We start from the raw sequence: 71,768 nt of genomic DNA, 5'->3' as shown, positions 1-71,768 counted from the left end.
AAGAGATACTGGAAGGTTTATCTGAAGATACTGGTGACAGCGATAGCTATGATGTGGAAAGTGGGGATGAAGATTCTGAAGATCGTCCCTGGGGGCCAAGCCATGCTGTCTTCGGGAAATCGACCATTAAACAGAGTCATCTTGAGAACATGAGAGGAAGGTACTTTCGGGACATGTCTATTGTGAGGGCTAGCGGGGACAACGACGTCCCTGCCCCTGAGGAAAACGAGGTTGTAATTTACCGAAGCTTCTTCAAGGCTGGACTTCGGTTCCCTTTGAGCAAGTTTGTAGTTGAAGTGCTAAAAATATACCAGATCTTCCTCCATTAGATCACCCCCAAAGCTATAATGAGAATGGTGATTTTTGTCTGGGCTGTGAGGAGTCAGGGGCTAGAGCCGAGCGCGAAGTGTTTCTGCAGTATGCATGAACTCTTATATGAGACGAAGGCTACTGGCAAAGAATAGTATCACAACAACTTCGGTTGTTATGGATTTATTGCTCGCCCCAACGCAAGCCACCCGGTGCCAACGTTTCGGAAGAGATGGCCCGGAGCCTGGATGGAAGAGTGGTTTTATGTGAAGAATGATTTAAAGGCAAGGGAAGACATTAAAGAAGTAATCATGCGCCCCATCTGGTCTCGCTTCGGCCTCTAAAGGCTGAAGGTGGAAATTGATGACACTGTCGAAGCGTGTCAGAGGGCTTTTAGCACTGTTTGCTCCTTCATTGGTACAAGGGATTTAATTCAGGAACATATAGCCTTCAGTGTATGGCCGCATGTACAAAGCTGGGAAATGCTGAAGGAGACAACCACTGATTCTAGCGAAGGTGGTCTAGTCCGACTGAAGTATACCTTCAGATTCAGGGAGAAGTTAGATGAGCCAAGCGACGACTGGCTGAAGTGTATCGAAGCTACCAGTGATGAACTGCTTGGAGCTTATTCCAAGGCCGAAGATAATTGAAAGTTCCCTATGCCCGGGAACACGATCTGGATGTCGCCTAGAGGGGGGTGAATAGGCGAATAATAATTATCACTTTAAAACTGGAAATTCTTACTCCACTCGAAGGCTGGATCGCAGTGGAATGAAAGACCCTTCGAGTAGGTTGCAGCGGAATTGAAGTTCCTGTCTTAAAATACCCTGCACTTCGAAGACATCTTGTACCACATATAATTATAGAAATGCAAGTATAAACAACAAATAAGAAAGAGAAATAGCACACAGCACAGAGCAGAGCACACAGCACAGAGCAGAGCACACAGACACAGGGATTTATCCTGAGGTTCGGCCAAGCCTAAAATGCTTGCCTAGTCCTCGTTGGAGTTAGCCACACCTTCGCTTGGAGTCTATTTCAACTCCTTCCTCCGTTTGCTCAGATCTGTCAGTGCGACAGATAGAGCCTTCCACTATGTTGATGTAAGTTACAACGAAGCCATGGTTGCTTACAATCTTCTCGACAGTACTCTGGCAGAGTAACAATGCGCTCAAGATTTTGCTCTAGCTCTCAGCGGCACTTCCCCTCTCTCTAAAGGCTTATAACTTCGCCTCTACACAAACTAGAGAGATACACAAGAGAGGGAGAGAGAGAGAATTGATCCAAATGATGTATGCACTTGTTGGCTGCTCTTGTGTACTTGTTTGAGGCGCCTAGGGGTCCCTTTTGTAGCCCCAAAGGGCCTAGGAGCCGTTGGAGCTTCATTTGGAAGCTCCCAGCCTTCCCTAGTTGCGGGTGCACCGGACTGTCCGGTGGCGCACCGGACAGTGAACAGTAATGGATCTGATTGGCAGTTTCCTTCTCTGGAACAGCTAGCCATTGGTGCACCGGACATGTTACTATTCACTGTACTGTGCACCGGACAGGTCACTATTCACTATCCTGTGCACCGGATATATCTACTATTCACTGTTCTGTGCACCGGACACAGCTACTATTCACTGTCCTGTGCACCGGTTAGGTCACTATTCACTGTCCTGTGCACCGGACAGCTACTATTCACTGTCCTGTGCACGAGCCAACAACACACTAAGTGATTTTTCCTCCGTTCTTTCTCCGTTTGACTTCAACTTTTGGGAGGATTTTCCTGATACTTAAACAAACACATTTAGAGTATAATCCAATTGATTTAGTCCTAGAAACTTACATCTTTCTTGTTCTTCTCCTAGTTTTTCTGTTTCTTCTCCAGTAGAGCTCAGAATGGTACTTTCTCTACAGAAAGAGTTAGAGAGCAAACCAAAGCACCAAATTTGTAGTAAGAGGTGTATGCAACATGGTTGAACACTCAAACCTTACATACTTAACCTTTTTCATAATTTTACCCAATTTGGCATGTTTGAGGTCGATGTTGGACTCTAAACCATTAAGTCAACTTGACTTGATCTAGATTGACATATCTGAGCTCCAACTCCCTTGTTCATTTCTCGAGCTTGATCTTGAGCCTTATGACTTACACCACATAACTGTAGATGTTACCTCATTGGTTGTAAGTCATGTCCTTATGTAGTGATCCTTGATGCACCATAACTCTTAACTCGATCAACCTTGACTTTGCAAGTCTTCTTCTTCACCCCTGGCTTTGGGTTCCTGGTCTCCTTGACCTTCTCCCGTGCACTCGGTACCTAGAAGCTCTTCTTGCCTCCATCTTTGGCTTGATCGGTTGTCTCTGAGTTACACACACCGAGTCTCACTTAAGCAGTGTTCATTATCTATAGATAAATCAGTCTTTGGACCATCACACTTGTTCACTTGTGTTGAACCCTGTTAGCTTTGCATTAAGCACCTGTTCAACACTTAGCACACTTGTTAGTCCTTTAATTGGGTTGTCATCCAAACACCAAAACCCACAAGAGAGCTTTCAATCTCCCCCTTTTTGGTGATTGATGGCAACACAATTAAAGCTTACACATGAATAAGATTTAAAGCACAAATTTTAAATTCTAAGTTTATAGAATGCCCCCCTAAATATGTGCTTACATTAAAATCTTAACTTTGGACTTATATGTCAAATTGCACATACTTTGGCTAATTCGAAGCATTACTACACCTTAGCACCCGTGGGATGCATTGTGTCAATAAGTAAACCGTGATGCGTATAACACACAAATGCACAGAATCAGAGTTAAACACCAATTAAATGGATATACCACAGGAATATCAACCTACCACTATTCACCATTAAGATACCAATTTAAAGCACCAGAACCAAATGAATATCTATTACAGGACAAACACAACAGATACCAATTGATTCATATCATCGGAAGCACTAATTATGTATTATCACCATATAATACAACAAGAAGCATATGATCAGCATTATTAACAAAACTAACACATTCTTCTTTAAGATCATAGGAACTCAAGGAAACCCCTTTGGGTCCTTTAGCACACAAAAAATTAATCTTCACCCTCTTCACACTTAAGATAAGCTTTCCTCTCAGGTCGAGGTGAGCTTTAATGCACAAATTCTCCCCCTTTGACATCAAACACCAAAACCATATTCAAGCAATAACATAGGATGATGTTAATGGACAGCAGAGTATTAAGCAGGTAAAATGCAACACACTAACATTACTCCCCCTTACACATTAAACTTATGCAACACAAGCATTGGAGGAAAATTAAGACACAAATACGCAAAAGGTCAATACCTCCTTTTATACCTTTACCATGGTATGGTGTACTTTCCATCTAAGAAGGCGGAGTTCCTTTTGCCATCAATTTAAGATTTCCATCTTAAAAGTTTTATCTCTAGGGAGCTCCTTCACACTTGAGCCTGATCCTTTATCCTGACCTTTTCTTATTGCTAAGACACCAAACTTAGAACAAGTTATAGTATTGTGGCACAAGATGAAGCTTCTATTCTAGTGATTACCAAGAGATACCAATTGAAGCACACTACCAAGGCTACTAATTGAAAGATCATCACTGTCATAGCTCCATGATATTTAAAGATAAGCATCTAGGATCACCAACTATTATAGAGCACGAGCAATCTTTAAATATGCAATAACTCACAACTTTAGATACCAATTACTCGACTTGTGGAGGTACCCAAGTCCTGATTGCTCCATTTCTTGCTCATCTTCCCTTTTCCACCTTGAGACTATATAGGATCACTCAAGAAATAGTTAGTCTCAAAAGACACAAGTTATGTTTGCTCCCCCTAAAGTTGTGCATCAAGTATTTGAATGACTCGCACCTTGCACATTCTAGTGTCCTCAGAACTAGAGGGGATCACAACATACCTTGGTCTAGGCATAATATATCAATTGCATCACAAAAAGATACCAATTGAATAGATGACATAATACAACTTATGACTAGTGGAAACAATGCATGCCTCAAGATATATAACATTTTAAAAGCAACGTAGGCACACTTCACACATGATGATCATTGCAACACATATACCAATTGAAAAACGACAAGATCATGCATATAAAGCACAATGTCTAAGCACACCATGATTAAGAAGTATTTTCTTAGGTACACCAAAGGAAACAACATTTTAAAGCATTAAGCACCTAAGCCAAGATACTACCAATTGAAAGGCAAGAACATAGCTATGATCACAATCAACGGAACTTCAAGATATTCAATGAAATTGCATAGTTTCATCCTTCATACCTTTGCCTTTTACCTGAATGCCATTAGATTAATTCTTTTTAGGTAGTGTGGAGTGAGAGCACCTGTTGTCACCAATTGAGGGCTCCTTATGCTCATGCACCTCATAGCTCGAGAGGGTGCATTAGAGACACAACATGGATTTCTTGTTTTGGTATACACAGAGTACCAAGACAAAGTAATCATGTGAAATAGACTAAACAAAACTATCATGCTTGCACATAGGTTAATACATAATCATTAAAAACCATACAACATGATTTACAAAAAGATATAGTTTAGCCACATACACCAAGAGAGTTAATCATGGTAAATATATCAAATGAAAAGCTACCCATTGAATGATTCAAGAGATATAACCTATAAAGCACACAGTCATGATTGAGCAAGCATGATTATGATCTTGGAAGTCATGAATCATTAATTGAAATATATTCAACACAAGCAATCTGAAAAGCATAACTACTCCAAGGGTAGGTATAGCACAACAATTCAACTTAAGAGCAATATTGATTGGAAATAATGCACTTAAGATACACGGGTACCGTCCTTTGGAGAGTGAGTTGCAGATTCTCATCAAAGTCCTTTGCTTGATTCACCAATAATGATTAAGGACCTCTACAACTTATTTAACTCGAGATGAACATGAGATTAGTATTGCACAATAATTCAACCTTGGGTCAATAAATAGACAATAAAATTGACAGCTTAAGCATAGAGTTTGAATTAACCATCTTAAGCTCTCCCAAGATCTCCAGTCCATCTCGAGGCATCTACATGGTCTAGTTGGCATAGTTTGGTACCCATCTCGGGATGGGTCCATAACGTTCATCTAAAAGAGCCTTTGGTACCCAAATAGCAGTTGTGCTAGTTCTAGGTGATCTCATTACTGATCTAGCACAAGTGTATGGTTTGGGTCTCCTAAGCGAATAAGATTGAGATAAATTTACTTGCTTAGGAACCTTACCCTTCTTACATACCTTAGGTAGATGACCATGCTCACCACACATGTAGCAGAAGCGTCGCTCCACTTGACATGCACTTGTTGTTTGTCTTTTTTCTTAGTGAGGGTCATCTTGGAGGGTGCACGTCTTTGATTCCTCATGAGCGGACATGGAGTGATCATATGGTCCTTATCGTTGCATCCAAAACATCTCCTCATTCCTTCATCCTTGTCTTTGTGTGGACAAGACGCAATGAAGTGACCTAATTCCTTGCACTTGAAGCACCTCCTTTTTCCTCTTCCCTTTTTGCTCTTGGATGACATAGAGAGATGATCAGTGCAAACAACATGACTAATTGAATTTTTACCTTTTTCCTTGTTCATGTTGATTTCTTCATTTATTGCTTTAGGAACATCCTTCTTATGGAGTTTAACACTTGCTGCAGTTTCTCCCGTCTCAAGCTTCTTCACCACGCGCCCGTGGATATCTTGAGGAGGTTGAGCAATGCATCTTCTCCTTAGTTGCTTTGCTTTCTTGTTCCTTTCTTTATTGATGAGCAACTTTTCTTTTGATCCTACAGCTTGATGCTCATTCAAAAATTGGCTTTCTTTTGAGCAACAGGGGTTAGCACATGGAGATATATTATCTAAATGTGCACGTGTGCAAGAATGAGGTTCACATGAATTTAAGTTCGCAATTACAACCTCATGAGCAACATCAAGCATGATATGGTCATCAACTAATTCATTATGAGAATAAGATAGCATATCATATTTTCACTTAGAGCAAGTTTTTCTAAATTTATCATTTCTACTTGACTCTTAAGCATAGAATTCTCAGTTTTAAATTGAGCAACATCAGATAATACATCATGATAATTTATTTGCTCAAATAAAACAGATTCATACCGTTGGACCAAATTGTCATGAGAGCACTTTAGCTCCTCATGTTCTTTGGTCATCTTCTCCAGGCTGTCGTTGGTTTTGATGAGAGTCTCCTCTAGCCTGAGAAGCATCTCACCTTGTTCCTTGTTCCTCCTCAACAGCTTAACCAAGAGCACTTTGTCTTCTTTGTTGAGATGGGTGTAGAACCGGCGAATCTCCTCTTCTTCCACATCGACGGTCTCATTTTCTCTGTCATTATTATCAGTGGAAGCAATACAGGAAAATGTACCTTATGGTTATGAAGACTCATCCTCGCTATCATCCTCATATTCCTCCTCATCATCGCTTTCGTCTCCACTATCATTGTTAGCAATAATACATTTATAACTAGTGGAAGACAAACCTGTCGGTGAGGTGGATTCATCGTTTGGTTGCCATCGTTTTTCTTCTCCCTTAGAAAGGTTAGTACCACAAGCAACATAGGGAGTAGAAGTAGTACAATTGGACTCAGAATATTTTTATTTTAATTCTAGTCCATAGATCATGAGCATCAACAAATAAATCACTATCACTACTCATGATAGCAAAATAAGCACCTCTAGAAAGAGAGTCAACTAAGATGTTGCAAGCATGGTGATTGAGAGATAGACATCTTAGTTCAGCATTAGAAGGTTTTTTACTAATATCAGAGGGAAAAATACTTCTACTGAAGATCTATCTCAAATCAGGATCAATATGCATGAAAGCATTATAAATAGAGACAGACCAAGATTTATAATTAGAACCATCACCTAGAAGAAGTTCTAGAGTTACCTCTTGTGACGACATCGTCAACTCCGGACGACTAAGCCCACACTGGAGAGGCCTAGCTCTGATACCAATTGAAAGTTCCCTATGCCCGGGAACAGGATCTGGATGTCGCCTAGAGGGGGTGAATAGGCGAATAATAATTATCACTTTAAAACTGGAAATTCTTACTCTACTCGAAGGCTGGAACGCAGTGGAATGAAAGACCCTTCGAGTAGGTTGCAGCAGAATTGAAGTTCCTATCTTAAAATACCCTGCACTTCGAAGACAGCTTGTACCACATATAAATATAGAAGTGCAAGTATAAACAACAAATAAGACAGAGAAACATCACACAACATAGAGCATAGCACATAGACACAGGGATTTATCCCGAGGTTCGGCCAAGCCTGAAATGCTTGCCTAGTCCTCGTTGGAGTTAGCCACACCTTGGCTTGGAGTCTATTTCAACTCCTTCCTTGTTTGCTCAGATCTGTCAGTGCGACAGATAGAGCCTTCCACTATGTTGATGTCAGTTACAACGAAGTCGTGGCTGCTTACAATCTTCTCAACAGCACTCTGGCAGAGTAATAATGCGCTCAAGATTTTGCTCTAGCTCTCAGTGGCACTTCCCCTCTCTCTAAAGGCTTATAACTTTGCCTCTACACAAACTAGAGAGATACACAAGAGAGGGAGAGAGAGAATTGATCCAAATGATGTATGCACTTGTTGGCTGCTCTTGTGTACTTGTTTGAGGCGCCTAGGGGTCCCTTTTATAGCCCCAAAGGGCCTAGGAGCCGTTGGAGCTTCATTTGGAAGCTCCCAGCTTTACCTGGTTACGGGTGCACCGGACTGTCCGGTGGCGCACCAGACAGTGAACAGTAATGGATCTGATTGACAGTTTCCTTCTCTAGAACAGCTAGCCATTGGTGCACCGAACATGTTACTATTCACTATCCTGTGCACCGGACAGGTCACTATTCATTGTCCTGTTCACCGGACACAGCTACTATTCACTGGCCTGTGCACTGGACATAGCTACTATTCACTGTCCTGTGCACCGGATAGCTACTATTGACTGTCCTCTGCACGAGCCAACAGCACACTAAGTGATTTTTCCTCCGTTCTTTCTCCGATTGACTTCAACTTTTGGGAGGATTTTCCTGAGACTTAAACAAACACATTTAGAGTATAATCCAATTGATTTAGTCCTAGAAACTTACATCTTTCTTGTTCTTCTCCTAGTTTTTCTGTTTCTCCTCCAGCAGAGCTCAGAATGGTACTTTCTCTACATAAAGAGTTAGAGAGCAAACCAAAGCACCAAATTTGTAGTAAGAGGTGTATGAAACATGGTTGAACACTCAAACCTTACATACTTAACCTTTTTCATCGTTTTACCCAATTTGGCATGTTTGAGGTCGATGTTGGACTCTACCATTACGTCAACTTGACTTGATCTAGATTGACATATCTGAGCTCCAACTCCCTTGTTCATTTCTCAAGCTTGATCTTGATCCTTATGACTTACACCACATAACTGTAGATGTTACCTCATTGGTTGTAAGTCATGTCCTTATGTAGTGATCCTTGATGCACCATAACTCTTAACTCGATCAACCTTGACTTTGCAATTCTTCTTCTTCACCTCTGGCTTTGGGTTCTTGGTCTCCTTGACCTTCTCGCGTGCACTCGGTACCTCGAAGCTCTTTTTGCCTCCATCCTTGGCTTGATCGGTTGTCTCTGAGTTACGCACACCAAGTCTCACTTAAGCAGTGTTCATTATCTATAGATAGATCAGTCTTTGGACCATCACACTTGTTCACTTGTGTTGAACCCTGTTAGCTTTGCATTAAGCACATGTTCAACACTTAGCACACTTATTAGTCCTTTAATTGGGTTATCATCCAAACACAAAAACCCACAAGAGAGCTTTCAATAATTCTCTGTCCGCAGCCTTCGGAGGTCGAGGGAAGAAAAGACTAAACAGGGTTTTTGATGCAATCGGCTTCATTTACCCCGATTATCGCTACCCGCTGTGAGGGCAACAGAAAAAGAGGAAGATTGCTGCTTTGGTCACCCCAGCTGATCATGTGCCGAAGGGCAAAAAGATGAAGGCTCTGACCCACCGGCCACGTTACATTGAACCGAACGTGGTGCCTGACTTTGGCGCAGGGTCCTCTGCAGCAGCCAAAGCAATACAAACCGCTTCGACTGTACAGGGCGCTGAAGAACCAACTGTATTGCCGAAGACGCATACAGTTGAGCCAGTCGAAGATAAGGTTGAAAAGGCTGAAGAGCCGAAGATTGAGGAAAAAATGTCAAAGATTCTGAGCCCTCCGATAGAGGCAAATCTGCCAAAGACGCAAAAGACTTCTACTGCAACTCCTAAGAGGAGAAGGATGGCCAACGTTCAGGATGCAGTGCTGGAGACTACAAAGGCATTGAGTCCTGCTTCTGTAAAGAGAATCGCTCCAACTGAAACCAAGTCATAGGCCGAAGCCAAAACTAGACATGCAGAAGCCGAAGCTACGCAAGTTCAAGCTGAAGCCGAAGCTGGGCCTTCAGTGCCCACCGAGACAGAGCCTGCCGCACTTGAAGAAAAGGCGACAGATCAAATTGCATCTGAAAAGATCGAAACTTCTGGTCTCGAGCTTCGAACAAAAGCATTGACTACATTATTTGTCATGCTTCGGGAAAAGAACTATCCCAAGAAGAAATGCTAGAAGCACGACACTATGCCCAAAAACTGAAATATCCGAAGGGGGCGTTAGTGTTCAATGGTAATGGCGAAGAAGACTTTTTGTACTTTCTCCCGAATAACAAAGAAATATTCGTTTGCCGGGAGATAGGTAAAACATCGGATTCCCGAAGCTGGAAGACGGCCTTTCGATTTTATCGAAGGATGAACTGGATGACAGCCTAGCATACAATAGCATAAAGGTATAAAAGTTAAATTTGAATTTGAAAATGAGGTATTTCATTTATCATACTTAATTATTTCCTCCTCTTGCGGGGCTTGATTCTTAGTAATGCCCTTAGGGCACAGAAAAATATTGAGGACGAAGGCTATACAATGGCCCTGAACAAACTTCGTTCAGAGGTGATCGAATTAAGAAACGAAGGTCTTGAAAAATACAAAATCTTACTTTCTCTGGTTAACAAAGTGAAAGAAGATGAAGTTAGTTTCAAAGCTCATGCCAAAGCCCAAAAAATTGAAACTGAACACCTTCGGAGGCAACTGGCCGAAGCTAAGGAAAAATGCGCACTCGCAGAAGCTAACCGAGAAATCAGCGAATATTGGAAAAATCATTTAGAGAAAAATGTTGAAGAACTTCGCACATCCAAGGAAAGATGCTTTGAGAAATCCTTGGATTGTGTGAATAAAATAAAAGAAAGTTTCGCCAAAGTGGGTGCCTATTCTGCCGAAGAGAACTTCATGCGAGGCGACCCTGAAGGCGTTATTGAATGGATAAGTGGAAAGGCCGAGACCTTCGAAGAAATTTTAAGTGATCACGGGGATGTTTGCGCATTTTCCGGTGCACGGGGAATTTCAGCCATCTTGGAGAAGGCGGGATGTGATCATATCAAGACCATAGCCCAGGCCGAAGCTGCCTTCTCTGTAGATGATACGAAGGATCCTTCAGCTGAAGCAACCTTGATGGGCGGAAGATTTTACAATGATGTCTGGATGAATGGTGGCCGCGAGATGGCTCACGAAATTATAAGGAAAAGTGAAAAGGATACCCATGAAGCCCGAGCAGAAGCAAGGCAAGCTGAAGAAGCTGCAGAGCGCAAAAAACGTATAGGTATTGCTTTCTGGCTTTTAGCTTCGTCATTTGTTTTTGTGGCTCCGGACTGGTTAACTTTTCCTAGTTTAGCTGAATTATCTCCGCCGCCAGAACCGTTCAACCCCCTGGCAGATCCAGAAATGAAGGAAGCGCTAGACATTATAAACATGGCTGAATCCATTGTTGATGAAGTTGTTAACAAATTACTGCACGAAGTTGCAGAGAAAGTCCTTAAAGAGGATTAGCACTTATTGTAAAAACATTTTGAGATGGTCAATGTATGAGACACTAGAATGGACATTGCACTTTTATTGTAACAAGACTGTAATATTTGATGTATGTAGCTTTGAATCGAATATGTAAATTATTGTAATTCATTTCTTTGCGATGCATGAAACTTTACATACATACCGTTTTTTAGCCTTCGGCGAAAAAACACCTTTCCTTCTTTTCATGCTTCGTAAAGAAAAAGATCCATGTTTCGTAATAATATCCATGCTTTGTAAAAATAGATCCCTTCTTTTGTGACAAGGCTGATGAAGTTGTATTTCCTGAAGCTTACTTCGTGTCTTAGCACATTTTCATTTTTACGAAGCATTCGCCGAAGATCAACTCCGTGTTCGATTCTCGTGTCATTGATGTGATATGATGTATGATGTGATGCTATGCGGAATGATGTGATGATATGATGCAAAATGATGCCAATGCTGAAGACACACACCCATACGCCTACACTAAAACACACAAGCTCTGCATCCCCTTAGGAACGACTTTTGAGCTTCTTCACCGTTTACTTTTTGGTGTAAGTTCTGCATCCCCTTAGGAACGACTTTGGAACTTCTTCGCCATCTATTTCGGCGGTATTTGGCTCTGCATTCCCTTTGGAACGACTTTTGAGCAGAAAACTTACGCTGCGCTCCCTTAGGAACGACTTTTGTAGCTTCGGCAATTTTGGCTCTGCATTCCCTTAGGAACGTCTTTTGAGCTTAAAATTTAAGCTGCACTCCCTTAGGAACAACTTTTGTAGCTTCGGCAATTTTGCGAAGAAGATTTTTGGGCTTCGTAATTCTGTGAGGAAGATATATTCCATTCTGATAGAAGCAAAATCATTACAAGAATTTAAAACTAAATTTACATTACTTGTTCCTTATTAAAAGCAAAATGACATAGAACTCAAAATCATCTCAGAGGTAGGATATCACTCAGTATATGTGCTTCGATTCTGGTACAGTGCTATTGACTGTACGAGCTTCAGATTCCTCCCTGAAGTCACGCTGTTGCTGGGAGTGTTGACGCCCTTCTAGCTGTTGGCTTAGGGAGTAAGTGGGCTGCAGGGGTGGTGACGGTGGAAGCTGAGGCCAAGAAGCCTGTGAGTGGCTTGCCGAAGCAACAGAGGATGTAGGTTGATTGCCCACGTATTCTGGTATGTAGGGAGAGTGGCACGAAGCAGTGTGCAAGACCTGCTTCAGCTGATTCTGCCGAGCTTCGGCTTCGGCGATCTCCTTTTGTTTCAGAATAGTGATTTGGCACATTCTTGTAGTGTGGCCCTTGTATTCTCCACAGAATAAGCAATAAATTCTCCTGGGCTGATCCCCATATCTTCTCCGAAGCCCCTGGCGCCTCTGCCCCTTAGAGCTGGTGGCCTGAAGGAGCTTTGGTGCTGTCCCGAAGACTATGAGGTGTGCTGTGGCCTCTAAAGCTGGCCTCCTTTATCGTCATTCTGGCTGGAGCTGTGAATTGATCTGACATGCCTGGGGTGGATTCTTCCTCTGAAGCCCCTAGTCATCTCAAAAAATCTGTAAGCTTCTTCCCTTCTTTGTCGGAAGTCATTGTCAGCTCGGATGTACTCATCCATCTTTTGAAGCAGCTTCTCCAGAGTTTGGGGAGGTTTCCTGGCAAAGTATTAAGCTGTGGGTCCTGGCTGAAGACCCTTGATCATGGCCTCAATGACAATTTCATTGGGCACTGCGGGCACTTGTGCTCCCAGTCGCAAGAACCTTCGGACATACGCCTGAAGGTATTCCTCATGGTCTTGCGTGCACTGGAACAAGGCCTGAGCTGTGACTGACTTCGTTTGAAAGCCTTGGAAACTGGTAACCAGCATGTCCTTGAGCTTCTGCCATGATGTGATTGTCCCTGGCCGAAGGGAAGAATACCATGTCTGGGCTACGTTCCGGACTGCCATGACGAAGGACTTTGCCATGGCAGCTGCATTGCCTCCGTATGAGGATATTGTTGCCTCATAGCTCATCAAGAATTGCTTTGGGTCCGAGTGCCCATCGTACATGGGTAGCTGGGGTGGCTTGTAGGATTGTGGCCATGGGATAGCCTGCAATTCTGCTGCCAAGGGAGAAGCATCATCAAAAGTAAAGGTATCATGATTAAAATCATCGTACCATCCATCTTAGTTGAACAAGCCCTCTTGACGAAGCTCCTTGTGTTGGGGCCTTTGGTCTTGATCATCTTGAGCAAGATGACGCACTTCCTCAGTAGCTTCATTGATCTTCCTTTGAAGATCGGCCAGCCGAGCCATCTTCTCCTTTTTCCTTTGCACCTGTTGGTGGATGATTTCCATGTCCCTGATCTCCTAGTCCAGCTCCTCCTCCTGGAATGTTGGACTAGTGGCCTTTCTCTTCTGGCTTCGAGCCTCTCGAAGAGAGAGAGAGTCTCCTGGTTTGTGTCCAGTGGCTGTAGTGCAGCCCCTGGCGCTATTATCTTCTTCGGCGGCATGACGAAGCTCAATGCTTTGCCGAAGATTGTGCAAGTGAGTACACCGGAGGTGGGCACCAATGTTGGGGACTTGTTCTCAAATGCTATGAATTAAGAACAAGGCAACACAAAAATAGGTTAATGGTTAATGCCCTTCGTCCTTCGAAGCATTATTTCCCTAAGGATGTAACGATCTTCGGACGAAGGTCATGAAGGACGTACCTTCATCATCACAGCATATATCAATGAAAGACGAAGCATATGAAACATGAGAAATAACATGGATAATCATATGACACCATTGATATATCTTTTATTATATAATCATGAATGAATAAGAACAATATTGAATTACATTTGTACCTTCGGCTTGACAGAAGGCAAGGGTACAAGTGTGATGCACGAGCGAATACAAGTCAACGTGAACAGTACGGGGGTACTGTTCATCTATTTATAGGCACAGGACGCAGCCTATGTAAAATTACATTTATGCCCTTCATGTTTACTATTGACTTAAGAACAATCTGTCAGGGACTAGATAGCCTTTTCCTCCTTAAGTCGGTTCCTTTTTCTGCTACTGAGTCGAAGTTCCCTTGTGCATAGCTTCGGTGTTGGTTCAGCCTTCGTTTTGACCCTGCTATCCACGTCGTGTATAGCTTCATCCCATGTCCAAAGGTTCCTGCACATATATTATGCTTGGGAAATATTGTTAATCATGTTTTTTGAGGACCTTCGGAAGGCGAAGGCCCCCAACACTCATTTATCTTAAATGATATGTCATGTCACATAAAATTTTGATCACAATATTAAATGTGTATGAAACCACTATAAAACTACTATTGAGAGTACCCTTCTATGTCCTCTATTGGTCTGGTTGCAGAGAAACCAAAATGAAATTCATTCCCCCGCAGCTTGGCTCGGGTGATGCACATGCTCACTTGTTGTCCCCGCTTCTTAGCTCCCTAGGTGTAAGATTGATTACAACAATTCCCCCTCCCATCTCTCCCTATTTGTACCTTCTTTTCATTTTAAAATACATTATCATTTTTCTCCTCCTCTCCAACAATTCCCACTATTCAGCTCCCCTTTATACTTTAGCTAGGTGTGTTGTTTGATTTTTATACAACAGTTTTTAAAGTTCTAAAATATGGTACAATATTTGTAGCACTGTAATACATATTGATATCTGCTAATTAATCTCAAAAGGTTACTTTCACAGTAAATACAACTGATTAGAAGAGGGAGGGAGATTAGAGATCCCCCGTCCATGGAGGAAAATCCCCTAACCAACGAATAAAGAAGGAGAGAGGGGGCGTCGTTGGAGCACGAGGGGGAGCAACCGTACACGGAGCAGGCATGAGGGGGCTATCTCCGTGGGCCATTGGAGGCAACCAAGGCTAGCTCCAACAGAACCTAAAGGACTCCTCTGGCCTAGAGATGGCAATGGGTACCCGTGACCCGATACCCGATGGGTATTTACTCCATTAGGGTATGTATGTGGGCTAAATATTCTACTCGTGGGTCTGTTATTGGGCAAAAATCTTCACCCAATGGGTAAACGGGTATTATAACGTTCCGCCTTCACCCATACCCGTTAACCCGTGGGTATAAAATACCCAATATAAACTTAGCCCAAGCATGAACTTGGACTTTAGTCATCCATCTTTTTTACTATTTAACAACCTTTTAGACCATAATGTCATAGAAGGCTTAACGACAATTTAATGGTCATGTAATGGAACATGAAATGTGCTATGTAGTAATATCCTAGTGTTACTACTTTATCCAATTATCTTTGGTGTGTTGAATGGATGGTTAAATGATGCTAGAAAATTTTGTAATGGTATTTATATGGATACTTGACATTTGTATAGTATAATATTTTGATAGATGTTTAATTTTTGTGGGTACGGGTGACCCGATGGGTGACCCATACCCACATGGGTATGGGTATGGGGGTAAATCCATACCCACCAGTGTATATGGGTGACCCGGTGGGGTTATTTTTGTGTCGTGGGTATGGGTATGGGGTAGTAATACCCAATGGGTATTTACCCATTGCCATCTCTACTCCGGCCTATATAGGGTGTTGTGGGGTGACTTTTTAGTCCAACGGTTCCTCCCACGATCTCCCCATATGGGAGAGAGAGGTAGCTCACCCATCTATGAGTGAGCTCTAATCTCCTCCCTTATTTAATTACTTTATTTATTTGCAATATTAATTATTTTTAAGTGCCATAACTTGATAATAATGTGTATTACGATAGCACAAAGAGTATATGCTTTTAAAAAAACTTCAAAAACTAATGAAAACGTTAAATAACTAAGTTATAGTGTATAAGGGAGCTAGATAGGGTGAATGGTTGGAGATGTCCTGTATGTGGGGGAATATCTTTTGGGGAATATAGTAAAATATAATAGAAAGTACAGATATGGAGAGAAATATGGAAAAATGTTAGAAATGGTATAATGCCATGAAAAAAACTGTCATTGGGTACTATTAATGCCTTATACTCATACTAGGTATGTGCACGTGTCTTGCAACGGCACAACAAAATATTCAGCAAAACGTTAGTGAACAATGATTACATAGAAACGAACAACAATTATATTATCACCGACTTTAATATCTCAAAAATTGTTGGCTAACAAATACAGTGTTACCCTTATATGATTAGTGGCAGCGGCAAGAACACATCTGAGAGTAGCCATGAAGTGAAACTATTTTGGTTCTTCTCTAACAAAAACAGAAATATCCGAAGTTACATAATCTGACATGACAGGTAACATGACTCATGAAAAGGATGAACAAAAATATGCTCCTCCCAAGCCAAGCACGCTCTCTCTCCTTACGAGCAGAGTCCATCTCATCCAGATCTAGTCGAGCCTGATGAAATCTTCCAATTCCATCAGTGTTGCGGTGTTGTCTTGCGCAGTGGGCATGAACACTAAGAAGAGTGAGGTCAACCTAGATGCCTCATGTGATACACAGAACTCCGAACCACCTACAATAAAGCGTGTGAAAGAAAGAATAAGATGAAACCAAAAACATGGTAAATGCATGTAGTTCTTTTTTCAACCAGCTTTGTTCCATGGCTCACACTTTCTAGAATAGACTGCAATGAGAAGTAAAATAACAATCTTCAAGTTAGCAACAAATATTTGAATTGTCAAGCATCAATATATCCTCTCATAACAGCAACTGATAACATAACCAAGTAGCACCAATACATGAATTAAGAATCCAAAATTACATGTTCAGAATGGTTACAGGCAGAACACAAAAAGGATATATTTCCTTATATATACATCAACACATGCAAACAACACGAAGCTCCTAGGAACGTGATATAAGAGAAAAAACTGAAAACTCTCTAGCGGTGTCGGGAGCACGCTCTCCCCCACTTCCTTCCCGATCTCCCTCGCCCCAACCAAACACTGCATTTCAGATAGCTTGCAAGGGGTTGATGTCTGAAATCTGAAAGACAATAACAGTATACCAGGTGGCTGACTATTATGGGAACAACTAAAAAATAGAGTTCAGTTACTGGAAGTGTCTGTAGAAATACGTACAAACCAGTCAGAACCAAGAGCTACCTGTGCACTGCCATCTAACAGTGATTGAAATGTGTAGGAGCTTCGCTCAGCCCTTTCCACCCTAATCTTGCTTCTAGCACGGTTGGCATCATCTAATAGATGATCTGGCTGTCAACAGTAAAGGAGATACTTGAACTTGGAGATTTTTAAAAGAAATTCAGAAAAGGGTTTTCAATTCACAATCTGCTTTGTAAAGCATAAAGACGAATATACAGTAGCAATGGAATGAAATATTTGGCCTGCACGGATGCAATGATACCATGCTTGCCAAAGCGGTTTGCTGCGCCTGGAGCCAGATGTTGAGCATGCTCAATCTGATTCCATATGAAAATTTTTGATACGGATTCTAATTGTTTTACTGTGATGCTGCAATGCATTACCTGTGGGGGACAGATATCCCCCGGGTCCACTAGAAGGATAAAAGACCTCACAAAAGGCCCAAAGGCCCCATAATTCGTAAGGTCATCCCCCTCGTGGGCCTGGGAGGAACGACCAGTGAGACAGATCAACACAAGGTCGGGTCGGTGCAAGCCCAGACGACCCAACAACATCCGAGCAGTAATCACAGCAGTGACACGACCTTTCCGCACAGAAGCCCTGTACATCGGAACTGGGCGAGGGTGAGTCGGCTGAATTATAGGGAGACAGACTCAGTTAGTTCACTATTATTCTGGCTCACGTTGTTATTATATCCACATGTAATGCCCCATGGTCGAGTATATAAGGCCTAGGGGGCACCCCTTCAAGACAATCAATCGACATCATTCTTTACTCAGCCATCCACTCCGCTCTCTACGTTTTCCAGCACTAGAGAGCTCCCTTGTAACTCATCGCATAAAGCATTCCAGTCAGGACGTAGGGTGTTACGCATCTCAAAGCGGCCCGAACCTGTACATCATTGTCTACTATTTCTCGTGCGCCCGGCACGAACCATTGAGCTACAGTCGGTAACACCGTCCTACTCCTAAAAGCACCTTGGGGGATAACCCTCGGTGCGCGGTCGGACCCGAAACACCGACAGCTGGCGCGCCAGGTAGGGGGTGTGTCATCAATCCAAGCTAGCTCAATGGCCGTCACCTTCCAGCACAAGATCATCCTCCGCCCCGGATCCATATTTTACTTCGGTACAATCTCATCTGTAACGGATGAGGAGGGAACTCTGCATCGCCTCGTAGATCCGCCAGAGAGAAAGCCTTCCTCAGAAATCTCCAAGAAAATCGGGGCGAGGCAGGAAAAAGCGCAACCTCCGGCGCTCCTAAAAAAGATCACCTCCAGCAAGATAGGAGCTGAGGGTCCTTCAGCTCGGAGAACTGCGCTATCCAACTCTCCGACGAGAGAATGGACACGGGTCACAAGGAAAAAAGAAGCAAAGGATCATCAAGCTGATCTTTCTGCTCCTCCGCCCTCAAAGGAGAACAGAAAGAAGATCACCGTGACAGCTACTCCATTCTACCCCGACGTCCTCTTCATCGGGAGAGTGGAGTCACCCCCCATCTTCGACGACGAGCCGACTGCACCCGGAGAGGAACCTCCTTAGCGGGAATCCCGCCGGCGAAGGAACTGACGCCGAAATATCCGGCGACATCACGAGGCCGGAGAGCGGGACCCGGCGCAACCTGTATCGCGAGACGAGGTCTCAGAGATAGGAGAAACTCCGGAGGAACGTGTCTTCAGGGAACGAAGGAATTCCCGACGGCGTGATCGTCGACGGGCTCAAGAACAAGCCGAGCAGGAGACAAGGCAATGTCGAGAAAATCCACTCTTCGGACGCAACCTGAACCCTGACTTCGCCCGAGCCATGAACACGCCGAGTGAAGTCGGAGGGGTGTTGGCTCGGATAGCTGATGGTCTCCCTCGGACTCCCGACGCCGAGGGCTATCGGCGGCTGTTCACTCAAGCAGCCAATCACCTTCTACCCCTCGCTCACCCGCCGAACGATCTACAACACGCCATCAATAGTCGCCGGGACGCACGGAGCTCCATCAATGCTTCGCGTGAACGACGACACGAGAACGAGATCCGTCGTCGGGAAGAGTACGACCGAGACCATGGCGTCCCAGCACGGAGTCAGGCTACCAGGACTGAGTCGGCCACAGCTTCAACTGGTGGCACCACCCGGGGACGGTCGAGGCACCACGACGACCACTCCCCTCCCCGGGACAGACAACATCATCGACGACAGGAGGACACATGTGGAGTATCGGCACTTACTCCACGCCTCAGGGCCATTCAATGGCCCCCTAAGTTCAAGGTATCCAATGTCGACAAATATGAACCTAAGCAGGATCCGGGAGGCTGGCTGGTCGTCTACACCACCGCTGCCCGAGCTGCTGGGGCGACCGAGGACGTAATGACCACGTACTTGCCTATCGTCCTCGGGCAAGACGCGCTGCAGTGGCTGCGACACCTACCCCGACACTGCATCGACGACTGGAGCGACTTCAGTCGGTGCTTCACCGCCAACTTTCAATCTCTCTCCGATAAGCCGGCGCAACCATGGGACCTCAAATCCATCAAACGCCGAGGGGACGAAACTCTCCGGTCATACCTCAAAAGGTTCCAGACCATGAGAAATCGTATCCCCGAGGTCGCCGAGGCGGCAGTGATCGAGGACTTCTACAGAGGATCCAACGACTCGGCCTTCGTCCGAACCATATTACAGAAGGCGCCGACTACCTCCGAGCAACTGTTCCGGGAAGCCGACCTCTACATCACCGCCGACGAGCGAGCTCAGGACCTCATCGGAGGAGTGAAGCCAGCACCAGCGGCACCGCGACGCGACACGAATCAGCAGCCCGACAAGCGTTGGGAGAAGAGACCTCACGAAGAAGTCCACGCCGCTGGACCACCTGCCTCTCGCGTCCGAGGAGGACCTCGTGGAGGCGAACGCACGCTGGACGACATCCTCGACGCCCAGTGCCCGTACCACAAGGACATGCGCCACACCCTTCGGAACTGCAGAGACTTCAAGCACTCCATCGAGCACGGCCGACCCTTCCAACCTCTACCTCCTCCCCCACCGCGAGGAGGACCAGGAGAACTGCGACAACCCCAGCAGCAGGAGGAGGGAGGAGGTGGAGCCTTCCCGTGTGTCGACAGAGAGGTCAATGTCATCTTCGGCGGACACGGATCGCAGGAGAATAAGAGACAACAAAAGCTCAATGATCGCCAGATACTGGTGGCAACTACCGGTCCTCCCGCCCCATACCGATGGTCGGAGCACCCGATCACCTTCACTCGGGCGGATCAGTGGCTCAACTTCGACCACCCAGGCAAATACCCGCTCCTCGTCGATCCGGTGATCCGAGAGAGCAGGGTGAAGAAGGTATTAGTGGACGGGGGGAGCAGCATCAACGTCACCTTCCCCCGGACACTCCAAGGCTTGGGAGTTCACCTCAAAGAACTCCACAAGTCAGACACTCCTTTCTTCGGCATCGTGCCGACTGAAGGAGAATACCCGCTGGGCCACATCTACATGCCGGTCACCTTCGGAACTCCGGAGAACTACAGAACCGAGTTCCTAAGGTTCGAAGTGGCGAACTTTGACTGCGGGTACAACGCCATCATCGGGAGGCCTGGATTGGCGAAATTCATGGCCATTCCGCATTATACATACATGATATTGAAGATGCCAGGGCCGCAAGGGATCATAACTGTGCGCGCTGACTTCCAAGGCGCCGCAGAATGTTTCCGAGTGGCCATTCAGGCGGCCCTCACCACCAAATCATCGACGACTTCTTCCGCGCAGGCGAACTCAAAGCCTGAAGAAGACCTCGCGGTACCCGCGAACGAGGCTCAAGCCACGACCTCTATGCGGCCGACTGAAGAAACCAAAAGAATCAACCTTGGGTTCACTGATGAACGCAAAACCGCCATCATTAGCTCCAGCCTGGATGACAAATAAGAAGGCGCGCTCGTCCAGTTCCTGCAAGATAACCGAGACGTATTCGCATGGTAGCCTACGGATATGCCGGGAGTCCCAAGAGAACTGGTCGAGCACAAATTAAAGGTCTACCCCCAGGCGAGGCCGATTCGGCAAAAATTACGTCGTTTCATGCCCGACAAGAGAGAGGCCATCCGCGCTGAGCTGGCTCGCTTGGTCACGGCTGGATTTATTAGAGAGGTGTTACATCCCGAATGTTAGCCAACCCTGTTCTTGTACTCAAAAAGAATAAAGTGGATTGGCGCATGTGCGTTGACTATACGGATCTCAACAAACACTGTCCAAAGGATCCCTTCGGGCTTCCTAGGATAGATCAGGTGGTAGATTCCACCGCTGGATGTTTTGTGTTGTCTTTCTTGGATTGCTACTCTGGGTATCATCAGATCAGTCTGGCAAAAGAAGACGAGGAAAAACAGCATTCATCACTCCTTTCGGAGCTTTCTGCTATACCTCCATGTCGTTCGGCCTCAAAAACGCTGGAGCGACTTACCAGAGAGCTATTCAAACATGCTTAGCCGATCACTGGGGCAAGCGTGTGGAAGCTTATGTAGATGATGTGGTAATCAAAACAGAAAATTCAGAAAATTTCATTGAAGATTTACAGCTGGTTTTCAACAGTCTACGACGATATCGATGGAAGCTTATGTGGCAGAACCACCCGAATTATTCCAGCTTAAGTGCCTAAGTCACGCCTCAGGGGTCGCAACACACTTAAATCGGAATAACCCGTCAGTCCCTCAGATCTAGTCTGATAGAGCCACTTAACCAGGATCAAATTCCACAGTCTCACTCGAAGGTGAGTCACAGAAGAAATACAATAAAACAGGAAACCTCAAATTAAGTGCTAAATTATTACATAGATCGGAGTTTTTGAGTAGCAAATAAGAGTTCACAAAATAAAATGCAGCGGATAATTGATGTCGTCGGTATCGAGGAAATGGGCAAGGCCTAGCCCACTACTCCTCGTGCTCCTCTCCTGCCGGAGCAGCATCCCACTCGACCGTCCAACCCGGTGGCAGGGTGGTAGGCCAAGTCACACCATCAACCATTTCCTGAATGGTACCTGCAAAAATTATGCCACAAGCAAGGCTGAGTATACTAATACTCAGCTAGACTTAACCGGTGTGAGGAGTCTACTCCTCTATCTCTAGACTATGCAGCTGTTTGGCTGAGGGGTTTCGTTTGCCAAAAGCACTAGCTGTTTCTAAAACCAATTTTTAGCTTTTCAAATTCTATCATCATTAACTTAGCTAGGTTTGCTCCTTCTAAGCATACATGGTTACAAGCATTTAGTTCAATCAACAAATTGTCTCATGTAACCTCATTTCACTTCTTACTCGATGCAGTACAAGGGGTCAAGCAATCTCATTAGCTGCGAGAAGCAGACGATTCAAATCGAGTTTTAACCTTGCAAGGTAAACCTAAACACACGGCATGTCAGGGTACTTTGACCCCACACATGACAATCGTCCCCATTGATTCCCCGTTCGCGTCCAGGCCTCACCGCCTTGGCATACAATGCTCCACTGACCCCGGCTGCCGCCGTGCAGTGACCGCACTTGTATCCACCATAGCTAGCATGGGAGACCCAGTCTCAGGTCGCATGAGGGATAAAGTCCACGCCCGGCTTCACTCAGGTACTAGGTTTACTGGTTACCATTTTTCCCAACATGTGCTTAGTACGTTCAAAAGATTGACTCAGGTATCCACACATTAATCCTTAATTCCTTTTTCCCATCTCATGGTCAAGGCATCCTCCCTGGATCCAAGTCCATAGACTAACATAGATCCCGTTATCAAGATGAATACAATCAATTCCTGACCTCACGCGAGTGCTAGAAAAATCACTCGACTTCTACTGAGATCCTGATTAGCAAGCAGCTACTCGACCTAGCATACTAGTATTCATCTCAAAAGGAATCCTAAGTTCGTGCAACTAGAGGTTTCAAGCAACTCCTACACTTAAGTGCACATTACAATCCTACAAGCATTAAGTGTAGTAAAGTAGCATATATTAATACGGTTATGCATATAAATCGGGGCTTGCCTTCAATAGCTGGGGCTGCGGGGAGATCCTCGATAGCAGCCTCGAAAGCTTGCTCCTGGTTCTCCTCTTGGACAGTTCCTTGCTCGGGGATGAGCACGTACTCTTCGTCGGCGAGATTACAATTGGCGGCGAGATTGCTCCGGTGAGGTGGTCGAGGACGTAGGGGAGGTCTCGGGGATCACAGCGATGTGCGGGTCGCCGTCGGGGATGGTCGGAGTCGGCCGGTCCACGTGCGCAGGCGGAGATGCTCGTCGGCGGCGAGGAGTCTGGCCTACTCACGGCGCGATAGTTCAATTGAACGGGTCAGAGAGCTTCACGGGATGCTAGGGAAGATGTGGGTGCAAGGAATTAGACAAAGACTCACTGGTTAGCTCGGTCCACGCGCCGTGGCGGAATACCGAAGTCCGGCGAGGGTGAAACTGCTTCTCCGGTGAGGCAATGCCTCGGCTCAAGCTTGGAGAAGCTTCACGGCTTCACTGGGAAGCGATCAAGGGGCTAGGGCGAGGCTAGAGTTCAACAGAAAGGGGTGGCCATGATGGCCGAGCCTGCGCAGGGATGGCGGGCGGCGGTGCACGCTTTTCACGGCGAACTCCGGTGATCTCTGGCTCGGGCGAGGCTCGGGGTGTGCGGTGCCAACGGCTAAGGCCTCTTGGACGCATTTATAGGCGAGGGCACGGCACAGGCGCGCAGGGCGGGGCGACCACGCGCGGGGCGCGCGCTGCCGCGGCCAGTCCGCGCTCGACCGGTCAGGCAAGCGATCGAACACGTGGCTTTTTGCTTCTGCCCGAGTTCAAGCGCCCATAGGTTGAAGATCTTCGCGAATTTGGGCATGATCGCTGCACAAGATTTGCTCCCCGACAGAGCTTTGTCATTTGTGTGTGGAAGTCGAGCGGTTTGGGGCAGTGTACAGAGAGTTGTCGTGTCACAAAGGTGGCAGTGTCACAAGGTGAGTCCCGAGGTAAAACTGCGCCAAAACCGTGTCAAATGAAATTGGTTTGAGTTCAAACTTTTCCAGGGCGTGTTCAAGGGAATTTGGCACAACTTTGATGTTTGGACTTGTTTGATTTGAGTTTTGACAAATAGAGAACAAGATTGATCTTTGGGAGGGGGCTGAAATTCAGATTTCTGAATTTCTGAATTTCCCCCAAGTGCATTAGTTTAGGGGTTGTTTTGGGGATTTTAAAAAGTTCAAAAGGCAAAACTTCCTTACTATGCTTTGTTAGTTAATCAGTGAACTAAAACTTTGTAATTTGGTTTTCTCCAAAATTTGTATTTTTCTCCCAAGGGTTTCTCCCATTTACCCTTTATGCTTAAATGGTTCACTTAGGATTAATTAGGGTTTAAGAGTTTTCCTTCCTTAGAATTCATGAAAACTTTAAGGAGGGTTTAAGTAGACTTCGACATAATTCTTTGTTCTCATTTTTAATGTTTATCCTTTCATTGAGATTGCATGTGATCATGGGTTGGGGTTAGCTTAAGGAAGAACCCTAAGTGACACTGGGGTGTCACAGCCTTCCCCCCTTAAAGGAATCTCGTCCCGAGATTCGGGCCAGAGTCCTCCCGCGGTGAAGCGAAGGGTGAGACTTATAGGAAGTGGGTGCTTATTGTTATTATTAGAGCAAACTGCTCTTCGAATGTCATTCTCTTTGCAACTTCAGAAGGAAGCCCTTTTTAAGTTTTGTTTCATGATTACTTCATTCTGATTTAAGATCATATTTTTGAAAATTAGATTCGAAGGGCAGGAGGAGGGGTTGGGGGTGTGATTACGTACCAGCTTCCTTAGGTAGGCAATCGGGGAAGTTGGATCTCAAGAATTCCTCGGTTTCCCAAGTAGCTTCTTCCTCTGAGTGATTACTCCACTGGACCTTGTACATCTTGATCGATTTAGCCCGAGTTAATCTTTCGTTGCAATCCAGAATCTTGGAGGGGTACTCTTGGTACGATAGATTTGGTTCTATCTCCAATTTTGGCTCTGCTATGATCTCGGTTGGCAATCGAACACACTTCTTCAACTGAGATACATGGAACACACTATGAATGGCAGACATTTTTGAAGGTAACTTCAGCTTATATGCCACGGGTCCACATGCTTCTATGATCTCATAAGGTCCAATGTAACGAGGGGCTAGCTTGCCTTTGATCCCAAACCTCTGCACTCCCTCGGTGGGTGATACCTTGAGGTATACAAAAATCTCCCATCTCGAACTGGAGAGGTTTCCTTCTTCTATCATGGTTACTCTTCTGCCTGGCCTGAGCAGCTTCTAGATTCTTCCTGATTAGTTTGACCTTCCTTTCGGCTTCAGTCACTAAGTCAGGTCCAAAAACTCCTCTTTCTCCAGGTTGAGACCAATTGAGTGGTGTCCTGCACCTTCTTCCATAGAGAGCTTCGAAAGGTGCCATCCTTAGGCTGGATTGATAACTGTTGTTATAAGCAAACTCTGTCAAGGAGAGGTGTTTATCCCAGTTCTTGCCACAATCGATTGCACAAGCTCTCAGCATATCCTCCAGGATTTGGTTTACCCTTTCCGTCTGACCATCAGTCTGTGGGTGGTAAGCTGAACTTCTGATTAGCTTGGTTCCCAAAGACTCCTGCAGTTGTTCCCAAAATCTGGCAACAAATTGGGCTCCTCGGTCAGAAACAATGGTCCGAGGTAATCCGTGCAAACACACGATCCGGTCAATATACAATTCTGCATACTTTTGAGCCTTGTCAGTGGTGTGCATAGGAAGAAAATGTGCCACTTTCGTTAGTCGGTCCACAATAACCCAAATCGAATCATGATGACGAGAGGTGTTGGGCAGACCCACAATGAAATCCATGCTGATGTCATCCCATTTCCACGAAGTATAGATAGGGGTTGCAAAGCTCTAGCTGATTTCAAGTGGCTTGCCTTTATCCTCTGACAGGTGTCACATTCTGATACATACTGGGCTATCTCCCTCTTCATTCTGGTCCACCAATACAAAGGCTTCAGATCATGGTACATTTTGGTGCTTCCCGGATGCATAGAGAATTTGGAGAGATGAGCCTCATCCAAGATTTTCCTCTTGAGGTCCTGGTTTTTAGGAATCACCAATCTGCTTTTGAACCATAACACACCCTTTTCATCTTGGCGGAAACAACTATACTTCTCAATCTTCTGATGGAGATTCCTCTTGATAATCTGCACTCCCTTGTCACTGAGCTGGGCCATGATGATCTGGTCTTGCAAAGCTGGCTCGACAGAAATGTGAGACAAAGAACCAGAAGGAATCACTTCAATTTGCATCTTGCTCAACTCATCACACAAGGTGTTAATGCGAGAATCCATCAGAATACAATTGCATTGCAACTTCCGACTCAAGGCATCTGCTACCACATTGGCTTTTCCTGGGTGATAATGTACCTCCAGGTCATAGTCCTTGATCAGCTCTAGCCATCTTCTCTGCCTCATGTTGAGATTAGCTTGAGTAAAGATGTACTTAAGGCTCTTATGATCAGTGAATATGTTGCAGTGGGTTCCCATTAAATAGTGCCTCCACATTTTTAATGCATGAACCACTGCCGCCAACTCGAGGTCATGAGTGGGATAATTCTGCTCATGAGGCCTGAGTACTCTTGAGGCATAAGCGATGACTCGGTTGTCTTGCATTAAGACACAACCTAGTCCAGTGCCAGAGGCATCGCAATACACATCAAAAGGCTTGTTGTTGTCGGGTTGCGCTAATACTGGTGCTGTGGTCAGATGCTGCCTTAATGCATGGAAGGCATCTTCGCACTTCTGACTCCAAACAAACTTGGCTTCTTTCTTCAGCAACTCAGTTATAGGCTTCACAATTCGAGAGAAATCTAGAATAAATCTTCGGTAATAACTAGCTAATCCTAGAAAACTCTGAATCTGACGGACAGTCGTTGGTGGCTTCCAGTTCATCACCTCTTGCACTTTATCAGGATCAACAGCTATTCCTGCCTGAGAGATAGTGTGACCCAAGAATTTGATTTCCTTTAGCCAAAAATCACACTTGGACAACTTGGCATAAAGGTGGTGCTCTCGCAGACGTTGAAGCAATACATGCAAATGCCCGGCATGTTCTTCTTCGTTCTTTGAGTACACCAAAATATCATCGATGAAAACCACTACGAATTTGTCCAATTCAGGCATGAAAACAGAATTCATCAGATACATGAAATATGCTGGTACATTTGTCAGCCCGAATGACATCACCAAAAATTCATATAGCCCATATCTGGTTGAGAATGTCGTCTTCAGAATATCGCTTGCTCGTATCTTGATCTGATGATAGTCAGAGCGAAGGTCGATCTTGGAAAACACCTTGGCCCCGACCAACTGGTCAAAAAGAACATCAATACGAGGCAAAGGATACTTGTTCTTGATAGTTACCGCATTAAGAGGGCGGTAATCTATACACAGCCTCAAGCTTTCATCCTTCTTCTTCACAAACAGTGCTGGACATCCCCAAGGCGAAGTACTTGGGCGAATAAATCCCTTATCGAGCAACTCTTGCAATTGCTTCTTCAATTCTGCCAACTCAGTGGGTGGCATTCGGTAGGGCCTCTTGGAAATTGGTGTCGTTCCCGGTTGCAACTTGATGGCAAATTCAATATCCCGGTCTGGTGGCATTCCTAGCAATTCATCAGGAAAGACATCTGCATATTCGCAGACCACTGGGATCTTCTTCAGAGGTAACTCCGTCATAGAGAAAGCACATGACTGAGTAGAACCTTGACTGGGCAGAATTAAGGTGAAGTTCCCACAGAATGGAGAATTAACTTCCACGGTACGGCTGGCTACATCAAGCACAACTTGGTGCAAGGTCATCCAATTAGCTCCCAGAATAATGTCCACATTTTCCAAACCCAACACAAGAAGAGTGGTTTTGACAATGTGGCTCCCTAGTTGAATAGGCACACTTTGGTTTAATTGATTAGTTGAAATTTTACCCCCAGGCGTGACTATCATAAATGACCCTTTTGAGTGAGAGAATGGCAGTTCACATTTAGCACTGAACTTTTGGCTAATGAAACTATGAGATGCACCAGAATCAAACAGAATTAAAGCAGGTTGATAATAAACTAAAAAGATACCGGTCATGATAGGAGCTCCCTCAGGTACTTCCTCCAAAGTAGTGAAGTTGAGCTTCCCTTGCCTGACTTGTACCTTCTGCTTTCTTCCCTTGTCTTGATTTGGTGCTGGCATCTGCTTCTGCTGGTTCCTGGGACAATTCTTGGCATAGTGGCCCACATTGCCACAAGTGAAACACTTGTTCCCATTGCCCTGGCAGAACTGCTGCTGCTGCGGAGGCTGATTGTTCCTTAGAGCGGGAGCTAGAAAGCGGTTGGGTGCCGGCTGCTGCTGCTGAGGTGGCCTGATCACCCATCTGCCTGCCTGCTGCTGGAAACCCCTACTCTGATTGTGATAAACAATCCTAAACCTCTGGGCCTGAGCGGATGGTGCTGCCATTGGTGCCTTTCTCTTCTTATCTGCCCGGTGAGCTACAATGCAATCCTCCTGGGAGATGGCTAGGTTGACCAACTCATTGAAGCTATCAGCCCGGACAGTGTTGAGTTGTTCCCGCAGCTTGGTATTAAGACCCCTGCGGAAGCGGTCTCTTTTCTTCTCATCAAAATCAGCATGGTGCCCTGCATACTGGCATAGGTCGTTGAAGGCTTGTGCATACTACAGTACCGTGCAGGTTCCTTGATTAAGTGCCAGAAACTCATTCAGCTTGCGATCAAGAATGCCAGCTGGGATGTGATGTCCTCTGAAGGCAGTCTTGAATTCCTCCCAAGATACTTCACGATCAGCAGTGAGCATAGCACGGAAGTGGTCCCACCAAGTCCGAGCAGGGCCGTGAAGCTGCTGTGCGGCGAAGCGAGCCTTGGCTTCATCAGGGTAGTCTCCCGTGAGGAGGGGAAACTTGGACTCGACGACGCGAAGCCACACGTCGGCGTCCAACGGATCCTCTGCCTTGGTGAACAAGGGTGGCTGCGTGCTCAGAAACTCCTGGTAGGTTGCCATTGCCGGAGGTCGCTGATGCTGGCCTCCACCATGATGCTGAGGGTGGGCCTGGCGCTGCAAGAGCTGTCGCCAAATCTCATTCTGCTGGGCCATCAGCTCCTGCACTGTGGGAGCTGGAGGAGGTGGCGGGGGAACCTGCTCGTTATGCCCGCGACGCTGCCTAGCTGCCATCTAAAAACAGAGATTGCCGCCATTGTTATCCCAACTCACAGTTTCGAACGACAAGATATCATCCCAGTTGGAAGAAAAATGTCATAATCATAATATTAGGTTCGAAATGAAGATAACATGGTGACAAACATCCCACAGATTTCAAAAGTTCACAGGGTTACATCAATCAGGGGAAAGTACCCGTAAGCCTAGTCCAAAATCTGACATTAACTAAGCTCGCATAGGTTTCTATCCGCCTAAAAGTGTCGAAGTGACTGATCAACCCTGAGCGGTGGAAGCGACACTGGATACGGGTGAAGGAGGCATCGCAGAGGTAGTCCCATGGGCACCAGGGGCTAGTCCTAGCTCCTCGGGAGCCTCTTCTCCCTCGCTTCCGGCTTCATTGGCCTCCATCTCCAGGTGGTGCATGTCCAAGTGGTCATTCGCTTCTTCGAGTTCCCTCTGCACATCGTGGAGCTGGTTCTCCAAGACATCAATGGTGTTGTCTCGGACCTCCACCTGCTGCTCCAAGGTGGCAATGCGCTGGCTCAGCCTTTCCACCTGCAGATCCTTCTCTACCAACTCGGAGGATAAGTCGACCACAAAATCTTCTCAACTGTCGAGAGTGAGCTTGGTGGTTTGAGCGATGTTAGCAAGATGTGCCATAGCGTCGCTCTGAAGGGCCTGAAGGCGGTACAGCGCACTCATGCACTAAACGGTGACCCTCCCAACCAAGTCAGGATACATTGCCCACACATCCTTCACATGGCTCACGCGGTTACACCACATGGGATCATCCTTCTTCTCAGCAGGGAAGAGTCCCAAGGGGTGCATCACCATCTCCAGGGGATGGTAGCCACAGAAAGTCGTCAGAGTCTTCATGGCTGCTGCTTCAATGGTGTCGTCCGTCCTGAGTCCAATTGTCTCAGAATCAAGAGAACGCCAACCCGGCTGAAGGGGATGAGCCTCCAAAGTCAGCCAAACCCGACAACAAGGTACTCGATGCTCCTCATACAACTGCACCATGTACAAAGGGGGCATAGGGTAGCCGGCGGAGTTAAGCACTTCCCACAAGATGGAAGGAAAGCCATCGCGAGAAAGGAAGTCAGAACTGAAATGAGTGTCTCCTGCACTGGAGGGGGTGGGTGAATTCATCTGCGGAAGGGAATCAAAGGTAAAGATTATGGTGGAAGGAAAAAGAAAAAGAGAGCCTGGATGGTTTTAAAGAAAGTGGGTTAGCTCAAGTTTTTAATTCCTCTTTGTGTTTATAATGCATGCATGCTGGAAGTAACGTTGCCTCTCCAAACAATAGGGTGCTCTTAGGGCATCCTTAAAAATATAAGTACTGGCCCACGGGGCCTAATTAATTAGCCACCTATTTCTCCCTCTATGCCTAAGGCCTTTCGTCCTAGGTCTAGCGGTCTAGTCCTGACGATCCGTAGCAGTTTCTAGGCAACTTTTAGATTTTGAAAATTGGTATTCATGGTTTATTGTCCTTCTCTGTGGTGGAATTTGCTCCGATACCAGCTGTGGCAGAACCACCCGAATTATTCCAGCTTAAGTGCCTAAGTCACGCCTCAGGGGTCGCAACACACTTAAATCGGAATAACCCGTCAGTCCCTCAGATCTAGTCTGATAGAGCCACTTAACCAGGATCACATTCCACAGTCTCACTCGAAGGTGAGTCACAGAAGAAATACAATAAAATAGGAAACCTCAAATTAAGTGCTGAATTATTACATAGATCGGAGTTTTTGAGTAGCAAATAAGAGTTCACAAAATAAAATGCAGCGAATAATTGATGTCGTCGGTATCGAGGAAATGGGCAAGGCCTAGCCCACTACTCCTCGTGCTCCTCTCCTGCCGGAGCAGCATCCCACTCTACCGTCCAACCCGGTGGTAGGGTGGTAGGCCAAGTCACACCATCAACCATTTCCTGAATGGTACCTGCAAAAATTATGCCACAAGGAAGGCTGAGTATACTAATACTCAGCTAGACTTAACCGGTGTGAGGAGTCTACTCCTCTACCTCTAGACTATGCAGCTGTTTGGCTGAGGGGTTTGGTTTGCCAAAAGCACTAGCTGTTTCTAAAATCAATTTTTAGCTTTTCAAATTCTATCATCATTAACTTAGCTAGGTTTGCTCCTTCTAAGCATACATGTTGACAAGCATTTAGTTCAATCAACAAATTGTCTCATGTAACCTCATTTCACTTCTTACTCGATGCAGTACAAGGGGTCAAGCAGTCTCATTAGCTGCGAGAAGCAGACGATTCGAATCGAGTTTTAACCTTGCAAGGTAAACCTAAACACACGGCATGTCAGGGTACTCCGACCCCACACATGAAAACCGTCCCCATTGATTCCCCGTTCGCGTCCAGGCCTCACCGCCTTGGCATACAATGCTCCACTGACCCCGGCTGCCGCCGTGCAGTGACCGCACTTGTACCCACCATAGCTAGCATGGGAGACCCAGTCTCAGGTTGCATGAGGGATAAAGTCCGTGCCCGGTTTCACTCAGGTACTAGGTTTACCGGTTACCATTTTTCCCGGCATGTGCTTAGTACGTTCAAAAGCTTGACTCAGGTATCCACACATTAATCCTTAATTCCTTTTTCTTGTCTCATGGTCAAGGCATCCTCCCTGGATCCAAGTCCATAGACTAACATAGATCCCGTTATCAAGATGAATACAATCAATTCCTGACCTTGCGCGAGTGCTAGAAAAATCACTCGACTTCTACCGAGATCCTGATTAGCAAGCAGCTGCTCGACCTAGCATACTAGTATTCATCTCAAAAGGAATCCTATGTTCGTGCAACTAGAGGTTTCAAGCAACTCCTACACTTAAGTGCACATTACAATCCTACAAGCATTAAGTGTAGTAAAGTAGCATATATTAATACGGTTATGCATATAAACCGGGGCTTGCCTTCAATAGCTGGGGCTACGGGGAGATCCTCGATAGCAGCCTCAGAATCTTGCTCCTGGTCCTCCTCTTGGACAGTTCCTTGCTCGGGGATGAGCACGTACTCTCCGTCGGCGAGATTACAATCGGCGGTGAGATTGCTCCGGTGAGGTAGTCGAGGACGTAGAGGAGGTCTCGGGGATCACAGCGATGTGCGGGTCGCCGTCGGGGATGGTCGGAGTCGGCCGGTCCACGTGCGCAGGCGGAGATGCTCGTCGGCGGCGAGGATTCCGGCCTACTCACGGCGCGATAGTTCAATTGAACGGGTCAGAGAGCTTCACGGGATGCTAGGGAAGATGTGGGTGCAAGGAATTAGACGAAGACTCACTGGTTAGCTCGGTCCACGCGCCGCGGCGGAAGACCGAAGTCCGACGAGGGTGAAACTGCTTCTCCGGTGAGGCAATGCCTCGGCTCAAGCTTGGAGCAGCTTCACGGCTTCACTGGGAAGCGATCCAGGGGCTAGGGCGAGGCTGGAGTTCAACAGAAAGGGGTGGCCACGATGGCCGAGCCTGGGCAGGGATGGCAGGCGGCGGTGCTCGCTTTTCACGGCGAACTCCGGTGATCTCTGGCTCGGGTGAGGCTCGGGGTGTGCGGTGCCAATGGCTAAGGCCTCTTGGATGCATTTATAGGCGAGGGCACGGCACAGGCGCGCAGGGCGGGGCGACCACGTGCGGGGCGCGCGCTGCCGTGGCCAGTCCGCGCTCGGCCGGTCAGGCAAGCGATCGAACACGTGGCTTTTTGCTTCTCCCCGAGTTCAAGCGCCCATAGGTTGAAGATCTTCGCGAATTTGGGCATGATCGCTGCACAAGATTTGCTCCCCCGACAGAGCTTTGTTGTTTGTGTGTGGAAGTCGAGCGGTTTGGGGCAGTGTACAGAGAGTTGTCGTGTCACAAAGGTGGCAGTGTCACAAGGTGAGTCCCGAGGTAAAACTGCGCCAAAACCGTGTCAAATGAAATTGGTTTGAGTTCAAACTTTTCCAGGGCGTGTTCAAGGGAATTTGGCACAACTTTGATGTTTGGACTTGTTTGATTTGAGTTTTGAAAAATAGAGAACAAGATTGATCTTTGGGAGGGGGCTGAAATTCAGATTTCTGAATTTCTGAATTTCCCCCAAGTGCATTAGTTTAGGGGCTGTTTTGGGGATTTTAAAAAGTTCAAAAGGCAAAACTTCCTTACTATGCTTTGTTAGTTAATCAGTGAACTAAAACTTTGTAATTTGGTTTTCTCTAAAATTTGTATTTTTCTCCCAAGGGTTTCTCCCATTTACCCTTTATGCTTAAATGGTTCACTTAGGATTAATTAGGGTTTAAGAGTTTTCCTTCCTTAGAATTCATGAAAACTTTAAGGAGGGTTTAAGTAGACTTCAACATAATTCTTTGATCTCATTTTTAATGTTTATCCTTTCATTGAGATTGCATGTGATCATGGGTTGGGGTTAGCTTAAGGAAGAACCCTAAGTGACACTGGGGTGTCATAGCTTAATCCCAAAAATTGTGTTTTCGGAGTACCAGCAGGAAAGTTACTCGGGTTTATTGTCAGCCACCGGGGGATCGAAGCTAATCCAGAAAAGATCGAGGCTATCATGAGAATGGAAGCACCACGATCACAGAAGAAAGTTCAAAGACTTACCGGATGTATGGCAGCTCTGAGCAGATTTATATCCAGGCTGGGAGAAAAAGGCTTACCATTTTATAAGTTACTCAAGAAGGTGGACAAATTTCAGTGGACTTCAGAAGCACAGGAAGACCTAGATGCATTGAAAAGATTCTTGACGACACCACCAGTGCTGAAACCACCGCGTCGAGCCACGCCGACTCAACCAACTGAAGATCTGCTGCTATATATCTCTTGCACGACTCACGTGGTGAGCACTGCGTTGGTAGTCGAGCGAGCAGAAGAAGGACATGCATACCCAGTACAGCATCCTGTTTATTTCATCAGTGAAGTTCTGGGTCCCTCGAAGAAGAAGTATCCTCAAGTTCAGAAGCTATTATATGCAGTACTTCTAACTGCACGCAAGCTCCGTCACTACTTCGACGACCACAAAGTCATAGTAGTCACTGGATTTCTGATAGGAGATATTCTTCACAACAAAGAAGCCATCGGGAGAATAGCCAAGTGGGCCTGCGAGTTAGGATCTCATGACATTGAATTTCGACCTCGCACTGCCATTAAAACTCAAGCACTGGTTGACTTCGTATCAGAGTGGATCGAACAACAAGTACCGGATAACCCGGAAACCGCAGAAGTATGGCGAATGTATTTCGATGGCTCGTTAAAACTGCAGGGAGCAGGCGCAGGGATCCTCTTTACTGCACCTGGAGGTGAACACCTCAGATATGCCCTTCAGTTGTTATTTCCAGCCTCTAACAATGCAGCAGAATATGAGGCTCTGATTCATGGACTGAACATCGCTATATCACTGGGCATCAAGAGACTGATGGTATATGGAGATTCTCTGGTAGTCATAAGTCAGATAAACAAAGAATGGGATTGTTCGAGCGATTCCATGGAAAAATACTGCACTGTCGTCCGGAAACTAGAAGACAAATTTGAAGGTCTGGAATTTCACCATGTAGAGAGAGATCGAAACACGGCAGCTGATGTATTGTCCAAGCTAGGGTCCAGTCGAACTCAGGTCCCACCTGGAGTTTTTGTTCAAGAAATATCACACCCAAGCATCTCACTGGATCGGGCAGAAGAATGTAATACTTTGAGCCAACCAGAGTCAGGATCTGATGACTGGAGGGGGCCGATCATCAAATATATAAAAAATGAGGAAGAGCCAGATGACAAGAATACAGCCGAGCGCATCGCAAGACAATCAGCTCACTACACACTCATTGGGGAAACACTATACAGAAGGGGCGCATCAGGAGTCCTCATGAAATGCATTCTCTCAACTACTGGAAAGCAACTTCTAAATGAGGTCCATGCTGGGCAATGTGGAGTACACGCAGCATCCAGGACCCTGGTTGGGAAAGTCTTCAGGTCAGGTTTTTACTGGCCAACAGCAAAGAGTGATGCGGCCGAGTTAGTCCAGAGGTGCGAAGCCTGCCAGTACTTGTCGAAATAGCAGCATCTACCAGCACAGCAGCTGCAGACTATACCCATAACTTGGTCGTTCGCATGCTGGGGATTGGATATGATTGGACCTTTCAAGAAAGCTCAAGGAGGATACACTCATGTACTAGTGCCTATCGACAAATTCACCAAATGGATAGAGTTCAAACCCATTGCTTCTCTAACTTCAGCTAAGGCAGTGGAATTCATACAAGATATAATATTCAGGTTCGGGATACCGAATAGCATCATAACTGACCTAGGATCCAACTTCACCAGTTCAGAATTCTTCAATTTCTGCGAGCAAAAGAGCATTCAGATCAAATATGCCTCGGTGGCGCACCCAAGAGCCAACGGGCAAGTAGAAAGAGCCAACGGGATGATATTAGAAGCACTCAGAAAGAAAGTCTTCGACAAAAATGAGAAGTTCGCAGGAAAGTGGATCAGAGAGCTGTCGTATGTGGTTTGGAGCCTGAGAACTCAACCTAGCCGAGCTCTGCATGGAAATACCCCCTTCTTTATGGTTTATGGTTCGGAGGCAGTGCTACCTGCTGATCTCAAGTTCAGGGCACCGAGGTTAATCTTTGAAAACATAGCAGAAGCTGAAGCTACTAGGCTGGAAGATGTTGATGTACTCGAAGAAGAGCGACTGAATACGGTGATTCAATCAGCACAATATTAGCAAACTCTGAGGCGCTACCATGATAAGACCATACGGCATCGATCCTTCGCAGTGGGAGATCTCGTCCTCCGCTGAATTCTAACGGGGGAGGGACGGCACAAACTGTCGCCTCTATGGGAAGGACCATTCATAGTAGCAGAAGTCACTCGGCCTGGATCATATCGTCTCACTCAAATGGACGGCACGGAAATTGGGAACTCATGGAACATAGAACATCTCAGGAAGTTTTACCCCTAGCTACATCTCAAAAGCTATTGGGGCAACAATGTACTCTATAAACTGGGAAATATATCATCAATAAAAAGACTTCAAAGGCACTCGAATTGTTCACTGTCAACCTGCATGCTTACTTAACTCGAGGTGACCACTATACCCTACTAACGGAGCAATCGGCTTAAGTCGGCAACGACTTAAGGCGGTACGACATGCTCGCGCTTACTTAACTCAGGGTGACCACTATACCCTACTAACGGAGCAATCGACTTAAGTTGGCAACAACTTAAGGCGGTGCGACATGCTCGCGCTTACTTAACTCAGGGTGACCACTATACCCTACTAATGGAGCAATCGGCTTAAGTCGGCAACGACTTAAGGCGGTGCGACATGCTCGTGCTTACTTAACTCAGGGTGACCACTATACCCTACTAACGGAGCAATCGGCTTAAGTCGGCAATGACTTAAGGCGGTGCGACATGCTCGCGCTTACTTAACTCAGGGTGACCACTATACCCTACTAACGGAGCAATCGGCTTAAGTCGGCTACGACTTAAGGCGGTGCGACATGCTCGCGCTTACTTAACTCGGGATGACCACTATACCCCACTAACGGAGCAACCGGCTTAAGTCGGTAATGACTTAAGGCGGTGCGACATGCTCGCGCTTACTTAACTCGGGGTAACCACTATGCCCTACTAACGGAGTAATCAGCTTAAGTCAACAATGACTTAAGGCGGTGCGGCATGCTCACGCTTACCTAACTCGGGGTGGCCACTATGCCCTACTAGTGGAGCAGTCAGTTTAAATTGACGCTGATTTAAATTAGCACGGCACGCTTGGCACGCATCTTAGGGCAACTTCCGTGCCCCACGATGAAATTTCAAAACCATCACACTGCATTTACTTCTACAAATGTAGACACGGTTGAATTCTAAACAATGGGAAAACAATAGTAGCATTCAGTACTAAAAAGTGTCCTCTAACAAAACATCCAAGCACATTAACCACGTGTTCAAAGCATGCGATATTTTCTATTTGGCAGTGTTCTTCTCAGGAGCAACCGACGAAGAGGGGCGACTTGAGGAATCAGGAGCAGCGTTCACATCTGCCATTATGTCGTCAGGAACAACCACACCAGGTCTCCTCATCAAGATCCGCCCCGCGTGAATAACTTTATCCATAGATTTATCGCGCTGGGCCCTCAGGGTAGCAGAAGTCTCTTCAGCAGCTTTGGCAGCCAACCGAGCGGTTTCTAGCTCCTGGGCAATGGATTTCTTGGAACCGCGTAGATCCTTGATGACAGCATCTTTGGTCGACACCAACTGCCTGAGGCGAATCACGTCGTCCAAGGATTCTTGCAGCTTATAACGATGATTATCTAACTCCTCCCTGGTGAAGCGATGACTCCTCTCCAAGATGGTCAACGAGTTGCTGGCGTCACGGTATAGCTTGTCAAGGTTGTCACGAGAAGTAGCGAGGGCACGTTTCTCTTCCTACAGACAAGAATCAGTTTCTACAAACATCAAGCAAGCAATAAGAACACAACAAACAAAGCCAAGATTCACAGGTCACCTTTTCAGAGTCGAGCTGAGCATGGAGAGCAGAGTTCAGCGTGTTAGCATCATTCAGAGAAGCAGAAACCCGGGCCAGTTCAGTCTGACCGTGAGAATACTTTTCTTCAAGATCAGAACACCGTCGGGCCAGTTCAGTCTGACCTTGAGAATGTTTTTCTTCAAGATCAGAGTACTGCCGAGCCATATCTGTCAAAAAACAGTCAAGCAAAGGTGTTAAAGTAAAAAAGCAGTTTAATCAGGTAGCCAAAAAAGAAACAAAAGTGCACCGACCGGCATTTGCCGCCTCCAAATCAGATACACGCCGCTGAAGCAGCACTGGATTCCAACGCGCCAGAGACAAAGCTCCTTCTGGGACAGAGGCACCCTGCAACTTCAGCCGACTAGACATCTCATCGACCAACGTCTGGCATTAAAAACAGACAAGCATAAGAACAATTATCTGCCTGGGTAAAGTCAGACCAGAAGAAACCAAAATACCTGGAGGTTGGAGAAGAACGAGGGGACCCCCAAGTCATGAGAGATCAACTGATGGCTCGGCGAAGGATCACCAACCGGAACAACTCACAACGAATTAGCAGGAACCAATTCAGTGTCATCAGCAGAACCCAAAACTTCGTCGTCGGGTGCGCTGGCCTCTAAAGCGACTCCTTGACCGAAGGCTTGGGCTATCGCCATGCAACCAGAGTGTGGAGGAGAAGACCCTACATGAACATCCATGGAAGTGTGGGAGGGAGAACCCACTCGGACACCCTCGAGGGCTGGGTCACAACTCGCATTACCCATCCGAGTCGGATCATCTCCGGCAACACCCTCGGGGGCTGGGTAAGCGCCAGCACCATCCTTGAGGGCCGAAGTTCTCTGCAGCAGCCACCTCTAAGGCTGAAGGTCCCTCAGTCACTTCCATGGGAGCAGTGCAATCCAGACCAGCTTCCTGACCCTCAAGACCGCGCTCCAAGGTCGATGAGGCGCAGGACGCTGCCCGGGATGACCCCAACCCGGCATCGAGCACATCAGCACAAGCATCCGTCGCGCCACCATCTACCGGCTCTGACAACAGATCTTCTGGAACCATGTCCTCAAGAGTTTGATCAAAGTTTGCTAGAGATAATTCTTGCAGACCAATGAGGGCAGACAAGGCAGGAGAAGGAACACCACTACTTTCCCCACTAGCTATATAACGCCGGCTGTTCTTCCGAATCAGAGGGACTTCGTCCTCTTCTTCATCATCCTCATCAACAACACGGACAGTACACCCATTGGGGTCAACTTCAGCAGGATCACACCCATTGGGGGTCAGCTTCAGACGGGTCGCACCCATTGGGGTCAGCTTCAGCAAATTCAGGCACTGGCACTTCCCCAGCAACAGGAACAGAAGGACCGGCACCCTGATCCAAGCTAGACACCCGATGAAGACGTCTCTTTTTCTTTTTCTGCCCCTCAGCAGGAAAAGTGGGTTGATCGGCTCGGCGAGAACGTTTCGGGCGAACATTGTCAGACCTCTGAGCGTCCAAAGCTTTGCCGGCCTCCAGGATGGGCGCCACCACCAGTGTTCAGCAGGAGCAGCGTCAGAAGAATCCTCAGCTAACGTATCTAGCATGGCACTTATCTCCGCGTCACTTGCATTCAAAGGCACCTCAAAATGAACCTGCCTCTCGTCATCTGGAATTTCTCCGGGTGAGGCAACCAAAGCACTAACTTCTTCAGGAGAGGGTCGCACTCTAAGGCCCAAACCGCTATCACCGGCAGGAGGATTTGACACGAAACTGGTAAAGGCCAGGGAAGGAGGCAAATTCCAGGCCGAGTATGCAACAGGAGCGCCGATGTTCGACACCTTGCCTCTGAGTATCATATCGAGCCGGCTCACCAAGTCCACAGCAGGAATTTTTCTGTTGGTTACCCGGGTTGAGTCAGCCAAGCCTCAGTACAGATAGGCCGGATATGCTCTGTCTTTCAGTGGCTGAATGTTCTTGAAAACAAAGTCAGCAACCACAGCTTCTGCAGTCAGACCCCTTTCTTTCAACAATCCAACTTCTGCTAACAGAGCCCCTGCCTCAGCCACCTCCTGGTATGTGGGGGATTCGGTCCAGCTTGGAGTGCGAACATCCGGCTGTCTCCCTGACCGTGGGGGGAGGGAATTCCCATGATTCTCCACGATGAACCATTCCAGGCGCCATCCCTTGATGCTGTCCTTGAGTGGGATGTCGAGGTAATCAGTCTTCCTTCCACGGCGCATCTCCAAGCTCGCGCCCCCCACTAGCTGGTGTTGCCCCCCGGCCATCCCAGGCCGACAGTGGTACAGATACTTCCAAAGGCCAAAGTGGGGCAAAACTCCAAGAAAGGCTTCGCATAAATGAACAAAAACAGAAACTTGCAGAATAGAATTGGGGTTCAGATGGGTTAGGTTCAAGCGATAGAAATCAAGGAGACCGCGGAAGAAAGGAGAAATGGGAAGAGCAAGTCCGCAGATAAGAAAAGGAACGTAAATGACGGATTCGTGGGTATCTTCTGTCGAAACAGTGACACCATGGCAGATCCGCCACGAACAGAGCTCCTTCGGAGGAAGAACTTCGATGGAAACGAGATGAAGAAGGTCGGATTCAGAGACAACAGACATATGATTACCTGCGAAAGGCAACTGACTGTTGGGATCGATGGGGGGAATGATTGCGACGGACGAACTCGAAGCTTTCCGCTTGGGCGCCATCTCAACCTCGCTAGCGAGCGGAGCGGAAGCGATATTGCAGGAAAGCAGAGAAAGCCTGGATGCAAAAAAAGCAGAAACTAGGGCACAGAGCGTGGAGGCGTGCAACAGTGCAGTACATATGGGGTTTTCCCGGGCCAGATGTCGTTTCTAAAAAGTGCCCAGTCATCACCCAGCCGTTATTTCTAAAACGCTGGTGTGCCATGTCATCACCCAGCCGTTATTTCTAAAACGCTGGCGTGCCATGTCATCACTCGTCCGTTATCTCCAAAACGGCCGACGCGGCCCAAATTGACTCAGCTGTTGTTTCTAAAAACGCTGACGTTATTCGACTTCACTCGGCCACTACTTTCAAAGCGGACGACGTGGTCCGTTATCATTCGGCTGTTACCTCTAACACGCCGATGTCACCAGTAACCGCCCGGTCGTTATTTCTAAAACACCGACATGGCCCGTTATCGCTCGGCTATCACCTCTAAAAAGTCCCAACATCGCTGATAATCACTCGGCCACGACTACTAAAGCGCTGGCATCGTGAAGAAGGCAGTCTGAAGCACGGCTCAACGATTCTAAATTGCTACTCAAACATTACGTTCAGAAACAGCCTCTGTAGTAGGCATCAACACAAACGACGATCAGCAAGAAGGCGGAATGATGCGCACAAGAGGGATCGAAATCATTCTTCATTATACGGGAAGTACTACCGAACTTACAAATCAACTCATTATGAGCTGATGCTTTCCCTTCCACTACATTACATTTAGCTAACTATACTACTAGCTACTACTACATTATTTCACTAATACTATTTCTACCACTAATCTACACTAACATCTAAAACCAGTGGCGTCTAGCCACTGGCCTTGTTGCTGCCCTTGCTGCTGCCGCCGCCGCCGTCGCCGCTGCCACCCTTGTCGCAGTCGTCTCCGCCCTTGCCGCCGTCACCGTCGCCTCCATCGTCGTCGCCGTCGCCGCCACTGCCCTCCTCGGACGAGTCGGAGGAATTCTCCTCGTCCGAGGAGTACTCCGACTCATCCGAGCCCTCGAGCCCGGAGCGCTCGACGGCCCGGATGTAGGTCCATACCTCCGTGGCGATACCCTGGGAGTCATCTGAATCATCAGACGACGCTGGGGGAGAGGCAGGAGCCGGAGAGTCCTCGGGCTCGGAGGAGAACTCCTCCTCCGAGTATTCCGAGTCGCCGAAGTCCTCCGATGGAGGAGTTGACTCGCGCTTGCGCTTGTCGCCCGAGTGATGTGAAGAACTGCCACCTTTCTTGCTCTTGCCCATGGCGGAAGTGGAAGGAAGGAGAAGAGATGAAACAGCAAGCAGTAGCAAGAAATGTGAAAATGCTGGAGAAGCAAGAGCACTATTTATAGAAGAAGAAGGCAACCGCTCACCTCCTACCACGGCCACCGAACAGTCACAAAAATTCAATATGCAATTCAAACCGTCTGAGGACACGTTAGGCGGCTGACGCCGTTTCACGTAATACGACACCCATTGGGACTCCAGTCAACTGCACGGGTGATATGATTACACCCGCGGTCACATCAAGTTACTACTCAGAAGCAGTCTGCTAAACGCTCAGCGTACCAAACCGTCCCTTGCCTACACCCATTGGGGGGACGCACAGAAATTATCAGTATATTTTCCAAAACCGTCACATCCGTACAGTATATGCAATGAATACTCCAAGACAGAAGAGAGATACCAGCAAGGATCAAAGGAAAGCCAAATATAGCCGAGAAGGTACAAGTCCAATCGATAGAAGCATCAAAGCACGAAGTGACATGAAGACTAGTCAAGGGCCATCTATCGAACATCCAATCAGTCACAGATCAAATAAATTGCCAGACCTAGCAAGATATGGGCAGATCATGTACTCGATTTCAAAAACAAAAATGTATGCTGACCTCTGAAGCATAACGTTGATGACAAAATGCTGACCTCTAAGGCATTCGACAAAAGAAAAGGATGATTCCCAGAAAAAAGCACGAAATGAAGACCTTCGAGTGGATTATTTTCAAAAATCCACTCGAAGCTCGGGGGCTACACCCCTTGGGTGCACCTTTGGTGCACCCAATGCATCATCATCCCCGAAGAAGCAAAATGCTGACCTCTAAAGCACAAGGCAAAGTCAAGACAAGGCTGACCTCTGAAAAAGCACGAGTGGAAGATGAAAGTGGTTTCTAACAATACCTGAAGTGAAGACCTTCGAGTGGATTGTTTACAAAAATCCACTCGAAGCTCGGGGGCTACACCCATTGGGTGCACCTTCGGTGCACCCAATGGACTTCACGGTTCAACAGTGCAAAATGCTGACCTCTGAAGCATAAACCCGAGACAGAACACCAAATTTTAAGGAATAATAGCAGAAGAAGACAGTAAAAAGAAGACGTGTTAACCGGACCACTCAGAATTCTGGAGCAGTAGCCCGGCAGACTTATTTCCAAAGCATTCCCTGGTAAAATCAAATACTGCAAGCTGGACCTAGGATCTTTGGGCCGTTTATTTCAAAATCAGCCCAAAGATCGGGGGCTTATGGGGGACAGATATCCCCCGGGTCCACTAGAAGGATAAAAGACCTCACGAAAGGCCCAAAGGCCCCATAATTCGTAAGGTCATCCCCCTCGTGGGCCTGGGAGGAACGACCAGTGAGACAGATCAACACAAGGCCGGGTCGGTGCAAGCCTAGACGGCCCAACAACATCCGAGCAGTAATCACAGCAGTGACCCAACCTTCCCGCATAGAAGCCCCGTACATCGAAACTGGGCGAGGGTGAGTCGGCTGAATTATAGGGAGACAGACTCAGTTAGTTCACTATTATTCTGGCTCACGTTGTTATCATATCCACATGTAATGCCCCACGGTCGAGTATATAAGGCCTAGGGGGCACCCCTTCAAGACAATCAATCGACATCATTCTTTACTCAGCCATCCACCCCGCTCTCTACGTTTTCCAGCACTAGAGAGCTCCCTTGTAACTCATCGCATAAAGCATTCCAGCCAAGACGTAGGGTGTTACACATCTCAAAGCGGCCCGAACCTGTACATCATTGTCTACTATTTCTCGTGCGCCCGGCACGAACCATTGAGCTACAGTCGGTAACACCGTCCTACTCCTAAAAGCACCTTGGGGGATAACCCTGGGTGCGCGGTCGGACCCGAAACACCGACATTACCTATTTGTCCCCTGCAGATTTTCAATCTCGGCTATAAACCGAGCGAAGCAACGGACTCCATTACCACACATCTGAAAAACAAAAAAATAATGGATGAACCTTTACTCTATGGGAACAATTCAGATTAACAGACTGTATTAAACATTTTCTGATTATCCATAACCTAGAGATAAAAAATGAAGCAACATAGTGAGATATTTATATCTACTTTTCTTTAGCAGTGCAAAAAAAAGAAACATATATATATCGTCTGTTTGTTTAGGATTGAAAACATGATAGCACTTCAATTGTTTAACAGACAGAACATAGCTGGTCATATAAATATATTAAACATTTTGTTGGATTGGAAACACGATGACACTTCAATTGATTAATAGCCATTCAATACACAAAACTTACAGATCAGAATTTAATAAAACATAGCCCCAGTCCATGTTAGAGAGTGCGACATGTATGGTATACAGACAAAATCTGGTATGCCTGTGAAATAGTGAATATAATAAAGATACACCAAGTGACCTAAAATACTCTAATGATGCTTAGATTGGTAGATGTCCCGATCTATAGCTAGGCAAATCATAAGAGTTCAAGCTACCAAGTTGATTTGAAGGCTGAAATCTGCATCTACAAGTATTTGAAGAACCTCACAAGTCACAACTACACAACTACATTTTCCCTCCTTTTGCATTAACAAGCTCACATGGTAAACCTACATCGAATTGGCAACAGAGACTGGAAAGCGGTAATCCTCGAGTGCCATCGCACTATGCATAGCTTAGCACAATTTGGAGGCAGAGAAGAATGACTACCAATAAGAATTACGACAGCCTCAAAGATAATATTTACAACCATGCTATAGGATTCAGTATAGTGATGAAATGGTGGAGACACACGCACCTTTGGTTCGCTGCCATCAGAGTTGAAGATCCTCATGGTGTAGTCGGCACCATTGACCCCCGGCATGACGAAGATAACACCGTCGGCGCCAATGCCGAAGTTTTGGTCGCACAGCTTCGCGGCCTCCTCGGGCGTCACCTTCGGCACCAATGAATCCCTGTTGTCCACCTACGAATCGAAACATGAACAAGCAAACAAAACTTAAGTGTCTTCAGTAGCAGAGCTTTCAAAAATCAGAACATCACGAATTGCACAAATTCTCGACGTGGGGTCACCACCCAAATGAACACTGCACGACGCGGAATAGTTGAAGAGAGTTGGGAAATGGAAACAGTCGCACCATTATGAAGTCGTTGCCGAGGCCCTGGTATTTGACAAAGTGGAGAGCGCGCTCCGACTCGCGGCGCTCGAGAAACGAGGAGGCGACGCCGGACCTGGGGGTGGACACTGCCAAAGAGGCGACGGTGCGGCGTGGAGCAGCGGGGACCCCGCGTAGCGGAAGGCGCACGCGACCGCGGGATGGAGCAGTAGGGTTGGGGACGGCGATGGAGATTGCGACCGACAGCATAATTTCAGTATTCGAAGAGATTAAAAATACAACTTGTAGGAACCAGTTTCAGTTTCCAGTCTTACAATCAGCAAGGAGAGCTAAACGATGACATGGCTACTGAGCATATTTGATGTTCATACCCAAAACTGGCAATATGATAAGGAATACAGAGGCGACCAATAGAATATACCTTGTTGATCAGGCCATCATCAATCACCGAACCACTTATGCTCAGCTCGAATAGAGCCTCATCCTCACTAACGCTGACTAGAGAAGCAAAACAAAAGCATGTACTTAGCTAGATCTAGTGAGAGAAATTTAGAAATTATAAAAACGCAAGAATCATGCAGCATGCATCCAGTGCTCCTACACAGATATCTATCCTAGTACACTACACCATATCTAGACAAAACATTTGGCATCTCCAATCCCATTCCAACAACGTCAATCATTGAAAACTAAATAAGAAAAAAAAAGAACTCACGCGGGTAGCTCGTATGCGTATGGCAAGGAATGGGATTGGTGAACTCACAGGCGGTCTGGGAGGCGAGGTGCACGGGGTCCTCATAGCTAGGGTGTTGCCGCTTCGCCGTGGAATGGAAGCACCCCATCGCCGCGGCGGCGGGGCGTTTCCTAGAGCCGACCCAACCACTTGAACCAACCAATCCGCTAGCCCAGCCACCCACGCTTCTGCCTAGAAATGGCCACCCCGCTCGCAGCTGTCTTCGCCGTGGAGTCGCGGCCCCGGAGGAGGCGAGGGAGTGAGGGGCACGAGGGCAGCGGCAGCAAGTGGATCTGAGCCATCGAGGCAGGGTCGGACGATGGAGACCGGGGGTTTCGTATGGCAGCAGAGGGAGTCGAGATGGGCCGACGGCGAGCAGGAGGGCGCGGACCTCGTGTGATGGGGGAGACGGAGAGAGATGGGAGCAGATCTTGCAGGGTTGGTTGTGGAGAGGGTAGGGTGCGTGGGATGGAGTAGGGACGCGGGGTAAGAAAGCCTTACGGTGAGAGAAGCTCCAAGCGGCAACGGTCGAGACCTCTAGGCGACGACCTCTCTGGACTCTAGGCTTTCCTCCAGCCCCCTCCGAGCTCCGTCTGCGCTCGTGCTTCTTCCCTCCAGCGACGGCCTGCTTGTGCCCCTGTGAACTCTCCTCCGCCCTGCGAGGATTTGGTGGCGCTGATGGCGCGGTGTCGACCGAGGATTTGGTGGTGTTGATGGCGGGGTGGGTTTGGGCATGAGTAAGGGCGCGTGGGGAGGACGAACGCGGGGCAGAACTGTGGTGCACTTTTGTGTGGACGCCTACAATAGCTTCATATAGAGTAGTAGAGATTTACTTTAAAAATCTAGTACTACTAGAATCTCTTAGTCGTTGTGGAGGGAGAATTTAGGTCCTGTTTGGATCCTTGGAATTAAATTCTATTCTAATAATCATAATTTAGGCATCAATTAAGCTAATATGGTTTTATATATAATATATTTGTATATTATTGTTGACCATATAGGAAAGATAGTTATGTGCTCCATTTCTACTGTAGGGGAGCGAGCCCAAGAGCGTGTTATAGGTTTTAGAATAGAAACATAGACTAGTGATATATAAAATCAATTTATACCCCTTATCCTGTAAATGTGAGATATGCTTATATCTAAACTTTAGAAAGTGGTGGAATATCGAATTCTAAACTAAATAGCTTATTGTATTAAGTAGATTCTAATTCTTTCAAAATAAAGGGATCCAAATGGCCCCTAAATTCATATCTAGTTGGATAAATTAGATTTGGTATATCATCGGTACCCACTAACACCACCAATAATGGAGGGTGTGAAAAGTTTTATGATGAGCAATGCACATTGGTGTGTGGTTGGTAGAGGGAAGAAAGGTAAGGGTTAAATATATAATTAAGTTTTCAATTATTAGACCAGGCTACTTTACTTTAAATCAAAAGAAGTGAAATGCCTTTCGATGTTTTTTATCCATAGGTTAACTGGAAGATTTCAACTTTTGCGCCTATAGATTCTATTGCTTGTTTTGTGTGGTTGCAGACACATTCAACCAAACAACCAAGGGCCTCTTTGGTTCGGCTTGTTTCTGACGAGCTTTTCTAAGAATCTGGTTGTGGGGAGAATCTTGTTGTGAGAAGAATCCGAGTCTCATGGGAATTACGGTGTAAAGAAAAATAGGGGACCATAGAGTTTAGGATCTATAAAGTGACGGATTCTCACTATCACCACATCTCAGTCGATTATGTGTTCACGTTGATTTTGGACAGTTTTCACCAGCGATTCTCATAGAAACAGGCTGAAAAGCTCGACATTTAGTAGTCTGCGGCAGCTTTTGGTGGCCAGAATCAGTAAAAAAGCTGAAACAAACAGGACCCAAGCAGTATGGCGTCAACCTGTCTAGCGACGACTACCATAGTGTGATACAACTAGACAGGTTAGATAAAATCAATTTTAGCCTAGAGATTAAAGTTTAGTCCTACATGTTTTAGTTTTAGTAGAACTTATTAAATGACTAGTGAGAAGACTATAATGTCCTTTATCATTCTCTTGCCACTATTGTTCTCCCATAAGGGCTGGGCATTTTGAACCCGCTATCCGAACCCGAATAGAACCCAAACATGAATAGACTGAATTGGTGATTTTTGGGTTTCCGATCAGTCTATGGATCTCTTTTATTCGGGTATCTGATACGGATTCGGTTTCTAGCTAGTAAAACCCGAATATACTCAAAAAACTGAAATATAGAAAACCCCAAATCCCTTCCTCCCTCAGCCCAAACCCAGCAGCAATAGCAACGGCCCACACGGCAAGGGCAAGGCCTGTTGGGCCTGGAGACCCACACGCACGGGCCACGACAAGGCCAAGCCGTCCAAGCCAGTGAAGTCTGTGCGACTGTGTGCTCTCCGTGCGATTGTGCAACAGTGAAGTTTGTTTGGGTTCTTGAGTAATCGAATTGATCGAATCCTAATTTTTAGATCTATTCGGATTCGGTTTCTATAAATTTAGGTTTGGATTCCGTTCTCAATTTTTAGAACCGAAAAGACCGAACTGAATAACTCATATAACCTGAATGCCTATATCTCCCACGACGACAAAAATAAATGAGGAGCAACCGAGTGATCGATATGTTTTGCTCTATTTTAGTCACTTTTGAGGGACACGGTTTAGTCCCTCATTTACTCTCATGTTTAACAATTTATAAGAACTCCTGTTTTTGGACTGCTTCAGATTTAAAAATTTGGTGAAGTTAGTTAAACAGGTTATAAGAAGCTTCAAAGAATCGTGAAACTGATGTTATGAACCTTTAAAAGCATCTCCAATAATGTCTCAAACTGATATTTTAAATTGAAATATGGGGCTGTACGCAAGAAAAACTACTCCAACAGTGCCTCATTTCATAAAATTTAGTCAAAAAACTATATGCACCCTCTCAAATGCCTCAAATATACTACACCGAAATGGAATGTCCTATAATCTAGATTTGATGCTTTATTGTTGAAGCAGAATATTTTATTGGTGCCCTAAATTCTATAAATATACTTATTTTTAAATTATAGACATTTTTATAAGTCATGTTGTTGGAGATCTCTAAAAGACATTTAGATAAGTTATTTTGATTATTATGTATATTTAAATAATTTATAAAACTATTTACCGTCTCAAATGCCTCAAATATACTACACCGAAATGAATGTCCTATAATCTAGATTTGATGCTTTATTGTTGAAGCAGAATATTTTATTGGTACCCTAAATTCTATAAATATACTTATTTTTAAATTATAGACATTTTTATAAGCCATGTTGTTGGAGATGCTCTAAAAGACATTTAGATAAGTTATTTTGGTTATTATGTATATTTAAATAATTTATAAAACTATTTAAATTTATATCGTAAAATACAACTTCGATATAAAGCTGAGACTAATTAGGTTATCTCTAGCCGTTATTCTATCTAATTTCAAGTTCGGTTCTCTATTTCAAATTTTAATCTATAAAGTGTGCGAGGGTCATGCGCCCATGCCTAGAAAAAAAATCCGTGTTGGGAGAGGTCAGAATTAGCGAGCCGGAAGGCCCATCTGGCGCCGCTTCCGCTGTTACTCGCGCTTTGTCGTTCTGTCGTACGGGCACAGCTGCCCGCTGTCCAATCGCCGCTTCGTATTGTGTATAGACGGCGGGGCGCTGGGCTGGCGCCTGGCCGACACGGGAGCAGGTGTCAACGGCTTGATGCAGGGGCTCCATCCAGAGCCCGCTTGGACCACAAAGGTATGAATCCCAGCAGTTACATTTCCCCCTTTGCAGATTTAGGGCTCTACTACTTGTTAGATTGATGTGCCCTTGTAATCTTCCCAACCAAATTGGTGGCAAAGAATGTACTATACACCTGGCCAGAGACACATAACACAAGACTGGTTTGTTCCCTGGCAATTGTTTCCGATCCCGGCGAGCAGCATAGCACAGCAACCAGGACAAGCCCCAGCAGTTTAATGCATGTGTTATGCCCTCTCTGCCTCCTGACATCTTTGTCTGCTCATATGTGATGCCTGAAACTTTCACTCTAGCCAAATACGATCTACCGATTACTTGTGCCTACCCCCAGCTTGCTTGGGACGAAAGGTATCTGTTGTTGTAGTTTTAGATTAGTAGGTTGTCAACAATTGTTAGCTGCAAAAGTTTTCTGCACTCTGATTGAATAAATCATCATGATATTTTACTTGAGTAACAGTGTTTTTCGGCAGATTTATCTCGCAAAATTACAAAGAAAACTTTTTCTGAAAAGAAAAAAAAATAGAAAGAAAATTTTGCATGGATATTGCAGATATGTTACAATTAGCGCTTCTGTTCCTTCTATCTGCAGGTTATTTGATGGCCCTCGGTACAAAAGAACGATATGGAGGCAGACTTTCAGGTTGCTCTTACCATTACATTTGCGCCACTGACATCTTCAGTTAAAACAAGTATCTGAACTGCATTTTCCATGGTTGGTCTTCTGTCTCTATCTTCCTCCAGGCATGAAATGGACAGCCTCATCATTATTCTTGCCTGCAAATTGTTGAAATCACCGTTCAGTCTAGAGTCAATGAAGTCGGCGATCCAAGACGGCTCAGTATCATCCGACTGCAGCTTTTCTTTGACCAGCCTTGACACCCTTCCAAGGACCATCTCTGCTTCCACATCCTCATCATTTCCCATGTTTGAGACACGTGCTCCTATTAGTAGTTCCAGTAGCACCACTCCAAAGCTGTAGACATCAACCTTTGCTGTGATCGGGAGGCTAGAAACCCATTCCGGCGCCAAGTAACCTCTAGTTCCTTGGATCTTTGAAACGTTTAGGTTTGATCGACCTCTGTTCAGGAGCTTTGCAAGGCCAAAGTCTGCAATCTTTGGCACCAAGTTCTCATCCAGCAGTATGTTTTCAGGCTTCACGTCGCAGTGGATGACCCACTCTGAACACTCGTGGTGAAGATAGGCCAATCCTCTAGCCACCCCCAGCGCAATATCAAACCTTTGCTTCCATCCAAGCAAGATTTCTGAACCCTTGCTACCAAATAAGATTTTATCCAACGAACCATTCTCAAAACATTCAGAAACCAGTATCCTGTGTGGACCGTCGGAACAGTATCCCCAAACTCTCACTAGATTCATATGGTTAATCATGCTAATCACACTCAGTTCATGCCGGAATTCTTCTTCACTTTGGTTTATTTCTGCTAATTTCTTCACAGCTACTGCCCCCTTGTCTTCCAAGACGCCTTTGTATACAATGCCTGATGCACCCCTTCCAAGTTCGTCCTTAAACTTTCTGGTCGCCGTCACCAACTCTCTGTAGGCATACCTGCGAAAATGATTGGCTATCATTTCATATCCAGGCTCAGCTGGCCATACTCCTCTCAGTTCTCTGTATTCCCTCCTCAAAATAAACCATCCTAATCCAACAAACACTACCTCTGCCAGAAATATTGCTGACAAGAATCCATAGAAGTACAGATACTTTGATCCACTATGATCTCTCTTAAGCTTATCCAGAAAATCTGCTATGAAGTATCTATTTGTTGTACCACAGTCAGGACTATACTTGGGACCAAAAGGTTGTGATTGCGGAATTGAGGCATCCAACACTTGTAATCCATTAGGAATCTTGATGTACATCGTACCAGTACTAGCAAAGTTCTGCAGGGTTACACCGCCAACAAGAACAGACTTCGGATAGCAATCACCAATCCCTTCCCAGTATGCAAAACCCTTGCAGTTGCAATCATGCAGGCACTCCTTCTTGCAAAAGTCAAGAGAAACGGAGTGATGGGCAGTCATATCATACCCCAAGAAATCAGTGTGGGGTAGCTTAGCAAAATCCACCTTCTCCACATCACAACTGATGTTGGTCTTTGGTCTGCAGCCTTTGCTCCGCTCACTTGGGTCGATGACTTCAAAACCAGGGGCACACGCACAAGCAGGCACAGGCGTATACACACAAATTCCGTTTTCGCCACACAGACCGTGTACATTGCAAAGCTGAGGAAACGCCATCCATGTGACCGACCATGTTCTGTCTGCCACATTAAGACTGTACAATCTGAGGTTGCCATCGTAATCCAGTGTTAGCCGCCTCATGATACCAGGGCCCCAGTCAGCAGCTGTAAAGGTTGCATTGTCACTTGCAAGGAAATGTCCCAAGGTGTCAAGAGCCCCAGACATGGTGCTGTTGAACTGCACTCTACCCTTCGCCCAGATAGTCATACGCGGATTTGGCCAGTAGATGAAAGAAATGTTTTTCTCGTCATCAAACAGAGAAAGAAGGTACTGGTCGTCGAAACGGAAGCTGTAGTGGCCAGGAACAAGTAACCTGTTAGTAGAGACCAGCTTTGTGGAAGCAGTGATTCTCTGAGTAGGTAACAAGGTGTCAGTAGGAGAATCAAAGCTTTGCCACAGGATGGCGCCACCTCTTCCCTCCACAGCGAGGTTCCCGGTGCCCAGCAGCCGAGCTTGAACATGCCCAGCGTCCGAAACGCTCGCGTTGTTGGTCCACACGATCTGGCCATTGTAGTCCTTTAGAACCATGCTCCCGTCGGCGTCTAGCTCGACTTTGGATCCCCAGGTGTACACGGGGTGGAGAGGGTTGGCGCTCCAGACGACGGTTCTTTCCGATGATCCGGAGAACCAGATGGAGAAGGTGGAGGCGTTGGGGGAGATGCGGTAGAAGCCGCAGGTGAAAGTGCCATCTTGCGAGTGGAGCACATCAGAGCTGTGCTCTACGGAGAGAGACGAACCGGCTGACAGGAAATCATGGGCTGAGACGAACGGCAGCAGATGAATAATCAATGTGAGGAGGAGATAACTACTGGCCGCTGCTGAGCTCTCATTCATGGTATTAGATGCTGCAGCTACTATCAGTTGTCAAGGGAAGCAAGTGAATGATGGTCAGGAGAAGCAAGTGAATGATGGTCAGGAGAAGCAGGCGCAGCGCATATTTAGGGTTCTCTTAAGATGTGATGATATGATAGGTTATGTTACACACCTACTCATGTGGTGATATGATTTGTTATGAGTGTCTAGTTTACTTAAGATGTGGTGATATGATTTGTTATGGTTACACACCTACTCATGTGGTGATATGATATGGTTACACACTAATGCGAACTTAAAAATAAGCTAATCAGTTGTGTTAGCAAACTTGTTATGAGTGCCTAGTGTACTTACATCACCGTCTTTAGCTTCGTCAGCAGGTCAACACGACGGGTCTCCCTAGATAAGTTTGTTGCGAATATTGTTAGACTGTCTCGAGCATCTTGCCTGTTCATATTCCCATATTCAAACTTAGGTGGTGTTTTGATGCACTAGAGATAATAATTAGTTAGTTAAAAATTTGCTAGTGGAATTAGCTAGCTAACAAATAGTTAGTTAACTATTAGCTAATTTGCTAAAAGTAGCTATTAGCTAGACTATTTAGATATCTCGGCTAATTTTAGCAGCTAAATATTAATTCTAGTGTATTTAAACACCTCCTTAATAGTACAGTTGCAAAACAATGTTTTAGTTAACATATAGGTAAGCTGTTGAACATAGTCTTAACCAATGTGCACAGCTTCAGCTCAAACCAGCGGCTCTGCTCAACAATACATGGTGCAGGTGGAGGTATGAGCCTATAAGGCATTGTTGAGGTCTCAAGTGTCCGTGCCGGAGGGCAAAGGGTGATAAAAAGATGGAACGGTGTCCAGCATCACAGCATGGCAGCATCCTTCTCAACTCCATGACAGCCGGTGAGAGAATCCTGTCCTCATCGGTCTGGGCAGACATTCGACGGTGAGCTGATGATGTAGGTTGAACAACCAAGGTTCCTTCAATTCGGAGTCAAACAGCACTGAAAGAACTCCCCTAGCCAAGCATGAAGCATCACAACAGACACAACGGAACATCGGGTCCATTTCCTGCATCTTTCCTTGTTGTCTCTCTTTTATTTTTTCCCTTTTTTTTTTGGAGCCACACCTGTTCTTCTGGACAGGACAATATATTTCGAGACAATTCTATTGCAGCTTCTCTTCTCTTTTGTCTCAGAATCATACAAAATGGAGATACAAGACGGCAAAAAAAAAGGAAGACCCAATGCCATGTACTTTCAACAACCTCAATGTTCTGAGAAGCGGCAATAAAATCTCCACACCAAAAGAATGATGGGGGTACAAGGCGGCTAGAGGAAACACCATTTTCTAAGGAGATCTACAGGTGCTGGCGCTGCAGTAGACAAGTTGAAAGAAAGCCAGCATGCTGATTACAAAAAGTAGTCTGGGGTCTTGCGCGTCATGTCCGGCTCAATCTGCCGCGGAGCTGGGTCGAATTGGAGGAAGTTCTGATCCATGTTCTCGCCAATTTCGAGGATCGCAGCCATGTTCCCGCATCGGTAGCAATAGTTAGGCGCGCTGAACACTGTCACAACGTTCTTATCCTGCATCACACAATCAACAAAAAAGAACGAAATATTATTCCATTTAATAAGCAGTGGTTTGCCTAAGCCTGTGAAGGAAGGAGAAACACGCAATCCACATAATAGGTAGAAAACAGATGTGATAAGAGTCTGCTTGGATTAACCTGTATCTAGGCTAGTGCAATGCAGCCAACCTGTGTTTGGTTGCCCAGAGTCTTGTGCAGCCTTGCACGGCACATTTGGTGTTTCTGAGAAATGCAGATTTGCACAAGCCAATGGACATACAAAAATAAAATATTGTCCCCTTCCCCACCTCTACTAAAAACATGAAACCTTTACTGGAACATAAGAGACAAACCTACAACACAGCGGCACTGTAGTCCATGTGAGAAACGACCGGGACCGGGCCTTAGACCTATGCTTTGACGTGGGACAGACGAGGTGATTTTTTAACCACAGTCTGAAATTCGCTCCTACGAGGAATCGAACTCAGAACATGAGTGCTTCTAAGACCAACTAACCAACTCAGCTAAAGGCCATTTCGCCTAGCAGCCAAACACATCTTGCTTATACAGGACAACCAAACACACTGGCTTGTGTTGTAATGCATAAGCTTAACAATTATGTCCTGCGTTAGTGAATAAATTATGCTTAGAAACCATGCAATCTAAATGCTAAAACTTTGGCCGCTAAGATGGTGTTTGGTGACGTTTAAGTCACAAAAATGGAAATGGAATCAGATGACACTAACCAGAGCTCGAATGAGCGGTTACGATCTTTGTTTGGTTTTTCGTATCGCATGTGAAGAGTTGATGTACCTACTACTGCATGCATGCAACTGGACTGTAAGTAAAGTAGAATGCAGGAATTGTGTGTGTATTGATAGAGAAGAGTGCTGTTACATATATAGGGGAAGAGCAAGAGGTGAAAGGAAACCTTCTAGACAAGGAAACAGAAGGACCCTAATTGATCCTTACCATCATGGACTCTTCCCCAAATCTCTCTCTATCCTAACCTGCTATACAAGGCTGGCCGGCTGCTTAAAGAAGCCAGGCATCACGCCCATATACAAGGCAATGAATATTGCTGTCTAACATCCCCCCGTAGTCAATACGTCCGTTGAGCGAACGTTGAGGCTGGTCCGAAAATCAGTGAACACCGAAGACGGCAGACCCTTAGTGAAGACGTCAGCATACTGTGAAGTTGTCGGCACATGGAGGACACGGACATTGCCAAGAGCAACATGTTCCCGAACGAAGTGAATGTCCATCTCCACATGTTTGGTGCGCTGATGCTGAACGGGGTTGGAGAACATGTAGACAGAACTGATGTTGTCACAATATACCAAGGTCGTCTTCGGCAGAGGAGCATGCAATTCAGTCAAGAGCTGTCGAAGCCAGGTAGCTTCAGCAACGGCATTAGCAACAGCACGGTATTCTGCTTCAGCACTGGAGCGAGAAACCATGTTCTGGCGCTTGGAAGACCAGGTTGTCGCCGAAGAAGACAGCATAGCCAGATGTGGATCGGCGGGTGTCCGGACGGAGCCCGCCCAATCAGCATCAGAGTAAACGATCAACTCAGTTTGAGAAGTTGGGCGAAGGAACAGCCCCAAATGCAAAGTGCCTCTGATGTATCGTAGGATGCGTTTGAGGGCAGCCAAGTGTGATTCCCGTGGATCATGCATGTGGAGACAAACCTGCTGAACAGCATACGCAATGTCTGGACGGGTGAATGTAAGGTACTGAAGAGCTCCTGCAAGACTGCGGTAATCAGTGGGATTTGAAACTGGAGCGCCATCAGAGGGGAGCTTGGGGTTCACATCAAATGGTGTAGTGCATGGCTTGCAATCACTCATACCAGCTCGTTCAAGAATCTCAATCATGTACTGATTTTGGGACAGATAGATGCCTGAGGTAGAGTGCTGAACATGCATGCCGAGGAAATGGTGAAGTCTACCAAGATCCTTCATAGGAAATTCTTGTTGGAGGGCATTGATGATTCGTCGTAGTGTTGGCAGGGAGGAGGCAATAAGCACAATATCATCCACATACAGAAGATAGGCCATGTTTGCACCCTTGTGATAGACAAACAGGGACGTGTCTGTTTTGGCCTCAATGAAATCGAGCTGCAGAAGGTGAGAAGCAAATCTGTTGTACCATGCACGAGGGGCTTGCTTGAGTCCATAAAGAGAGCGGTTGAGACGGCATACATAATCTGGATGAGTGGAGTCTTCGAAACCAGTGGGCTGAGCACAGATGACAGTTTCGGACAGCGTGCCGTGAAGAAAGGCATTATTGACATCCAACTGATGAATAGGCCAACCACGTGAGAGAGCCAATGAGAGGACTGTCTGAACTATAGCAGGTTTGACCATAGGACTAAAAGTCTCAGAGAAGTCGATGCCAGGGCGTTGAGTGAACCCGCGAAGGACCCAGCGTGCCTTATACCGTTCAAGAGAACCATCGGCGTTGAACTTATGCTTGAATATCCACTTGTCTGTCACAACATTGGAATGAGGTGGCCGAGGAACGAGATCCCAGGTGTTGTTTCCAATCAGAGCTGCATACTCCTGTTCCATAGCAGCGCGCCAGTGGGGATCGGCCAAGGCAGCGCGATAGCTGCGAGGAATTGGAGACAGTGCTGAAGCTTCAAAAAGAGCTGGGAACCGAAGGCCACGCTTGCCCCGAGTGGTCATAAGGTGGTGGTTGACCACAGGGGGACAACAACAGCGCCGACAGGGACAGTTGGAGTAGTTCCTGGATCATCAGGAGGCCCAGCAGCATCTGACGCCTGTGCTGCAGGTGAGGGAGACGCTGCAGTAGGAGGTCGACGGCGAGAGTACACCTGGCCTCCGAAACGGTCGACGGTGATCGCCCTGGGGGCAACCGGCTGCACGACGCGAGTCCCTGTAGCATCAGGGAGCGCTAGGGCTGCCGGTCTAGCAGCGTGAAGCCTCGAAACTGCTGGGTCAGCAGCAGGAGACGCCAAGGCTGCTGGTGAAGGTGAGGAAGCCTGCTGAAGCGCACGTGGCTGTCCAAGAGACTGTGGTGAGTAGTCCGGGACAGCCACAGGTGGTTCGCCAGGTGAACGGTCCTTTGTTGCAGCAGTACCTGTAGAAGAAAAAACCGATGACAGTTCAAAGGGAACTGAGACCGTGTTAGGCACGTCGTCTAGGAAATCAAGTGCAGCACGCATGGGAGGGGAAGAAGCCTTGGAGAAGAGAAAAGAGGCTTCATCGAAGACCACGTGGCGTGAGATGATTATGCGATTGGTTTGACGATCGAGACAAAGGTAGCCCTTGTGGTGAGGGGAATACCCGAGAAAAACGTAGAGGGTGGAGCGGGGAGAAAGTTTGTGGGGGGCAGTGGCTGACAGGTTGGGATAACAGGTGCAACCAAAAACACGGAGTGCTCATATGAAGGATGTTTTCCAAATAGATAGAAGTGAGGCGTGGAATGGTTGAGGGTTTTGGTGGGTAGGATGTTTATGAGATAGGTGGCAGTGCCTAGAGCTGCGGCCCAAAAGACGGGGGAACACTAGCGTGGAAAAGAAGGGAACGAACGACATTGTTTATGGATCGTATGATGCGTTCGGCTTTGCCATTCTGGGCATGACATACGAAGGTGAATGTCGTGCGAGGAAAAAATGTGCGGGCACGTAGGTTGTCGAACTCACGGTCGTTGTCCAACTGAATACCCTGAATGGTGATTCCGAACTGAGTGCGAACATAGGCAAAGAAAGTGGTGAGGGTGGACAAAGTGTCTGATTTGAGGGTGCGAACATAGGCAAAGAACGGTCCACTGACTAGGGGGACCGGCCAGCAGAGCCTGTGGAGACGAGGGCACGCCATGGGGTGGACGAGGCGTGGTAGGTGGTCGCTGACCCAGCCACATGTAGATAGCCCCTGATGGGTTGTAGTAGCTGTATTGGGACACCTGGCCAGTGGGAGGTCCAGCGTCGGCGCGGGTGGTGGTGGAGTGCCTACCACAATTGCGTTTGCCCCTCTTGCCGCGCTGGTTGGAGTTGTAGCGGCCGCCGGAGCCTCCCCCAGAGGGTTGTGAGGGCGCCGGCAGCTGAGTGGCCGGCTGCTGGGAATGACGAGGAGTGCCGGTGGAGGGCGCAGGAGAAGTGGTGCTGCCCATGCTGCCAGGTGCAGTGAGCGCAGCAAGGGCAGCAGCAGGTGGAGCCTTCGCCATGGTGAGCTCCTCAAGAGCAAGATCGTCGCGGACCTGCAGGAAACTGGGCAGGGGGTATGTGCGACGAAGATGCAGACCCAGCACAAGGAAGTGCTCGTTAAGACCTCGGATGATGTTGAGGACAAGCGTTCTATCGGAGACGGGCTTGCCAAGGTCGCGAAGATCCTCGGCAAGCTTTTTGTAGCGACGGCAGTATTCGGCAACAGGAAGGTCGCCCTGGGAGGAGCGGAACTCTTGGTCGGCGTAGAGAGCACGGGTGGTGCGGTTCCCTAGGAATTGTGATTCGATAGAGAGCCACAGGACGCGATCTGTGACGCCGCGCTGGGATACAGCGTCGGCGAGGTCGTCGGAGATGGTGTTGAGGATCCAAGTACGGACGACGGCGTTCATGCGAACCAAATCGGGGGAGGTATATGCAGTGATATCGGAGAGAACATGACCTTCCAGGGAGACCTTGGTGAGGGTGAGAAGGTATCGCACCATCGGGCGTAGAATGTGGAGTTGGCGTCGAGGAGGAGCGGGGTGAGGGTGCAAATGTTCTGCACAGCCACTGCCTGGGCATGTAGATTCAGCAGGGTTGCAGCCTCATGATGTAGCAGTGCTGCGTCCAGATGGAGGCACCACCGTCTTGGATGTCACCGTCGGGATCTCCATGGGAGGAGTCGTCACTGGGGGGAGGCGACACGTTCCAGGGCCGCACGCACGCGAGCATCCGTCGCGTCGCGTTCCTGCTGGGCGACGGCGGCCTCTCGCTCGGCGTCGACGGCGCGAGCGACCTGGGCTTGGCGCTCGCGGTCTTGGACGGCATCATCCTCTTGTGGGACAGCAAGGGGATTGGATTCGATGCCTGAGGTGATAGCGGCCATGGAGCAGCGCCAAGAGAAGGCGCGCTGGAGCAGCGCCGAAGAACAGCGCACTGGAAGCGGAAGCGGCAGGAAGAAAAACTAGGCTCTGATACCATGTAAGTAAAGTAGAATGCAGGAATTGTGTGTGTATTGATAGAGAAGAGTGCTGTTACATATATAGGGGAAGAGCCGGAGGTAAAAGGAAACCTCCTAGACAAGGAAACAGAAGGACCCTAATTGATCCTTACCATCCTGGACTCTTCCCCAAATCTCTCTCTATCCTAACCTGCTATACAAGGCTGGCCGGCTGCTTAAAGAAGCCAGGCATCACGCCTATATACAAGGCAATGAATATTGTTGTCTAACATGGACCAGTCAAACCCAACTCATGAACCTTGGGACTGGAGATGAGGAAGATGAAAGAGTGATTTAGGACCTATTTGGTAGAGCTCCTGCTCTAGATTCACCGTGGAAGCTAATTCTCTAAGGCCCCATTTGTTTCGTTGGAATTGAATTACATTCTAATAATCATAATTTAGACACAAACTAATTAAGTTAATATATTTATATTTGTATATTATCATAAATCATATGAGAGAGATAGTTATACACTACACTTATGCTATAGAGAAGCAAGTATAAGAGTGTGACAATATAGTTGTACATTAGAAAAGTAGCATGTAAATCTATATAATGAATTTCCATATCTTACCCTATGAATTTGACATAGGCTTATATATAAACTTTGGAAAGTTGTGGAATGTCACATTCTAAAAAAATAGCCTACTCCATTGGTTAGATTCCAATTCCTCAAAATGAAGGGAAACAAACAAGGCCTAAGAGAAGTGATTCCCTGACTGAAATATTTTCTCTATGATAACCTTTATGCTTATAGTTAGTTTAGTGACTCTGTGTGCAGTGAATCAGGAGACACTACTTTCAGCTCCTAGCGCCTAGCTCATTTTAGAGATCACTTCACAAAATCAGTATAGAATCAATTGAAAACTACTTGGCAGAACTCGTCCTAGACTTGTCCAGGAAGCTGCTCAAAGAGCCCTGCCAAACAAGCCCTTAAGATCATGCAGCAGCCAGCTCCCCGTGGGAACCTGCTAGTGACAGCCCTGCCTCGCGGCTAGCCTAGCCATGCCCCTGCATTTGGCATCATTTCTCTGATGTGCTTCAGCCCAGAATCTCAAACAGGCTACAATGTGCAGGCAACAACTGTTGTGCAAGCAGACCTTAGATGCAAGCATGCAAGCTAGCCTTGCGGTCCGTTAGATCATATAATCCAATTGTATGTTACATTTAACACTTAAACCCTTCCACCACCAGCCCACGCAGCTTTATAAAAAAAAGGTAACAAACTACGGTTTGCATCTATGGTTGGATCATGATCTAACGGATCAGAAGGCTCGCTTGCACGCATGCACCTAAGGGCTTGTACGGCAGTCGTTACCCAATGTGCATGCATCTCATATCTACAACTGCAAGAAGAGTTTTGACTCCTCTACCAAAAACAGCAGCCATCACCGGAGGGAACGAAGAGCAAGCCATAGGACTCATTTTGCTGAAGGGAGAAGTCAGCAAAGCTCTGAACTGAAGGCATGGGCACGGGACAAGAGCAGTTGGAGGGCTGTTATGATACATTGGTCCTGGACAACAGTGCAGAGCCCTGGAGTTGAATCCAACTTCTGAACCTCCGGGCGTCTGGAGAGACTACGAGGGAATAGGGCCTCTAGGGGTGTTTTGGCTTCTCCACCTTCTCGAGATTTCTTCAAAATTGGATAATCTTATTTATCAGTCTCCTGAATTGTTTGATACCCAACTTCAAGGCGAGGGTAACGAGGCAAGCCGAAATCACTCGAAAACAATTCATTTTCATTTTATAAGAAAATTGAGTTCAATCAGAGCATTTTTTAATGAGCCATCGAGGCAGCTCAACAACATTTTTGTCCAGCCGTAACCGCCCCTCCTTCCTGTTGGCATCATGTGCACCCCCCCCCCCAAAAAATTAAAAATGTCAACCCCCACCCCCGCAAATCCCACCTGAAGACCACAATGGATAATTTCCATGGCAGGTCGCCCCCCACCCCCGCAAGTACCATTTGATTTTATCGTGAAAAATAATTTACATTTTTAAATATCATTTTGATTTTAAATGTGAAAGATGCATTGTGAGGACTGCGTTGAATCGTTGATATCCAAAACATCATACATTACAAATGAATAAAGTATTAATGTAATAGAATCAATGTTCCTTATGTATATAGAAACAGAGGAACGGGTTCACTTAATAAAAATGCCATGACAGTTTGGTAAACAGAACTCTGAATTCAAAAAATATGGTAGAATCAAACATGCTGGATACTAACCTGGCACCAATTGAACCCTTCCATTACAAGTTGATGAGCTCTTGAAATAAGACTTAGCCCATTTGTATGGTTGAATTGTTGTGCAATATCTTGGCCAAATGTGTATCCAGCACCCCTTGGTGAAATTCCCCATCCACATCTGTCATCCGGGTCAGACCACAAAAGATCACACATAGGTCCTTCATGCGGGACCTACAGCCATTTTAAATAACAGAGGAAATATTAATCAAGGAAGACAAAATGAGAAATCAGCAAAATATTATATACAAAAACTATGATATTTATACCTTAAATCTCAATTGAGATATCATTTGTAAATCATTTAAGAACAATCAGTGTCAAGAAACTGAATAGCTGAAATATCGTAGGCTTCTACAGCCATACAACCGAACAAAACCCCCTCTTAGCCTCTTCTCTACCTGGCCTGACTATAGCTGGTCCAAAATCTAAGCCAGGCAACCAAAAAGCCCTTAAATCTCTTTCTCAATGCAACTAAGCTAGGAAAAAAGTTATCATGCAAAGATGGAAAATGGATCGAATCGCTTCTGTTTTTTAAGACAACCACCCAACTGCAACAAAGTGAACAGATAATTCTAAAATCTGTACTTGTAGTTTCTAAGGTTCTTCTCACAATCAGACAAGACAGAGCCTGTTTGTTTCAGCTTTTTCTGATGAGCTTTTCTGAGAATCTGGCTGTGGGAAGAATCTGAATATCATGAGGATTACATGCGGAGGAAGATGAAGGGGTTCATAGGGTTTAGGATCTAGAAAGTGACGGATTTCTACTATCACGACGACTCGACCGCATAGTTATTAAGGCGGTATAAGGCGACCGACCCCTTTTACCTTTTAGGCAGTAAAGCGTTTGGCGAGGCAACACCCTAATTATACAGTAATATAAAAGATTAGATCAAATATCATTTATATAACACTAATTCAAAATTAATAAACAAGGTAGCACAAGCCTAGTAGGCCCATTTGAGCCTAGTAGAAGAGAGATAGGAAAAAAAGAAAAAGAAAAAAAAGCCTACAACCAGTCAGCCAAGAGGCCCAACCAACCTAGCCCAATAGCAGTTTTAGGTTAAAACCTAAGCCTACAACCACTCCTGTGCAGCAACACTGCAGCAGCCACTCCCTCAGTCGTCGCCTAGGCGTCCGGGCGGTGGTCTAACGCCTAGGCGCCTTGCCCGCCTACCTCGCCTAGGCGTCCAGGCGGTGGTCCAACGCCTTGGACCGCCTTACCGCTTTAAAAACCATGGTCGTCGCTCTCCCTCCACTCCCGTGCAGCCGCCGCCGCTCTCCCTCAGCCGTCGCTCTCCCTCCATCACAGCTCCTCTTTCCCTCCCCGCAGCTCCTTCTCTCCTCTGTCTAGCCGTCTGGAGCCACGCGCCGCCACCGCCGCAGCCCTATCCTCCCCCAAGGCGTTGTCCGCCGACGCCCTGCGTCGTGGCAAATGCCTTACGCTCGAGGGCAAGGCGAGTTAGACGCCTTGGTTTCCAGGCACGCCTTAGCACCTAAGCGACGCTAAGGCGACGCTTCAAGGACGCCTTGATAACCATGCTCGACCGATTGTGTTCACGTTGATTTTGGACGGTTTTCACCAAAGTTATTCACATAGAAGTTGGTTGAAAAGCTGAGGTGTTTGGCAGTCCGCATCAGCTTCTGGCGGCCAGAATTAGCAAAAAAGCTGAAACAAACAGGACCAATGTGTTTTGGTCCATGCAGATGCAAATCAGAAGGTTCAAAATCTCCCGAGTTAACCAATAAGACATAAGGGGATTCCATATGCAATCTTCTTCCTTACTAACCTACCTAACAGATATATTTAATAAACGGAGCTATCTATGTCTTGACAGCCAGACCTGTTATGTCTATGCAGACTTCAACGATCAACATAGATATCTCAAAAGAAATTGGATCTCTAACACCAAGTCCCCAATTCACAAGAAAGATGTCCACAGAATAGTCTACAGATCAAAATGTGTGACATGTATAATTATATCCATAATCAGTAACCAGTTCACAGAAATGAAGGAAAATTTGTTGCCAACCTCTTGTATGCGATCAAGGGAGCGGACATTATCCAAAGTATCCAGTGATGGAGAGAGACCACCATGTAGGCAGAAGATCTGCAAAATGGAATTTTTCAGCTTTTGCCAGGTATAGACAGAACAGAATCACAAGTTAATATCAATGCGCTACGACATAACCAGAGAACAAACCTGATTTTCTATAAGAGCTGTGAGAGGCAAATAATCAAACAAGTCTGTAAAGTACTTCCACACATTTGCATTTCCATATTTCCGCAAGCATTCATCATAGAAGCCATACCTGTAGCCAAACATTTGATGTAAAGAGCACCCTATCGCTTTTTGGGTGTGTTTGTATAGTTGCATTTCATAATGTAGGCCAATGCAACAAAACAGCTGAACATCAATGTATATACCTCATGGCAAAAGTGTGTTGCATTGTTGTTTATTGTAAGTAAACTTTGCTTTATATACTGAAGTAATGATGGTTTCATTTGTAAGCATGGGATGCCATGACCCAAAACGTCCTTTCCATGCATCGATACCTGATTAGTCCATTAAACATCCCACAGAAACTAGATTGTGTCTATAAAAACTCGACCCACGGGGGGTAAGACAGCCCCCGAGTATTGTATTAAGAAGAAGACCTTCTCACACACTTCGAGAAAACCCCGGAACCCCCCGCCCCACCCATACACAGCGGCATCGAAGCCCATGTGAGAACGACCGCGACCGGGGCTGAGCCTTAAACCTGTGCTTTGGCGTGGGACAGATGAGGGGATTTTTTTAACCACAACCTAAAATTCACTCCCACGAGGAGTCGAACCCAGGACCTGAGGAGTGCTACTCATACCACCTAACCAACTCGGCTAGTGGCCATTTCGCCATTGTGTCTATAAGACATGTTGAGACTTGAGATACTCAACTTTCATGAAGAAGTCGGCAAATTAATATCAAATAATTGACAAATAAACTAAACAGAATATTATGCAGTTGAATTGGTTGTTGAAATTGTGAAACTGCAATCTATATTGGGTTTGCTTTTTCAAAAATATCTAAATGAACTTGCAGAATAATTCAATTCACATTTTAAAAATCTAGATAATGGTTTGCAGATTAAGGACTGACAAGCATGCAAAATAGGGGTGTGGGGATAGATAAGAATGTGTACAAGAGAGGTCCTTCACCTTGTGGGAAATGTTGTCAAGGGTTTAAGCCTGATAAACATGCACTATAATGTCCTACAGTTAGAAAACCAGACCAAGTGATCTGCAGCTGCAGGTTCGGAATTCTATATCCTGTCAGTTATCCACATCTGAATCTACAGTAGTCTAGAAAATTTTTCCATCTCAAATCAACAATAACTCGTCTAAAATTTGGATAGAGGCAGAGTGAAGTTATGAGAATCCAATTCTCAAGAATCAAGATAGAGAAAGAAGCCTGTGTAGCCAACTTCCGTATCAGATTATGACTTTCTGAAGCTGAAACTAGGTTATGGAGCTCATTAGACCAATAAGATGCTCCAGAATATAATACAAAAATGATTTGATGTCACAGCAGTTACGTTTCACATATTTAGTCTACTTATTATGTTTGATGCCCTTGAACACAGAAGTAATGTGTAGTTTATCTTAAGCATGCATCGTTAATGAAAAATAAAGTAAACAAGGCTGAAATCCTTTAGGGCTTGTTCGGTTAGAAGGGAATTGAGGGGCTCAATCCCCTTCTAACCAAACAAGCCCTTAGGAACCTGAGTATTGCAAAGAAGTAATGATATGGCTAGGAAACAGAGAAAGATTTCCCTAGTTCACTTGGCAGTAGAAGTAGAACTTTTAAGTTTTAAGCCTGTTATAGAATTCATTAGTATGGACTCGGTGTCTAGGAAACCCGTTTCGAACTTATTCCCTCCATTCCAAATTGTAAGACATTTTGACTTTTCTAGATACATAGTTTTTGCTATGCACTTAGATATACATCATGTCTATATACGTAGTAACAGCAATGTATCTAGAAAAGCCAGAGCGTCTAACAATTTGGAACGGAGGTGGTAACAATTTAAAGGGAAAATTACTTAATAATGTCATCATGTTTCCAGTGACTGCGATAAAAAATCTTATACTGAAATTAGTAATTCTGTACTGCTGTAGAGTTCAGCTAAAGGAATAGGAACTCACACTTGAGTTATTTGTCTACTCTCATGATTTCCTCTCAATATTGTGATTCTGTCTCTATAACGTACTTTTAGAGCCACCAATAAGGACACAGTCTCCACTGAGTAGTAGCCACGGTCTGCAGAAAAACCCATAGTCAACTCAACTGTGGTATGGAAACAAATAAAACTATCGAAAGCAGTAGAAAGTTTAGATATGAAGACGGTAAGCTTCCCCAGTACCTTGACAAGTTAACTGGAAAAGGTAACATTTCCTGAAGCACGTCTAATATTGCACAGCACTAGGACGCAGCACATCAAAAATTGCAGGAAAGTTTAATTGGACAGCGTCCTGTTTGTGTGTATGCCCATATGCTAGGCCCATAGAAATAGCACATGTAACAAGCGTGTTTTGCAGGCAAGGCTCTTATAAGTTCATCTATAGCTTTTCAAGAATGCTTTACGTGTACAATCAATGTGAGCAATAGTGTAGTGTACAATCAGTAGACCATCCATATATATGCCATAAAATTTAAAAAGGTTCACGTTTTCAATTTCTTATATACAATAACTACAAACATTCAATAATTGCTAGTCTGCAGAAGTTTTTAAGTCACTTATCATAAAGCAACAAATTTATCATGTAATAACGCCAGAAAGAATCTTTGTGATCCATAAAGCAACAGTGAGGAAGCCATAATCAGCTTAAACAGTCCATTTAGCATAATCAGCTTGAACAATCCGTTTAGCATCAATAACCCCGTCCACTGAGCCATAATCAGCTTGAGCGCCTCAGTTCACAAGCACGATCTATTGAAACCAATACTCCTAGCTAATAACAGTCTCCAGAGAAACAGATCGAACCACCATGCAAATCAACAGATCGACCGGAACCAAGAACGAGTCGGGAGGGGCTAGGATAGGCGGGAGGGGCTAGGATACGTAGTCGGGAGGGACTGACCGACGTAGTCGCCCATAAAGAGGTAGTTGGTGTCGGGCGCGTCGCCACCGATGCGAAAGAGCTCGATGAGGTCGTAGAACTGGCCGTGGATGTCGCCGCAGACAGTGACGGGGCAGCGCACGGGCTGCACGTTCCACTCCTCCATGAGGATCGCCTTGGCCTGCTCGCATAGCGTTTTGACCTCCGCCTCAGGCAGGAACTTGCAATCCCGCAGCTGCGAGATCTGGCGGTCCAGATCCGCGTGCGATGGCATCGCTGCTGCCGCTGCCGCTGCGCTCTCCCTCAAACCTCCCCTTTCCTTCCCCCTTACCTAGTTCCCTCCGCCGCAGCCCCAACCAGAACAGCCTAGGAGGAGGAGGAGCGCGGGACCCAGCAAAGCCGCCGGCGGAGAGGGGCGCCGGGGCGCGGGGGATTGGACGGGATCGAAGAGGACGGAGGTGGAGGCGAGGAGGTGCTAGTGCCTATGCCTCCATCATTCCCTCTCGCTTCGCGATCTTTTGTTCGTGGATGGGGGGAGCTTTTCTTTAAATTTTTTGTTTTCCTCGCTGTCTTGGTATTTGTTTTCGATTTGGCTTTGGGCTTTTCTTTTTGGTGATTTAGTCCTTGGTTATAGTAGTTTTATGTGTTGTTTTATGAAATAAAGGCAAACCTCCTTACCAGGTAGAGAGTTATGCGTTTGATTACGGGTCAGCTAGGATAGGAACGTTTTCTAGTGTCCTCTCTCGTCCCTCTAATTTTAAGGGACAACAGAGGACAACATTAGGATAGTCATGTCCCAACCCTCGACTTAGAACCAAACAACCTAATTTGAGGAATCGTCTCATCCCATTCTGTTCTATCATTGTAACCAAATGTACCCATAGAGATCTCCAGAAAGACCTATATGTTACAAAAAAAATTAGGATAAACTAGCGAAAAACAAAGTCTAAGGGAAATTAGTTCATTTTCCCATGAAAAAAATAGAAATCTCTTAGGAAAATGAGGTTCCCAAACTAGCCCTAACAGGTGACCAAAACTTCCTCAAAAACTTTGGGACTACGAATTCATCTCCACACATATTTTTATAAACTATGGCATGCCCAAACTCCAATAAAAATCATTTCCCACATGTGATTCATTTTCCACCGGTTCTTTTTATTCCACATGCGAGGGGGGCGAAAAGAGTGCATTTGCACTAGGGCAACAAAGTCGTGACCAACAGTGGAGACAGTGACTTGAAGGGCGGGTGTGGCGGCAGCGGCAGCAGCGTGAAGGGTGGCTACGGTAGCGACATGAAAAAGACAGTGACGGTGGTGGCTTGAAGGGCTACATCGGCGACAACGTGAAGGGCACGGTTATGGGGTCGTGAAGGTCGGCTGTGGTGGCGGCGTATATGAGGGTTGTGGCAGGGGCATGAAGGGTGGCGGCGGCAGATGGAAGGGCTGTGGCGGCGACGTGTAGATTAGATGCGTTGGCGGATTGAAGGTATGTTCATGTAGTAAAGAACTTGTTCTCCTAGAAATTGCCCTCCCTTCTCTATTGGCTTTTAGGAAACGTGAATTAAAAAACATTTCAAAGCCCAATTCTCCCTTCTTTGTAGCGGCATGAAGAGCAGCAATGCAACCACCATGGTCAAGTACTCCTGTCTGGTAGGGGCAAGAAAGAGTTGCTTGCGCGAGGTTTCAACAACGTGTTGTGGCTAGAAGGGGGCAGCAAAATCAACGGCTTGGGGCGAGGACAACTTGCAATGGAGTAGTGGAGGCACAAATTTTCAGAGGTCCATCGACGACGGACTCGACCTCCTCGGTGATCTACTGATCTATAAGATGTTGGGCAGTGTCGTTCGTCGATTGAAGACGTTGTTGGCATTGGTTTCGATTCCCTGTTGGCAGTTCCCTACTCATCTAACGAAAACCCATATGTTGATTTGGAACAATCTACAAGTGGCAACCTATTTGTTAGTGGTATGTGAATCAAATGCTTATAAATGGAATTTTGTGTGACCATTTTGGTTCATTGTAAGTTTAAATATAGCAAGCAAATAGGTCATGCATTTGTAGGTAGGGGTGGTAATGGGCTCTAAATTTTACATTATAGAATTTAAGGATCGAATCAGATTATGATCGGGCTCTATTTCTATTAATATTTGAACTATAACTAATTAGAGCTACACTCATAGTGGAGTGAGAGGCAAAGTCATATAGCAATAATGAAGCCCTGGTGATGGTGGTGACATGGTTTTTAACAGGATCAATTATTGTTTTAGCTCTTTGAAGGCTTGTTGTTGGGCTGACCTCCATTGGAATGCTTCATCTAACTTCAATACTTCAAAAAATGGTAGGCTTCGTTCAACTAATCTTTAGCTGATTTTGTTTAGGGATGCTAGTTGGCCTGCCAACCGTTGATTCCCTTTCCTTGATTTTGGTGGCTCCATCCAAAGTATGGCTTCTACATTGGTAGGATTGGCCTCAATTCCTTTGGTTGACACTAGGCAACCAAGGAACATTCCCTTCTTTACCTCGAATACACACTTCTCAAGGTTAAGCTTCAGACCAACTCTTCAAAAGTTGTTGAAGGTTTCTTGTAGATCTAAGATGTGGTTTTCTTGTTTTGTGCATCTCACAATGATATCATCCACATATGTTGGCACATTTCTACCAATTTGGGGGCCAATACCCTGCTTGTCATCCTGCTAAAGTTTCCACCACCATTCTTCAGTCCCTCAAACATTTAAAGGTAGCAATATGTGGTGCTAGGTGTTATGAAGCTAGTTTTTTGTTCATATTCTTTTTCATCCATATCTGATGGTACCTAGAATAACAATCAAGTAGACTCATGAGCTCAAAAGTAGTCGTTACATCTATAAGAGAATCAATCCTATGTAGGGGAAACTCATCCTTCAGATAAGCCTTGTTGAGATTTGTGAAATCAGTGCATATCTCCATTTGCCATTTGAATTCTTCACCATTGCAGTTTTCAAGGTAAATACTTGGTTGAAAATTTCTATGCTAAGAGATTCATACAAGCAATTTTTGGCTCTAGCATTCAAATGAATTTCTTTTTCGTCACTCGCGGTGAGCTTCTCGGAATTCTTAGGTGGTTTCATCCCATCACGAATGACTCTCCAAACACCTAGATCAACCGCTTCTAGGTAACAAGTCATTCTAGCACTATAATATGGGAAATTAGTGTCGTCAAAATGTGGTGGCCTATGGGTATCCATCCCCTTTCTCTAAAAAGCGTTGACTCTATTATCGGTGAAGCTAAACCATTTCAAATGAGCCAAACCAGCTCTAATACCACTTGTAGGAAACATTGACGCCTAAGAGGGGGTGAATTAGGACTTCTAAAAAATATCTCTAACCTAAGCCACGAATAAATCCTTAGAATAAAACCTATGCAAATAACTTAACTAGATTCTGCAAACTAGGTTCTGTCTATGTGTTGCTATCTCTACCGCAAAATGAGTTATGCAACCTAAGTTCCAATCATATATAAAGTAAAGATTGCAACTTAAGTAGAGAGAGTAAATGTGGAAAATTAAAGAGCTAGTAGAGAAAGCAAACTCTTATGGACGACGTTGGTATTTTAACCGAGGTATCTGAAACCACGCAAGGTCCCAACTAATCCTCGTTGGTGCCTCTATGCAAAGGGTAGCTCACGTGAGGGCCAAGCACCATGGTAGAATAACTTCGTAGAGAGTCGCGGCCCTTCTCCATGCACAAGTGGTGCTCTGCTTTCGGCTCCTCTTGGACGTTCCCCATCGTCTCCACTATCGAGTTTACGGTCAAAATGCCACGGGCCCGGTTCCCTCCGGTACACGGTGGAGTCCGTGTCACTAACGCGGTCGACACGGTCTCACAAGACTTTCGCCCCGCTCGGTAAAATATTACAACTACTCATGGAAGAGTCAAGGGTTGCGGTGGGTTTTTCTTCCCTCACTCAACTAACTATCATTACACTAGAGCAAGCAAAATAGCGATCTAACTAGCCTAAGCACCTCGCAAAGCACCTATACTAATCACCGGATGAATCTCTTATGCACTTATGTGTTGGGGCTCTTATAAATGTGCCTCTATGCTTGGTATATGTTTCTTGTGCTCCACACCCTCCAAATGCCCAATTGGAGGAGTATAAATAGCCTTCCCCTCAAATAGAGTCGTTGGACAGAAAGTGGTTTATCTGTTTGTGGGCACATGAGACAGTCTGGTGCACACCAGACATGTACGGTGCCCTGGCCACGTCAGCCAACCATTGAAAGTAGTCGTTGTCGAGCCTCTACCGATTGTTGAGCTTGATTGTCTGTGAAAGGGAAATGGTCTTAACCATTTTTCATAATTAATTTTGTTGCTTGACAACCATCACAAATCTTATGGACTAACTAGTTTGCCTAATTGATCATTTCTTAGGTGCATAAGTTCATCTATATCAATTCTAAGTCGACTGTCCGGAATACCATAGATTGTTCCGGACATGAGAAGCTTTTTGGAAATTCACCTATGCGCGGACCATCCGGGCCCTTCTGGTGGACCGTCCGCGATACCAGGGTGAGCCTCAGACAGGAACTATGAAAATCACGTGTTCACACTACGAACTATCCAAAGCAGAAGAGAGCAGCGTTCGAGACCAAGCTCGGACCATCTGGCCTCAGGCGCGGACCATCCGGTCATTTAAAAACTAGAAAAACTCGAAGGTGACAGGTTCAGTAAAATGCATTTTTAGCGTCTTCACGGACCGTCCGGGGTGCATGGTCGAACCGTCCGTGACTGCTTTATCTGACATCTGATGACGCATTAAATCCACCACTAGTCGTTGATATAGCCGTTACTGTTGACCGTTGCAATTTCAGCCATTGATGTGCGGGGGCGGACCGTCCGGACCAGGGGCGCGGACCATCCGCGGTTGGCAGAACAAGGGCAATGACTAGGAAGTGGTTGATAGCTATAAATACAACCCCAACCACCTCCATTCAAGACAACCAAGCATTCCACTCAC

At 46.0% G+C, this 71,768-nt stretch overlaps 3 protein-coding genes across 4 annotated transcripts; all 3 read right to left on the bottom strand.

Moving 5' to 3' along the window:
* Positions 1-43,484: 43,484 nt before the first annotated feature.
* LOC111590164 (diaminopimelate epimerase, chloroplastic) lies at positions 43,485-45,932 on the bottom strand. Its single transcript, XM_023301089.2, has 4 exons — positions 45,854-45,932; positions 45,112-45,371; positions 44,772-44,939; positions 43,485-43,945 (listed from the first exon to the last, which is right to left on the bottom strand). The coding sequence occupies exons 1-4, from the start codon at positions 45,930-45,932 to the stop codon at positions 43,871-43,873; spliced, it is 582 nt and encodes a 193-aa protein (XP_023156857.1). The 3' UTR covers positions 43,485-43,870.
* Positions 45,933-49,987: 4,055 nt separating this feature from the next.
* LOC103638627 (putative receptor protein kinase ZmPK1) lies at positions 49,988-52,986 on the bottom strand. Its single transcript, XM_008661484.4, has one exon. The coding sequence runs from the start codon at positions 52,684-52,686 to the stop codon at positions 50,227-50,229; it is 2,460 nt and encodes an 819-aa protein (XP_008659706.1). The 5' UTR covers positions 52,687-52,986; the 3' UTR covers positions 49,988-50,226.
* An 842-nt stretch (positions 52,987-53,828) lies between these two features.
* Positions 53,829-67,280, bottom strand: LOC100272765 (putative serine/threonine protein phosphatase superfamily protein). 2 transcript variants are annotated; one of them, NM_001147218.1, is made up of 6 exons: positions 66,795-67,280; positions 65,859-65,973; positions 63,877-63,985; positions 63,706-63,783; positions 61,655-61,846; positions 53,830-54,262 (listed from the first exon to the last, which is right to left on the bottom strand). In NM_001147218.1, exons 1-6 carry the CDS (start codon positions 67,045-67,047, stop codon positions 54,089-54,091), a joined length of 921 nt encoding a protein of 306 aa, NP_001140690.1. In that variant the 5' UTR covers positions 67,048-67,280; the 3' UTR covers positions 53,830-54,088. The 2 variants fall into 2 exon arrangements, 1 of the variants encoding a protein (NP_001140690.1); XR_002749174.2 differs by lacking the exons at positions 61,655-61,846; positions 63,706-63,783; positions 63,877-63,985; positions 65,859-65,973; positions 66,795-67,280 and adding an exon at positions 54,406-61,648 and having other exon boundaries at positions 53,829-54,262.
* Positions 67,281-71,768: the final 4,488 nt, after the last annotated feature.

This window comes from Zea mays, chromosome 9, assembly GCF_902167145.1.
Source record: "Zea mays cultivar B73 chromosome 9, Zm-B73-REFERENCE-NAM-5.0, whole genome shotgun sequence".
Lineage (NCBI taxonomy): Eukaryota > Viridiplantae > Streptophyta > Magnoliopsida > Poales > Poaceae > Zea > Zea mays.
This window is presented reverse-complemented; position numbering and strand designations above follow the sequence as displayed.

Bases quoted from the DNA above. Each gene is read 5' to 3' on its own strand.
- LOC103638627 (XM_008661484.4), bottom strand. From the start codon at position 52,686: ATGAATGAGAGCTCAGCAGCGGCCAGTAGTTATCTCCTCCTCACATTG.
- LOC111590164 (XM_023301089.2), bottom strand. From the start codon at position 45,932: ATGGGGTGCTTCCATTCCACGGCGAAGCGGCAACACCCTAGCTATGAG. The intron at 45,372-45,853 runs GTGAGTTCACCA...GGTTCCTACAAG, and splicing joins CCTCGCCTCCCAGACCGCCT to TTGTATTTTTAATCTCTTCG. The intron at 43,946-44,771 runs GTGCGTGTGTCT...TTTGTTTTTCAG, and splicing joins CTGATGGCAGCGAACCAAAG to ATGTGTGGTAATGGAGTCCG.
- LOC100272765 (NM_001147218.1), bottom strand. From the start codon at position 67,047: ATGCCATCGCACGCGGATCTGGACCGCCAGATCTCGCAGCTGCGGGAT. The intron at 61,847-63,705 runs GTTGGCAACAAA...AAATGGCTGTAG, and splicing joins CCCTTGATCGCATACAAGAG to GTCCCGCATGAAGGACCTAT. The intron at 54,263-61,654 runs GTTAGTATCCAG...TGTGTGATGCAG, and splicing joins AAGGGTTCAATTGGTGCCAG to GATAAGAACGTTGTGACAGT.